This window comes from Pinus tabuliformis, chromosome 4_2 (assembly GCF_031772625.1).
Source record: "Pinus tabuliformis cultivar Carrire ecotype Pingquan chromosome 4_2, CPIR1, whole genome shotgun sequence".
NCBI classification, from domain to species: domain Eukaryota; kingdom Viridiplantae; phylum Streptophyta; class Pinopsida; order Pinales; family Pinaceae; genus Pinus; species Pinus tabuliformis.
In genome coordinates this window covers 765,922,070-765,994,158 of record NC_142304.1, presented here as the reverse complement: position 1 = coordinate 765,994,158, position 72,089 = coordinate 765,922,070, and the positions used below count along the sequence as shown (strand labels likewise).

The 72,089-nt window shown below is 38.3% G+C and overlaps 1 pseudogene; it reads right to left on the bottom strand.

Annotated features, from left to right (window-relative positions):
• Positions 1-35,622: 35,622 nt before the first annotated feature.
• Positions 35,623-46,977, bottom strand: LOC149171849 (alpha-xylosidase 1-like; annotated as a pseudogene).
• Between the last annotated feature and the right edge of the window lie 25,112 nt (positions 46,978-72,089).

Sequence of the window (72,089 nt, the reverse complement as noted above, 5' to 3'; positions counted from 1 at the left end):
GGTCTCACCCGAGGTAGTATGGGAGGGTGCTGGAACTAGGTTTCCACACCCTAGGGATGTCTTGATGAGGTCTTAGGAAGTTCTAGAACCCAACCTGCACGCTTGCGCTGCTCCGCGCAGCTATCTAACCCTTGTGACTAGTGCGACTGCTTCCGCGCAACTCTGTAAAGAGCACGAAGATGTGCTATCTAGATCTTTGATCTTCACTATGCTATTATTATAGATCTGGACTTAATTGTGTATACCCAATATTCTTATTAACCATTCAACATTCATACCAAGTGCGCGCAATCATAAAACCATAAAGCGATGAATAAACATAACAGAAACATAAACACATAGATCTATGAGAAAATGCACAATATTCCATAATCAACTTATCTTTTATTAATCCTTTGTTCAGATACAATCCCAACTCCGCCATGCGCACTCAGCTGCAGGGGTCTACGCACACAACTGCAGACTCTACCAGGCCTCTTCCCACACAACTGCAGAGCCTCTTCCTAGTACTACAACCCAAGACTCGGACTTGCAGACTCAGAGTTTAATCCCTTAATCAAAACCCATATTACTTTTCCAAGCTAAAAATTGCTTTCTACCCTTAGAGCCTTGCTCTATTTATACAACCCCATGGTCCACGAACCATGGGTAGGCCAACACATTCTATATTAAATTACATTATTTTAGGGTGGACAACCCTAGACTCTCGCGCTCCGTGCCCACATTTTGCGGAGTCTTTACATTACATTGACCAAAACATGGGCTTTAAGCCCCAAAAACCCGCTATGTGGGGATCCACTGCCCAACAGTCCCCCAACACAATCATCGTGAATCGTCCTCGAGTCACCTAGCTGGTGTGGCGAGCTTGGCGCGAAGTCCATCCAACTATGCTTGTGTTGCGCGAAGGTCTGCAACACACCATGCTGTCGTCATCTGGATCTGCTCCATCTCTGCTTCTAAATCATCTGTGTTGGACTTGATTCTCTACTTTGATGTCGGCTTCTAGTACCCGTGTTTATAGTCCCGCAACTCTGTTCGGCTTGTCAGGTCGCGAAGACTGCACTTTGATCGGTTAGTCAAACGGTCGTCCCACCCATGTAGAGCTTCAGGCGAGTGCCATTTACTCTTCTTGGGAAGGGTTCTCCATTAAGTTTGACCAGTTGGACTGCACCGTCATCTGTAACTTCTTTGACCACATATGGTACTAACCAATGCATTCTGAGTTTCCCCAGAAACGTTTCGAACTTGTTGTCATACAACAACACTAAATCGTTTACCTTGAATGTGCGCATCTTGATATGGCGATCGTGCCAGGCTTTCTCGCACTGTTTCTGTACCTGCTGATGGAATCCCGCCAAAAACCATTCTTCCTCGAGCTCTTCTAATTGCGCGAGTCTCTCTTCCAAGGCTTCATGGTCCAACATGCCTGTAATTGCTGCTATCTGTAAACTAGGTACGATGTATTCCATTGGCATGACTACTTCCATGCCGTAGACTAACCTGAAAGATGTCTAACTTGTCAATTTCTTGCACGTGGTTTTGTATGCCCATAACACGGTATGTATGCATAGGTCCTAGTCGTTTTGTTGCATGTTACATATTTTTGTTAGCACCATCTCCAGAATTTTGTTGAATGCTTCTACTGTCCCATTATCTTGCAGATGGTACGGTGTACTTTGCTGATGATACCCCTGGAATTCCTCGGTGAGTGCGCTGATAGTCTCATTCAGGAAGTGCGTCCCGCGGTCACTCATTAAAATTTTTGGGTAGCCAAACCGTGTCAACACATTATCGAACAAAAATTTCGCAGTTTTCGCAGTCGTGCAGTCCTTAACTAGCTATACTTCTACCCATCAAGTTAGGTATTCTGTTGCGGTGATGATGGAGCGCGCACCCGTCTTCCCCTGAGGTTTGATCGGTCCCACAAAGTTGATTACCCATATTTCGAATGGCTGCAACGTCATCTATGGAATGAGTGGCATCTCATCCCTTCGTGATGGTTTCCCAGTCCTTTGACATACGTCACAGGCCCGACAGTGTGCTTTTGAATGTTGATGTAGGATTGGCTACCATAGCCCAGAGCGAAGAATCTTCCATGCCATTGTGCATCTTGCATAATGTCCTCCTGCAGCCCCTCCATGTGCTTCCGTGAGGATCTATCCTCGTTCAAATTCAGGTACATATCTTTGCAATATCTCATTGTTTCCCATTTTGTAGAGGCACCCCGCGATGACAAAAAAGTTTGCCGCGCCCACCACCAATTCCTTCTTCTGCTAAACTTAATATTCCTTTGGCATAGTCCTTGTGGTTAAAAAATGAATTATATCTTCAAAGTGGCCGTCCGCGACGCGCATCATAAAGAGTTGTGCGTCAGGTTGTCCTCCTTCCAAATTTGTTGGCTCCTCACCTGTCTCAATTCGTGATAAATGATCTGGTCCTGCATTTAGGCGTCCCAGCTTGACGATGACCTCAAAGTCATATTCTTGAAACAGTAATAGCCATCTGCATATGCGCCCCCCCAACACAGGCTTGTTCACCAGGTATTTCAACGCAGAATGATCGGTATACATCTTGAAGTGCCCGCCAAGTAAATAGTGTCGGTATTTCTGGAGCGCGTATACCATTGCCAACCCCTCGCGCTTAGTAGTAGAGTAGTTCTTTTCGGCTTTGGACAGTCGTCGACTCGCGAACGTGATCGGGTGATCCATGCCTTTCGTGCCTTCTTGCGTAAGTACAGCTCCTAGTGTGATACACGATGCATCAATGTGTACATGAAATTCTATGTCCCATTTTGGAAAGACCAGGATGGGAGCGGATGCCATTTTCTCCTTGAGAACATCCAAACTTTTCTCACAATCATCATTCCAACAATATGTAGTGTCCTTTTTCAATAGCTTCTCCATTGGCGCTGTTATTTGTGCATAGCTCTTGATAAAATTCCTATAGTAATCAGTGTGCCCCAACGTAGCGCGAAATTGTTTGACACTTTGCGGTGCTTCTAGATTGAGAATAATAGCAATCTTCACAGGATCCACCATTAGACCTTTTTTTCAGACCACATGGCCAAACAAGTTTCCAAAGGGGGCGAGGAAGGTGCACTTTTTCATATTCAGAGCAATTTGGTGTCATCGGCAAGTATCTAGCATTAAAGGTAAGCTTTCTATATTGTGTTTAACTAACCTGAATACAGTCCAATCATCCAGATAGACCTCCAGGAACTTGTGGATGTATTCCTTGAACGCGGCCACTACTACACACAAAACTATCGCTGGCGCGTTCTTCAGTCCAAAGGGCATAACAGTGTATTCAAAACAGCCCCATTTGGTTGCAAAGGTTGTCTTGCTCCTATCTTCCGGCATGATCTTGATCTAATGGTACCCTGAGAAGCCATCCATGAATGAGTAAGCTTCCTAACCGCCAACATTCTCCAATACTTCATTTGTAAACGGTGTCAGGAATGGATCATGAACATAGGTGTCGTTGAGCTTCCTGAGGTCCACGCATATTCTAATTTCACCCTTCTGTTTTTTCTCTTGTACTACCATAGGACTCACCCAGTCGGATTCTTCCACTAGTTCAATAATTCTGGTTGCAAGAATTTTGTCTAGTTCTTCGCGGACCTTTTCTTTATACTTCAGATTCAAATGGTAAGGTTGTTGTTTAACAGGCTTCACGTCTAGTTTCAGAGTGATCTTCATCATCCCTAATTCGCTAATGATACCCTTTAAGTCCGTGATTTTGGTCAGAAACAAATCTTGATATTCGCGGAGTAACTCAATGACCTTATCTACCATAGCATCATCCCAATAGTCCCCAAGCGTCGCGTACTTCAGCTCCGCGTCCGTACCAATGTTGACCTGCTTTGTTTTTAGCAGCGCAGTGATGTCGGGATCCTCAATTGATGGTCCTATAACTTCGCGACGCCCTTCTGTTTCTGGAATACTAATATTCTGGAGGTTGTCATCATCCTCCTCTACTTGCACATTATAACATTCTAGGGCACTGCTTAGCTGGGTTGCCCATGCTGGTTGAATGACTTGCCGTGGTTCCTGTGGTATTCTGAAGATGGCGGCTTTTACGGCTTGCAGCGCGTCGTCAACAGTATCCGACCATCGATCTTCAAATGAGAATGTTAGCAAAAATCCCTCGCGCAAGACATCCCATTTGTCTGTACCATGTCGGAGTTTTGTCTCAGTATGCCAATTCATGGGTATGACATCCAGGGTATGGTAGAATAAGTGTACCCATTCAGGCTGAGGTTCTTCTCCATAGGCCTTGGTCCATTTCGTGAGGTACGTGTGCGGGTCATCTCATCCATCGTATTTATCTTCTATCTATAGTTGCGGTTTCCCAAATTGTAGGCGCATCATCCTTTTATATCCGCGCCAGTTTTCAAAATTTCCTTGATGTGTTCCCCACCAACGCGTAGGTGTCGCGCGCAGTGCCCACTTCAACGCATCGAACCATTGTTGTTTGAGTACTGCACTTTCAAACTTGTCAAGGAATTCGTCCACCACTGTCAATCCATCATATGTTGGCAGATCTCGGGCTTGGGTTGTTACGCAACGTAGTGATCTGTTATGAAACCAGCTCAAGAAAAGATAGAAAAGATAGATGAACGCCTTAGAATTCAGCCTCTTCGAGGGGGCAACCTCCTTTACATTACATAAATGAACAATTCTTGGATGATACAAATGACAAAACCTCCTTTTTATATATAGGAGTCTAAGGAGTCACAATATAATCCAGCCGACCTAACAATAATAATATAAAGCCACAAAAATAACAATAGAGGGATTCTATGGGGCACAGAAATAATAATATGGGGGTAATAGGGGCACAACAATATAAATAAGGGGTATAACTACAATAGTAATGGGGTAATCACTAGTATTATAGGGACCCAACATGCCCCTCTCCTTCAAAAAAGTGTTGTCCTCAACGCTTGAGTAGTTCTAGATACTTCTGCATAAAATTCTCATCCTCCCATGTGGAATCTTCAGCGGATAAGTTCTTCCACTTGATAAGATACTCTGAAATTGATCGATTTCGTAGCTGTCGAGTTCTTGTTTCTGTGACTGCTTCCAGTTCCAATATAATTTTTCCTTCCTCGTCAAGTTCTGGCAATATTGTTTGAACTGGGAGCTTGTCGCCTATAACCTTCTTTAAACATGAAACATGGAAAACTGGGTGCAATCGAGAAGCTGCAGGAAGCTCCAATTTGTATGCCATAGTACCAATCTTTTCCAACACCTTGTACGACCATAATACTTTGGTGATAATTTATTATCCTTCTTAGCTTGCTTTAGGGACATTTGCTTATATGGTTGTAGCCGTAGGAATACCCAATCACCTACATCAAAACTTCTTTCACTGCGATGTTGATCTGCCTGTTGTTTCATTCTATTTTGTGCCAACACGAGGTTATCCTTTAAGAGTTGGAGGACTTGTTGTTGATGTTCGATGTGATGTTCCACTGCTTGAACCTTAGAATTTTCTCTTAAATATGATGTGATGATGGTGGTTGGTACCCATAAAGTGCCATAAATGGGGTCATTTTTGTTGCTGTATGGAAGGAAGTGTTATACCACCATTCAGCCAGAGGCAACCATTTGACCCATTGTGTCTGTTTATCAGATACAAAGCAACGAAGATATCCTTCCAAACATTTGTTTACTATCTCAGTTTGCCCATCAGATTGAGGATGATAAGATGAGCTATGAGCTAACTGAGTACCCAGACAAGAAAATAATTCTGTCCAAAAATTTCCAGTGAAAATGGGATCTCTGTCACTTACAATAATCTTTGGGTTTCCATGTAGCTTTTGAACTGTTTCCATAAATGCAGTAGAAACTGTACTGGCTTTAAATGGATGTGATAATGCACAAAAGTGTGCATACTTGGTAAGTCTGTCAACTACCACCATGATGACACTCTTTCCCTCAGACTTGGGTAAACCTGTGATAAAATCCATTGAAACCTCCTCCCAACGTTGGCTTGGAATGGATAAAGGTTGTAATAGACCCGGTGTCTTAATTGTTTCAACTTTATTTTGTTGGCAAACCAAACATTCCGCCACAAACTTTTGAATATCTGATTTAAGGCCATCCCAAAAAAATTCCTTCTTAACCCTGTGGTAAGTTTTTAAAAATCCTGAGTGCCCTCCTAAGGGAGAAGTGTGCAATTCCATAAGAATCTTTTGTTTTAGCTGGGAATTCTTACAGAGGTATAAGCGATCTTTGTACCATAACGAATCATTTTGCCAGCTAAATGTATCAGAAGTACTGGAATCTTGTTGTAGCTTTCGAATAAGTGCCCACACTTCTTCGTCATTCTTCCATTCCTCCTTTGCTTCGTTTATCCAATCTGGTTGGATAATAGAAATGGCACACAACAATGCTTCCACATCCTCATCCTTTCTTGAGAGTGCATCTGCCACCACATTTTGCTTCCCTTTTTTGTAGATGATTTCAAAGTCATAACCCAACATCTTTGTGACCCACTTTTGTTGCTCTTCAGAGGATAATCTTTGTTCTAAAAAGTATTTAAGGCTATCATGATCCGTTTTTACCTTGAAGTGTCTTCCCATTAGGTAGGGTCGCCATTTCTTAAGTGCATGGAGTATTGCCAACATTTCCTTCTCATAAATAGCTTTGCTTAAAAACTTTCCCTTGATTGGACGACTTTCAAAAGCAATGGGTCTTTCATCTTGCATTAGAACAGCACCAATTCCATTTCCTGAAGCATCACATTCCACAATAAAGGTTTTTGTGAAGTCCGGTGTAGCTAAGACCGGTGCTTGGCACATTGCCTCTTTAAGATGTTTAAAGGCCTTTGTTGCTTCCGGAGTCCATGAAAATGAATCTTTCTTCAATAATGTTGTTAGAGGTGCTGCTATTCTCCCATAATTCTTAACGAACTTGCGATAATACCCTGTCAACCCAAGAAATCCTCGCAGATGCTTTATGGATGTGGGGATTTTCCATTCCTTAATGGCTTTAATTTTGCTAGGGTCTACCTTAACTCCTTCATGAGATACAATATGACCCAAATATTCCACCTCCTGGACTCCAAAGAAACATTTGGATCTTTTTGCATATAATTGTTTCTCCTCCAATAGTTGTAGCACCTTGTCAACATGTTCAACATGATCCTTCCAAGACTTGCTGTAGATTAGTATATCATCAAAAAATACTAACACAAATTTTCTAAGGAATGGTTTGAAAATTGAATTCATCAAACCTTGAAATGTTGAAGGTGCATTGGTAAGGCCAAAAGGCATGACCAAAAATTCATAATGACCCTCATGAGTTCTAAATGCCATTTTTGGAATGTCTTCAATCTTCATTCTGATTTGATGATATCCCGAACGAAGATCCAACTTGGTGAAGTAAATTGATCCATGCAATTCATCCAGTAATTCATCAATGACAGGAATGGGGAACTTATCTTTAATAGTGAGCTTGTTGAGCTCCCTATAATCTGGACACATGCGCCATGATCCATCCTTCTTGTGCACCAATACTACTGGAGCTGAGAAAGAACTTTGACTCGGTTGAATTATACCAGCCTCTAGCATTTCTGCAACCATACGTTCAATTTCACTTTTTTGGACATATGGATATCTGTACGGCCTGATGTTTGGAGGAACACTTCCTGGAATCAGATGAATAGCATGATCATGATCACGCATAGGTGGGAGACCTTTGGGAGTCTCAAATACCTTGGAATGATTGTCCAGGACTTTTTGGAGATCTGGAGAAATAGATGATTCCAATGTGGAAACATCTAGCGAACATAATTGTGCAATTACACCTCTTTGCTCCTTTTTTAGAAGCTTTGTCATGCCATTAGAGCTGATTATCTTTCCTGGTTTCCCTGCAATACCCCTTAATTCAACTTCCTTTCCTTCCACAGAAAATTTCATGAAAAGTTCTTGAAAATTAAAAGCTATTGTACCCAAGGATTGTAGCCATTGGACTCCTAGTACAACATCAGCACCTCCCATTGGAATGGAAAGCATTGGGCTAGTCAATACATATTCTCCCATGGATAGCTTGATATTATGGCACTTTCCAGAACAATTTATTGTTCCTCCATTTGCAATCATCACTTGACACTCTGGTGCTGGATATAGGAAGCAATTCAATTCTTTTGCTACCCTACAATGAATAAAATTGTGGGTGCTTCCTGAATCAATCAACACTATTACCTTTTTCTTCTTGATTTGTCCTTCTATCTTGATGGTTTGAGGAGTGGTAATTCCCACCAATGCATTACAAGATATGGTCGGATTTATTTGTTCTTCATCTAGGCTTTGTTCCTGGAATATATTCTCTTCTTTTGACCTTTCTTGCTCCTTTTCTTCTTCCTCTTCACAATCTATGTAGAATAATTTCTTCTCAGCACACTTATGACCTTTTGTGTATTTGCTATCACAATTGTAACAAAGCCCTTTTGCTCTTTTTTCTTCCAATTGTTGTGGTGTCAACCTTGTAGTTTGTGGAAGACTATGGGCAAAAACACTTCCGTTTTTATAGTTGTGAATGGTATGCTTCCTAGTTGTCATAATTTTGCTTTCCATTTTTCTTGCTAACCTGAATGCCTTTTCTAATGAATCAGGTTCCCAAAGGCGCACATCATGTTGGATATTATCCTTTAAAGACCCTATGAACACATCAATCCTATGCTCCTCTGGAATATCTTTTACCCTTATGTTCAATTTTTGGAACTCCTCAATGTGCTCCATTATTGAACCCTTTTGTTTGAGACTTATCAATTGGCTAAAAAAAGTGTTGCTTTTTGTATCCTCATAATGTGCTATCAATTCTTTCGTAAAAATTGCCCAAGTGATAAATTGTTTACGAGAACAAAGCCATTGATACCATACAAACTGATTTGGTTCCAAATATAAAGTTGCCATACGTACCTTTTGTGTGTTTTGCACATTATTGAGATCGAAGAATTGCTCCATCTGTAATATCCATGTGGCGGGATCCTTGCCATCAAACTTCCTCATATCGATTTTTGGAATGTGGTGATTCTTCGATCCAACATTAGCGTTTATGGAATCATGATTAACATTTCTTTTGTTCTCATCATGAGTTTCCTTTACTACCTTTTCACTATTAGTAAGTATTTCTTGTAGAAAATTAGTCAAATCTGTCTTCAAATATGCCATGCCTGTCTTCAAATTTGTGTTCAAATCTATCTTCAAATTGTCCATCTTAGCTTCCATGCCATTCATCTTAGCTTCCACACCATTTATCTTAGCATCTGTTAACTTTTGTGAGCGTGACATTTGTTGCACTTGTTCTTGTAATTTTGATATATCATGTAGCATTTCTTCCTCTTCTTCATGAGTCATGCTAGAGCTTTCAGGTTCCTTACTAGGTGTTTGCATTTTCTTTCCTCGGGGCATCAGTTACCGATAATAATGCTCTACTATGTCCCTTTGAATTCCTTCAAAATAAATTTTCAAACCAAGCTTAAGCAAAAATTTAAAAAAATCTACACACCTTTTTTCACTTTGTAGGAGCTCGATATTGCCTCTGATGTATCTCTGTACTTTCCAGTCATCTAGTTCTGAACTTGTGACCTGTAGTAGCTCTCTGTGTCCTCTTTCCAATGCCATAAGTCTGACCCAAATTGGATTCTCCAAGGAAGAGTTATGCGAAATCTCCCACAGTGACTTGATTATAGACTAGTTCAGTATAGCTAACTTGTACGACGTGCCGCGAGTCACTGTTTCGACCTTTGGATCTAAAAAAACACCCACAAGAAACTACAGTCCGTCCTCTTTCTGTACCTTTTTACAAAATTTTAATCCGATCCTCAGAGAGAAAGTTATGACGATTTTCCCCAGGTCACATGTTTTGAATGTAATTCAGGAGTCTGCAAAAAGACCAACTTCCTCAGATCATATCTCCGAAAATATCACGCGAAAAGCTCTGAAATTTGGACCCAAGGTTCAGCGCCAATTCTTCTCAAATGGGTTTTTTTTTACGACTTCTGAAATGTCACAGAAAAAAATTTATAGCAAAAATTCCACGATGACCTGTTTGGAGCAACGAAACCCTAGAATCCAAAGCTCTGATACCAAATGTTATGAAACCAGCTCAAGAAAAGATAGATCAACACCTTAGAATTCAGCCTCTTCAAGGGGGAAACCTCCTTTACATTACATAAATGAACAATTCTTGGATGATACAAATGACAAAACCTCCTTTCTATATATAGGAGTCTAAGGAGTCACAATATAATCCAGCCGACCTAACAATAATAATATAAAGCCATAAAAATAACAATAGAGGGATTCTATGGGGCACAGAAATAATAATATGGGGGTAATATGGGTACAAAAATATAAATAAGGGGTTTAACTACAATAGTAATGGGGTAATCACTAGTATTATAGGGACCCAACATGATCTAATCATCATGTTGCAATTTAGTGTTGTCACTTCGTTCAATCGATTGTGCCAGCGTTCGTCTTCCTCGTCTGAGTCCGTGGTGCAGGAACTCGCGCACTCCCACGAGATCCTTCCAACTACAGTCGGATTCACCCAATCCTCATCTCGCGCAGTTATCTTGTAGATACAATCCAGCTCATCGTCGCTTCCATCATCGCACATTGGTTCAGTGTAGCGCACTCCTTCGGCTGGGTCTAGCAGAACTACTACGCATAGGGACTTTTTCTCGAATATCATCTTCCACTTCTTCAGGTTAATGACTCCATTCATATCAGTGGCCTAGTCTATTCCTAGCAACGTGGGATAAGGATTTTTGTCATCAACAATCTCTATTACTTCAAAGTCTGTCTATGTGCTCGCTCCTTCAATATCAACGATTACCCCCTGCAACCTCCCCATGGGCAAAATCTTCTGTTGGTTCGCCATTCGTAATTGAATAGGGGACCATTATAACGTGGGCTTGCCCATACGTTCCCATGTCTAGTTTGGTAACACATTCGCGTCGGACCCTAGGTCCAAGATTACCTCATCCATTTCGTATTCACCAGTCTGCGCCGTCAACCTCATCTCCCTCCCGATGCGCAATGCATGCTTTCCCAGTTTCTGGACCACACGTGGTTCCCTTGACCCTGCACACCAAGTGATTAGCTCTTGTAGTCCTTTAACTGCCCTATTATCGCGCAACAGCTTCATGTATGTCTCTAAAAAGGTAGTAAGCATAGAAGGATCCATTCATGGCTCTAGTTGATCCTTACTACCTGAAGTAGAGGCCTTCGCAAAGCTCTTTTTAGCTTCCATAAACGTCTCCTTTGCGCGTTCCAAGTCAAACTTTGGTTCCTTTGTAGGAGCCTTGCGAACCCATGTATCTTCCTCGGGCTGCTTCCCCTTATCCTCCCCTGTGGTTGCACCATTTCTGAGCACCATATTTACATTTGGGTCTTCTTCGCGCGGTTCAAATCTCATCATTTGGATATTTTGAGTCGGAGTAGGCTGGAGTACCCCTTTCTCGCGCATCTGTGTGATCAACATAGGACAATTTATCATTTCATGATCAAACTGATCACAATATGAACAAGACATTCTCGTTGGATTAGTACAATCGCGAGCGTAGTGCCCTGGTCCTCCGCAATTGTAACAAATTAATTGTTCGCGGCACCTTCCTGGGCCCATCCCTCCTCGTCCTCAACCTCGGCCCTGAAATCCAGCGCGCATCATCCCCGCGGCTAGGTCGAGGCCTCGTGTTTCTATCTACATTCTATAGGCTGGGGTCCGCTCCATCATTAACTCATAGCTGTGACACGTACATTCGTCGTGGCCTACTGACTTGTAGAAATTACAAAACAGCTACTAGGGAGTCTGTGTATACTTCTATAACAAATGACAGTTGTCTGTCATGCACTTTCCTCCTATTTGACAAATCGTGCACCATAGCGCAGGTATCGTACTCAGCCCTGCCTATGCCTCTGGTCTCAACGGTATTGGCCCCCTCCTGCCAAGTAATTCGCGAATACTGGACAATGATCCTTGTCATGGCCCTGGCCTTTGCATTTTATGCACCACACTTCCTCGTGCACCTCTGGCCATGGTGCCCTATCCTGCTTCAAGCTCTGCATTTCCAGGCAGAGATTTTGTAGCTGCGCATGGATCTGTTGAACTCCTAGCCCCGGATCGTGTATCGGTGTTTCATGCAACCTCATCACCATTTCCAATGCTTCGGCCTAGGTTGAAAGCTTCAGTTGTGATAGTGCCGTCCTCAGGTGAGGCGTCAAAGACGCCACAAACCACTCTCGGTATTGTGCATCCATTAGCGTCATATTAGCCTCGTGGATCGTACTCTTCAGTCGCTGATCCAGATCCCATGGGGTCTCGCTGGAAGCATCGCGATCTCTTTAAACCTAATGATTGATTGCATCTCTGATTTCGGCTGGCTAAATTCTTTGTTCAGCGCATTCTGGATCTCCGCTATTCCTACATTTGGGTGATCATTCGAGTGCTTGATATACCATGTCAACGCGCGATCCTACAGCGCACTCACAAATGTAGCCTTCTTGATGTTGTCATTTGTAATCCCTTATGCTTCCCACACTGATCTTACCACAAACCAGAACTGATCCGGGTCCTCATTCCCTACTCCTCTGAATACGGGTAGCTTAATCGCGCTCGCCATACCGAACTGCTGGTTTGGTGGAGGTGGTGTGGGTGAAGATGGAGGTGAAGGAGGTGAAGCGAGTGGTGGCGTAAGTGGAGATGGTAACTGCGGAATGCACTGCCTTATCAAACTGACTGCACTCCTTGGAGAGACCCGAGCGAGCTCTTCCTCGCTCTCTCGCGAAGGTGAAATTAAGGGATTGTTTCCTAATTCCTCACTACCTTTGTAGACCTTTCCACTCCACGTTGTTCCAAGCATTAATGTATTTGCATCACCCATTTTTCACATAACAACATCTTAATCTAGGTATTCAAAGATTTGATGTACTTACCTCGCGGTCCCTTGAGAAAACATCTTTCTGCCTTGCTGTAGCTCACAATAGTGTCTATCACAAATTCAGTGATAAACCCTCCTATTACCTGGTCAAGCCAATGGTCCACAGCTCACGTGATCTTATCTTTTGATGCCTCTAGTTTGCACACTAACTCCAGAGTCCACACTATCGGTTGATCGAGCTTGTACCTTCCCTCATTGTCGGCTAACCTTGCGATCCACTCATACAGTTCCGAAGGGAAGGACACAAAAAATATCTCATGGATTTCCGTATATACGTAGTGATCCAGTGACCTCTTCTCGGATATATGTGGAGTTTTGTTTTCCTATGTCACGAACTCGTGAAGCTTTTTATCCAACCACTCTTCAATTTCTTCCTTCGTAGGGTTCCAATGGCACGACATCAGACATCCCTTAGGCAGATCTCAGTCCCAGCAAGGAAACCATTTGTTGGCTTGATGGGGCCTAACCCAGGTTTAGAAGTGATTTAGCCAAACAAATCCTGAAACTACCGGCCCTTTCAGCAACAGTGCGCGGTGCTTGAGGTCTCACCCGAGGTAGTATGGGAGGGTGTTGGAACCAGGTTTCTGCACCCTAAGGATGTCTTGATGGGGTCTTAGGAAATTCTCAAGCCCAACCTGCACGCTTGCGTTGCTCTGTGCAGTTGTCTAACCTTCGTGACTAGTGCGACTGCTTCCACGCAGCTCTGTAAAGAGCACGAAGATGTGTTATCTAGATCTTTGATATTCACTATGCTATTATTATATATTTGGACTTAATTGTGTATACCCAATATTCTTAATAACCATTCAACATTCATACCAAGTGCGCGCAATCATAAAACCATAAAGCGATGAATAAACATAATAGAAGCATAAACACACAGATCTATGAGCAAATGCACAATATTCCATAATCAACTTATCTTTTATTAATCCTTTTTTCAGATACAATCCCAACTCCGCCCTGTGCACTCAGCTACAGGGGTCCACGCACACAGCTGCAGAATCTACCGGGCCTTTGTGCACACATTTGCAGAGCCTCTTCCTACTACTACAACCCAAGACTTGGACTTATAGACTTAGAGTTTAATCCCTTAATCAAAACCCATATTACTTTTCCAAGCTAAAACTGCTTTCTACCCTTAGAGGCTCGCTCTATTTATACAATCCCATGGTCCGCGGACCATGGGTAGGTCGACACAGTCTATATTAAATTACATTATTTTAGGGAAGATAACCCTAGACTCTCATGCTCCGCACCCGCATTTTGCGGGGTCTTTACATTACATTGACCAAAACTCAGGCTTTAAGCCCCAAAAACCTGCTATGGGGGGATCCCCTGCCCAACACAGATCTAGAGGACTGGCAGGTATACATTAATGTCCAAAAATCATGGATACATAGGGTTGCATGCATATATCCAGCCTTCCCATGTGCAAATGTGATCAGTTGGATTGTTTCACATATTGATGTGAAGACTATGAATTTGGACAATGCCAGCAGGCATAAGCTTGCTACATTTCTTGCAGCATACAATCTTATGTACCATTTTCCCGAGCCAAAAACACTCATGGATTCATACTTCTATGCCACCAAAATCTATGTGGGCATGAAATAAGTTGTTAAATGTTAGGTCCCTAGACTACTAGCGTAACCCCTTATTATATTGTTGTGTCCATGTAGTCCCCGTATTGTTATTATTGTGCCCCATAGAAGCCCACTATTGTTATTATTGTGCCCTTACATTATTATTGTTATGTCAGCTCTGATTTATTATGACCCCTTAGACTCCTATATATAGAAATGAGGTCTTGTCATTTGTATCATCCAAGAATTGTTCATTTTTGTAGTGTAAAGGAGCTTGCCCCCTCAAAGAGGCTGAATTATAAGGCGTTGATCTATCTTTTCTATCTTTTTGTGAGCTGGTTTCATAACATTTGGTATTAGAGCATTGGATTCTAGGGTTTCGCTGCTCCAAATAGGTCATCGTGGCCTTTTCGCTATAACTTTTTCTCTGCGACATTTCAGAAGCTAACAACAAAACCCATTTGAGACCAAATATCGCTAAACCTTGGGTCCGAATTTCAGATCTTTTGTTGCTACATTTTCGGATATATGACCTAAAGTAGTTAGGGTTTTTGCAAGCTCCATAATTTCATCTAAAATAGGTCAGCGTGGAATTTTCGCTATAACGTTTTCGCTACGATGTTTAAGAACGTAAAAGAAAATTTGATAAGAAAGAAGTCTAAACTTCATGTTTGAATTTCAGATCTTGTGTCACTATATTTTCAGATATATGATGTGATGAAGTTAGGGTTTTTGCAGACTCCTGAATTACATTTTAAAGAGGTGACCTTGGGAAAATCATCATAACATTCACTCTAAGCATCAGATTGAAATTTTGTAAGAAGTTGCATAAAGAGGATGGACTGTAGTTTTCTGTGTATATTTTTCAGATCTGAAGGTGAAAACAGTGACATGTGGAACTTCATACAAGTTCGCTCTTCTGAAAAGGTATATAATCAAGTCATCTTGGGAGATTGTGCATAACTCTTTCTTGGATAATCCAATTTCGATCGGACTGGTGGCATTGGAAAGAGGACGCAGAGGGCTACTGCGGGCCGGGATTTAAGAACTTAAAGATCTAAAGTTACATAGTTACAGTCATTTCAAGATCGAGCTCCTAAAATCAAGAAAAAGCGAGATGAGGAAGTTTGATGGCAAGGATCCGGTAAATTGGATACTACAGATGGAGAAATATTTTGATCTACATGGTGTACGACTGTTACAAAAGGTATGTATTTCATCTTCATAATTAGAACCAGATCAATTTTTATGGTATAAAGGGCTTTGTTCTTGTAAACCACTTGTTACGTGGTCAATTTTCACGGAGGAAATGATAGCACATTATGAGGATACAAAGAGAAACACCTTCTTTAGACAATCGATAAATGTCAAACAAAAGGGTTCAATGGAAGAGCACATTGAGGACTTTCAAAAATTGAAAATAAGGGTAAATGATATTCTAGAGAAGCAAAAGATAAATATTTTTATCTATGCCATGAAAGCTGATATCGATGGTATGAAAGCATATTGGAAGAAAGGCATGGAAGATTTGAAGAAAGACATGGAAGGTTTGAAGGAAGGTGGGACAAGGATGCTACAATAAAAGCCTCCTAATGAGAAAAAGGATCGAGAAACATCAAAAGAAGAGGATATACACTGGGAACCTATTAACACTCAGGTTGTCCCTTGGCTCCTTAAGGGATACGGCCGAGGTAACCACAAACCAATCTTTGGACTGCAGGTTCTAGCCTACCTGCAATCAGAGAGGGCTCTCTCTTTAAAATTTAGCTTTGTTTTGATATGATTTTAGGCTAGTTATGGTGTTCTTTGGGTTTTGTTTAAGTTTTGGTGGGAAGGATGATGCTTTCAAGTAGAGTTGGGATGCATAGTGTGAGAAGTTCAAACCATTGGGCATGGAGTCATGGATTAGGGCTGCTGGTGCGTTTTCTTGGTCACAAGAGGAATACAGAGCAGGATAGCTACACATAGAACAATATCAAGCTGGAATAAAGATGGAATGAAGGTCAGAGATGAAAGGCAACTAAGAATCTTTCATCAGCTAACAGAGAAGGAAGGTGAATGAACGTTTATCTAGGAGCAGTCAAGAATTCCTAAATAATAGTCATATATGAAAGAAACAGTGTAAACATGATCATTTAAGTATGCATATTCATAACTATTTCTGAAGAAAAACATGTAGAAATAACAGAAATTGAGCATAGAGTGCTGCTAAGCAAAGTCTAAGCTATTCTTCCTTCCTGCTATTTAGATGGTGACACAATGGTGGCATAAACATATATAAACTGTAAATAGAGGTAAGAAACACTTATTGAGCCATGTAGAAGCACAAGAATTCCATAGTCACTCTTCAGCCATTAAATCACAACAGACAGTTCATCATCCAAGCATTCCAGCAATCTTTGATTATAGAGGTTCTCAAAGAATACATCACAAGTCTGGAGAGGAGTTATCAACCAACCAACCCTTAATACATAGATGAGGGTGGTATATATAGAGAAAATATCCAAAAAATATCTACAACAACAAATCTTAAACAGATCTGAGGGAATAAGTGCTTTCAATATAACTTATCCTGAAATAAATGCATAAAATATCTATCTAACTGCTGCGCTGAGGTAGCTGCCTCAAAAATGAGTTGATATGTGTCCTTATGGCTCTGTGCTGTTCATTTAGCCATAACTGTGCTTTGGGCTTTGATCCACTGCTCTCAGGTGGCTTTAAACATCATTAGCTGTGATCTAAGAGCCCTAAATGGCTTTTACTGCTTTCTTTGACTTTGATGGAGGCTTTTAATGTTTCCTTGTTGCGGGCTTTATGATTTCCACTGATACACTTTGTCGCTTCACTGATACACTTTAACTTGAATCTGGGCCTTATCTTTCCACTGATACACTTTGAACTGTCAAATTGCCCCTTTTCTGCCACTTTATGGCAAAAATAGCTGTGGTGGCACCTCTGTGGGCTTTTGGATGAGTATCGGCGTTGGCCGATTGAAATCTGATCAAAAAGGAAGAAATGACTGCAAAATAGAGGAGGATCTGCATGCTGATGACTGTGCTGAGGCCGAGGCTGGCTTCCTGGAGAAAAAACTGGGCTTTGGAGCGATCAAAATGGCTTAAGAATGCATGTTTTTCTTTGACTGGAGCGCGTACAGGCATACGCATGAAATAATGAAGAAATGGCCTCTTTTTCCTTTACAAAGAAAAAGACCAATTATACGCAAAATTCGTGAAAAAATGGAGCGGGAGCGACACTGTAGCTAAGATTAGATCTGGGTCGTTGGATCGCGCGGAGGCAGATCCAACGGCAGTGATGAAGTCGGGGATATCGCTATCGGCGGGTGGAGGGCTTTATATATATATGGGATCAGCGATGGAGCGATCGCCGATATCGCATCGGCGATCGGGAGAGGAATGGCTTTTAACACATAGCACTGGGCAAGCGAAATGGGGGGGTTGCGATTTAATATGGGCCGTCAGATCTGAGGCTTGATCCGACGGCTGCCAATAAATTGGCATATCGCATCGGCGGAGAACCATAGGGCGGGCCTTAATACATATGCGATAGCGATGCGATATGCGATGCGATGCGATATTGGCCATTGATCTGGGCGGGGGCGATTGGACGGCTAGGATTAAGTCGCAATATCGCAATCGGGGAAAACCCGGGGGCGGGGCTTTATATACATATGCGCTTGCGATGTGATATTGCGTGGTTTTGCGATAAAAAGGGGTTTTTACGTTAAAACCTAAGTTTTATGAAAAACTTAGGTTATAACGATAAAAGGGAAGAATCGATTAAAGCGGATGAATGCGGAATATATGAAATATATGGTACGGAGGGCTCCCGATAGCGATATCGCTTTGGATGCGATAGCGATATCGCATCGGGGCAAGGGGGAAGGAGTTATATATATAAAGGGCCATCACTGCTACCACCTCCGACAGCGATATCGCATCGGAGGGGGGAAATTCCAATCAAAGGAGGGTTTTTATAATACAAAGGGGCTTTTGTATGATCGGAAGGGTCTTTATGCATGAAAAGAGGGTTGTCAATGCTTTTGGAAGGGGTCCAAAAGTATGAAAAGAGGGATTTTATATTTTGGAAGGGATTTTATGCATAGGAATGAGTCCTAATGCATTGGAAGATGGTTTGAGAGGCAAGATGAGGGTTCTTACTAAGTTTCAAGTAAACTTAGTAATTCCCAAGGGATATTTATGGTTATTTTTCAACCAAAGGGAGGGGATATGTATATAAAGGGGATTTATAACATATTTTAGTAGGGGAAGGGGAAACAGATAGGGATTTACATAATAAGTTAGAAGTTAATATGAATTTTGATCAGAAAAGCACTAAGGATATAAATCTTAGGCTTCAAAGGGGAAATATGAATTATAGAAGAAATACAAGCACTCCTAAGTAAAGCAGATCTTTACTTAGGCAAATGTTATGAAACATGATGAATTTTTTAGAGATGTCAAGCGGATCTTAACATCTTTAGGGGAAGTTAGACATGCCTCGCTTGAGCTGCTCCAAATGGATTTTGCCTTATACTTGTGATCTAAATAGATTTAACACTTGAAAACTTGAAATGGATCACAAATCATCATTCTGCCACCTCAAAACTACCTACCCAACCTACTTACCTAGCATTTTCTCTTCTTTTTGGTTTGGGTGCACTTGAACTAGCAAACCCAGCTTTTCATCTTTTCTTTTGGCTATCCTCCTATCTAAGTCGATTCTTATGCCTTCCGGGGCTCAGATTAAACTGTTGAGCGCCCTTGCTTCTCTACCTATCTACAAATCTGCCAAGATTAATCAGTTTGGACAGACATTCATTCTCTATCTTCAAAAACAAGCAATTTAAACCTAGGGAAGCCAAGATTAAGCTGTTTGGCCTTCCCTTAACTGAAAAACTCTTCAAAAATGGAACAATTCATCAAAAATGGAATATAGTAGTGGCCTTTGAGCTTGCACACTTTCCTGGCCTCTTGTTTAGGGTTCATTTCATTTATTTATTTTTTGGCCATTTCATTCTTTTTTCCCTTTGATTATTCTTTTAGGGCATACCCTATTTACATTTTTTAAATTTTTCTGAGTTTTCTTGGAAATATGGAACATTTGTAGCATGAAAAAGATGACATATTTGGAATTTAAAACAGTCAATCATGAAATATGAAACCTATTGCAATAGGAGGCTAACAGAACCAATCCTAGAGAAAGAACAAATGAATTCAACCATATCTTGTATTGAAATGGAAGGAATTACGACTCCTTAAACTCTCAAGATAGAAGGACATATCAAGAAGAAAAAGGTTCAAGAAGTGAAAGATCACATCGAGAAATAAGAAATGAATCCGACCATATCTTGTAATTCATTGGCTAGAAGTACCACTCCTCAAACTACCAGGATAGAAGGACATATCAAGAAGAAAAATGTTCAAGAAGTGAAAGATTACATCGAGCATCAAGAAATGAATCCGACTATATCTTGTAATGCATTGGAAGAATTACCACTCCCCAAACTCTCAAGATAGAAGGACATATCAAGAAGAAAAATATTGAAGCAGTGAAAGATCACATCGAGCATCAACAACAAGTTCTCCAACTTTTAAAGGATAATGCCACTTTGGTGCAGAATCGAATGAAACAAGAAGCAGATCAACATCGCAGTGAAAGAAGTTTTGATGTAGGAAATTGGGTATTTTTACGGCTACATCTCAAGAAAGCTATTTATGAGAAGGAAACGTTGGCAATACGACATGCACTTAAGAAATGTCGACCCTACCTAATGGGAAGACACTTCAAGGTAAAAATGGATCATGATAGTCTTAAATACTTTTTAGAACAAAGATTACCTTTAGAAGAACAAAAAAGTTGGGTCACAAATATGTTGGGTTATGACTTTGAAATCATCTACAAGAAAGGGAAGACAAATGTTGTTGCAGATGCACTCTCAAGAAAGGATGAGGATGTGGAAGCATTGTTTTGTGCTATTTCTATTATCCAACTAGATTGGATAAATGAAGGAAGGGATGAATGGAAGAAGGATGAAGAAGTATGGCCACTCATTCAAAAGTTACAGAAGATCCCAGTTCAAACAATATTGTTAGAACTTGACGAGGAAGGAAAAATAATATTGGAACCTGGAGCAGTCCCATAAACAAGAACCCGACAATACGGAATCGATCAATTTTAGAGTATCTCTTCAAGTGGAAGGACTTACCCGCTGAAGATTCCACATGGGAGGACAAGAATTTTATACAGGAGCATCAAGAACTACTCAAGCATTGAGGACAACACTTTTTGAAGGAGAGGGGCATGTTAGGTCCCTAGACTACTAGTGTAACCCCTTATTGTTATTAGTACAACCCCCTTATTATATTGTTGTGCCCATGTAGTCCCCATATTGTTATTATTGTGCCCCATAGAAGCCCACTATTGTTATTATTATGCCCCTGCATTATTATTGTTATGCTGGCTCTGATTTATTATGACCCCTTAGACTCCTATACATAGAAAGGAGGTCTTGTCATTTGTATCGTCCAAGAATTGTTCATTTGTGTAATGTAAAGGAGGTTGCCCCCTCGAAGAGGCTAAATTCTAAGGCGTTGATCTATCTTTTTTATCTTTTTGTGAGTTGGTTTCATAACATTAAAAGTTGGGTGAAAGAGCCATCAAAGTTTCTACAGACACCCACCAACACATATAAGACAAAATCTCTCAGGAGGGCCTATCAATTATTGATTATCCTAACTTGTTGAATATACGGTCAATAGAGCATGGAGACCTTTCTTGAAGGGTGGGAAATCTTATTGAATTGGGCTATGAACGAGGGGAAGCCGTTCAACTAGTCAAACTTGTTGGCTTGATAGTTAATTATTCATGTAGTGAATTCCTAGAATCCTCCCAAGGGTGGCAAAGCGAGATTTTACATGTTTGCATTTCTACTAGATGCAATATGTGCACATAATGCATTCCTTGGCATGAACTGGACTTGGACACCTCGAGACCATGTCGTTCACATTCATTGCAAACTGCTCTCGGATTGCAGCCATCAAGGAGTAATGGAGAAGCTAACTGACCACTTCCTCATTCCGCTATACATCTTTGAGGAAGAACCACCTTGCATGTCATGTGGGGAAATGGAAGTATTATCGAAGATAGCATATTGGTTTGCCTCACCAGATGGCACCTTCATTAGAGTGTTTGGAAGTCAGAATTTGCCGCATATTTTTCCAAGGTATGCCATTGACTGGCTTGTCATGAAAGAAGTTGCATATCATCTCTCCACAAGGTTGTTAGTAGCTTTGCATAGGAAGAAGAAAGAACCTTGGGAAACTCTTCCTATGAAAATTGGATTGTATGAGATCAATAACCTGAAAGTTGTGGATACCAAAGGAAAAGTGATAGAGAAGTTTGGATTCGATACTCGGGACTTTAATCCGTACGATCGTCGTGGTATTTGCAAAGACAACTATGTTGATTTGGGGTAGCATTGGATGTGCTCTAGGACTCAAATTTTGTAGGGAGGCTTGGGCACATGCATTCTAAAAAACCCAAAATCTGTTTTAAGAAATTCCACCCAGAGACAATTATGTTAAAATAATTAATATTTTTAATGAGGTTCCTAAGTCTAAACTTAGTAAAATTAAAATATTAATGGGTATTAATCTAATTGTGGGTGAAACTTATAGAAAAAGATGGAGATCAGGTCAAAACGATCTGAGCCTTTGATTAGGAGTTAATCTAAGCCATTGGTTGTCCAATGGGAAGATATAAGAAGGGGCTTGAGGGTCATTTGGAAAATACACCAAGAGAGATCAAAAAATCAATTTTCAGAAGTGATAAGTTCTCAGGAGGAAAATTCGATTGAGGAGATTTCTTGCAGCAGAGGGGCAGGGATAGCTTCCGGAGAGAGTGATTTTCTCAACTAACAAATCATCAGTAGAGAGAAGAAGAGAGTAATCCAACAGTGACAACACTGAGCCAAAGGGGCTAACGTAGAGCCATGCAGAGGCAACACATTATCTAGTGAGAAGGTTGAAATTTGCAGAGGAATTTGAGTTTCAGAAGTTGGGAGTCAGGGTGTGAGACCGAGAGGCAGAAATTGAATCTCTTGGGTAGTAAATTGACCATCTAGAAGATTGATGCAGTTCCCATAGAGCTTGACGTTGGGATGACGCAGACACTACGCAGAGGAAGCCAGAAAAGTGGGGGCACTTAGTCTAAGGCTGGATTAGCCAGGATATCCAATGATAGTGTGAGATAAACTCACAATTCTTTCTGCCAATATTTCTCTCTGTAACTAAATAGCCCTGTGAGGTATTCAAAGATGTATTTAGAATTTTCTACTGCTTAATAATAATAAACCCTCAGAGTTGTTGCACTGGTTTTCCTGCATTGGGTTTTTCCAGGGACATTTGTCTAAAAATAATGGTGTCCTATGTGTTTTTATTTCCTTGCTCAATTTCTATGTTTCAAAATCATATTTAATTTGGTGTAGGTTGCTTCAGTAATTTACTTCAATATTTCAAGAAGAAATCTGAAATAAGTTTGTAATATAGTTTACGATCTAGGTGAAGTAGAGTCAGTTGGTTGCAGTAGGATTCAGAGATTGTTAGATCTAGGAATTTTCACATGGTATCAGAGTTGCTGATGTGAAATAGGAAGAGAAGATATAGCATTGAAGAAAGGGCCAACTTGCTGCAACAAGCAACAGTTCAAATCCCTTGAGGGATTGTGCAGTTCTATGCAAGAGGACTATATTTTCAAGGTTGTGTCTCTCTGAGTAAGTTGAAAGAGAGGTAAGATTTTCGGATTGCGAATTTTCCAAGTCAAAGGGAACCAAGAAAATCCTCGGCGCAGAGCTAGAGTGACGCATTTTTCTACAGGCTGAGTGTTGGGCAGAAAAGTCATCAAAAAACGGAAGCAGATAACATAGTAAGGGGATACTTCCTCATTGATTTCTTCCCAAGGAAATTAGTATTTCTCATTTGTTGAGCAGTAGAGGAGAAGCAGATTTACCAACTCCATCAAGGAGTGCGTAAGCTAGCCTAGAAGCTACGTAGTAGGGAGAAAGAGGGAGTTGTTCGACAGTTTTCGGAGGATATAAAAACTAGTGGCTTGAGGGATCAGGACATGTTGGACATAGCTTCCAACTACATCATCTAGAAGGCTAGAATGTATTTCCTTCTAGATGAGCATGCCCTTAGGACGTACGTCGATACTGTGGTAGTTGAACCTATGGATACAGATCTTCTGAAGAAGTACAAATCTGAGATGGCAAAGGCCAAGAGTATGATTCTAGATGGGGTCAAGGATCACGTGGTGTGTCACATTTCTAGCAGAGAAACTGCTAAGGAGATGTGGGATGCCTTGACCACGTTGTATCAGGGATCTTCCGAGTAGCAAAAGATGTAATTAGAGCAGAAGTTGAGATCTACTCTGATGTAGAAGGGAGAACGTTTGGATCCATTCCTCACAAAGCTGAAGGAGACCCGTGATGAGTTGTCAGTTGCGGGGCATACACCTTAGGATTCAAAGGTAGTGAGACTGGCCCTAAATTTTGTCTCGGATGAGTGGCAAGTCTTTGTCCAGAGTATCCTAGGAAGAGGAGCATTGCCTAATTTGGATGAGATGTGGCCAACTCTAAAACAAGAGGAGCTGAGGAGAGATCTGGTCAAGGTCAAACTTGACGATAGCGGCAGCAACAGTGGATTGAAGCCCAAGGAGGAGGAGGAGAATGCATCCCTTGCATCAAAGGGACGGAAGGGGCAATGGAGACAAAAGAAATACATCTCTAAGGGGAAGTGTTTCAGATGTTGCGATATGGGCCACTATGCATCCAGTGTCCTTTGAAGAAAAAGGAAAACGATGAGAAGCACAATCCTAAGGTTGTAGCCGCGAAGATCGAAAAAGAGGAGGAGTTCGCCATGACAGCTAAGATACCTCCAGGAGGGAGGTGGACTGATTTAGAACTGTAGTTCGATAGAGCTACAGAAGGGAAAGATCCTTGAGGAGTCCACCTCTTGGATCAATACCTTACTACGAAAGCCCAGATTAGTAGTAGCAGGATGGACTAGTTTTGGATGGTGTCGAGGATTGTTAGGGAGACAGTTACAGTGGCTAGGAGCGTCATACTCTAAGCAGCATAGAGTAGAGTTGGCAGTAGTGCTAGTGGCACAAAGTAGAGGTCATCAACAACACAATAGATTCAGAGGTTCAGTGCATAGACTAGCAGCAGTTAGTTCCAACATTTCATGTAGTATCATATTGAACACAGTTAGTTTAGTAATTTTGGATGTTTTTCAGTTGCTTCTCTCAACAACTGATTTGTAATACGGATGCACTGTTAGCAGTGGTAGTGTTAGCAGCATAGCAGATGAACATTTGAGAGGGAGTTGTAGTACATATGTAGCATTGGTAGTGGCAGTGTCAAAGGCAGCAGTACAATTGCAGTAGCAGCGTAGTAGTTCGTGGACAACATGTCATACATCAGCAATGCAGAGAATGTTGCTTCAGAGTCATAGCAGTATGAAGCAACAATATATTGATAGAGCACATTCCTCGCTAAGAGGGATTGTTGATTTGGGGTAGCGTGGGATGTGCTCTAGGTCTCAAATTTTGCAGGGAGGCTTGGGCACATGCATTCCAAAGAACCAAGAAACTGTTTTGGGAAATTCCACCCAGAGACAATTATATTAAAATAATCAATATTTTTAATGAGGTTCCTAAGTCTAAAATTAGGAAAATTAAAATTTTAATGGGTATTAATCTAATTGTGGGTGAAACTTCTAGAAAAAGATGGTGATCAAGTCAAAACAATTTGACCCTTTGATTAGGAGTTAATCTAGGCCATTGGTTGTCCAACAGGAAGATATAAGAAGGGTTTGAGGGTCATTTGGAAAATACACCAAGAGAGATCAAGAAATCAATTTTTTGAAGTGAGAAGTTAGGAGGAAAATTCAATTGAGGAGATTTCTTACAGCGAAGGGGCAGGGATAGCTTTCTAAGAGAGAGTGATTTTCTCAGCGGAGAATCATCAACAGAGACTAATCCAGTAGTGACAGCGCTGAGCTAGAGGGGTTGACGTAGAGCCACACAGAGGCAACGCAAATGCTAGTGAGGAGTCTAAAATTTGCAAACGAAATTGAGTTTTAGAATTCAAGAGCCGGAGTGTGAGATCGAGAGGCAAAAATCGAATCTCTTGGGTAGCAAATCGACCAACCAGAAGATTGACGCATTTCCTAGAAAGCTTGATGCAGACTCTCTGCAGAGGTAGCCAAAAATGCCCGGGGCACTCAGTCTGGGTCTGGATCAGCCAGGATATCTAGTGATAATGTGAGGTAAGCTCACAATTCTTTCTACCAATATTTCTATTTGTAACTGAATAACACTGTGAGGTATTTAGAGATGTATTTAGAATTTGCTACTACTTAATAATAATAAATCCTCAGAGTTGTTGCACTAGTTTTCCCACATTGGGTTTTTCTGGGGACATTTGTCTAAAAATAACAGAGTCCTATGTGTTTGTATTTCCTTGTTGAGTTTCTATGTTTTAGAATAATATATAATTTGGTGTAGGCTTCTTCAGCAATTTACTTCAATATTTCAAGAAGAAATCTGAAATAAGTTTGTAATGTAATTTACAATCTAGGTGAAGTAGATTCAATTGGTTGCAGTAGGATTCCAAAGATTGTTAGATCTAGGAATTTTCGTACACTATGCAAGAATTCACTTTCAGTGGCTCAACAAGACATTTCACTAGTAGGAGGAGGATCCTTGGAAGAATTGTCATTAGGGGAATTTTGAGGTCTAAAATGGGCCTCCTAAGAAAAATGTACAACCAAAATAAACTTTATGAGAACCAATAGGATTCAAGATGATGATGTCAACCATGGGGGATGATTCACCATTTTTGGAGTAAAAAGGTAAAAAGATTAAAAAATAATAAAATAATAAAACTACTTTTTCAACTCGCATTTTCAACTTATATCCCTATGGTTTTAATCAAATTTCGAGCAGGAGTACTCGTTGGATGCAAAATTTAATTCCTCATCCAAGGAGTACCCATGTTGCATAGTTTTGATAGACCCTCCTACATGAAAAATGAGAAAACATGATTTTCAATTTCTCATTTTTTGGGTAGTGGGGTCCATTGAAAGTATGCAACATGGGTACCCCTTGGATGAGGAATCAAATTATGCATCCAATGAGTGTTTCCGCTTAAAATTTGAGTAAACCCATAGGGAGGTAAGTTGAAAATACGAGTTGAAAAATTAGTTTTTCTTTTTTCCCTCTAGAATTTGATGATGTAATCTAATCTTATTTTATTATTTCCACTATTATTTTATAACTTCCTTAGGAGGTCCATTTTAGACCTCAAAATTCCCCTAATGTATAATGCCTCCAAGTCCTACGAGTCGGTCAGTTTTACAGGAACTTCACAGGTGACTCCGCAAAAGGAAGCTACTCTAGAAGCAATGCCAGCATAAGGTAGTAACCCCGTGTAGGATAAGGAAAAGAGAAAGGTTTCTTATATTCCAAGGGGAGAACAAAGCCACAAGATGAAATTGGATCCAACTATTATGAAATCATCTTTAGCAGTAGAGGAAAAAAGGAAACAGATGATGCAGATAGCAAAACGGAGGAAGAGGGAAGAGCAGAGGAGATTGGAGGAAGAAAAGCAGAAGAAAGACAAGAAGAGAAGTAGAGACAAGAAGAAGAAGAGAGACGAAGAGAAATATCAGAAGAAATAGCATGGAAACAAGTTGAAGATCTAGAACAAAACTCGAAACCATTAGAGGAGGAGAGCAGACATACGCAGGACTAGGATCTTGCTCAATAGGTTGAAGAGTTGATAGAGATCATAGACATGGAGGAGGAACCAGAGGCACAAAATCAATATGTCAAACTAATTCCAAGCACACAACAGGTCACTGTTCAGTCTCCATCACCTCTAGCATCAGATTCAGCTCCAAGCAAGGAAGGGGAAGTTGTTCCTCTTGATGATGATCTAATTATGGACACATATAATCTGGCGTACGATGAACTTTAGACCAAGATTGTACAAGCGTGTAAGAAGCATTTTTTGGATGACCTCGCATCTCCTGCTTTTATGAGAGAAAGGGTGATTGTGGCTAACACTGGGAAGAATCCCAATGTCATTGTCATAGCCAACTTGGCCTTCACAGGTGCAACAAATTTGAATACTTAGCTTTTAATGGTCGAGAATAAGGAATTGGCAAGAACTTGCAGGCTACCAAGAAAGAGGTTGAACAGGTATGTACAGTAGCTTAGAACACAGCTTCCACACAAGTCCATATGGAGAAAACGAAGGCAATGATACTTGGTGAAGTATTGAAACTTGGAGAGACCATGCAAAATCTCTATGAGGAGCTTGTTACCATGCATAAGGTAGTTTTCCACTTGCATGGCTTGTAGCAACAGTGTAAATATTTTGTCAAAACTCCTAGGAATTTGCAAGATGCAATCATTGTCATGCATGAATGGTCAATGTGATACAAAGGGTCACTGCTTGAATTAGGCAAGAAAATGAAGCAACAAGTAGAGCTAGAGAAAGCAAGATCTCGAATGTTGATCTAGAACAATAAACAACTTGCCTAATTCATTGGTGACATTTAGGCATTGTATGCACTCTTATATAATGGTTTGGATTTCTTGGTGAAGTCCCACATGATGCCATCAGTTGGCTCACTCATTGAATCCAAACCCAGGAACTAGGTCAGGCAAGAGATAGAATAATACTTGGAGAAACTTATACAGATTTCCACTAAGAAAGATTTGGAGGTGAAGAGACAAAATATGCAGAACTACATTGGTGGCCCTGTCCAAGTGAGAAAAATTTTGCTAATGTTCTAGAAGGAAGTTGAAACTAGTTCCAAATCACTGTACTTGGATGTCATGGAGGCTAGAGTCTACTTCCATCTAGACACCATCGCATAGTTTGGGGATGTCATCGCACAATACCAAAGCTTGGCATCAATATGTGACTGAAAGACATCGAGTTGTTGAGCTATAGTTTCCCCAAACTCAAGCATCATAGTGTTTTTTCTTGTTAGGCTATCTAGTTGACTCTACCCAATTTTGTCTTATATGGGTATGAGTGTAAATTGCAATATTATTTTGTAATTTGTAAGTACAATTCCAAGTGTCAATATTGGAATGTGAAGAGTCACAATGTAATGTAATGAGTTATTTTGTAAGGAAGATAAAGAGTCATGAGGGAAGTCCAAAATGCATAAAAGGGAGTTGAAGAGTCACCCCCTCTTGTTATATATATAACCTCATAACTCATGTAAAGGGCTTTTGGGGGAGCCTAGATTTTGGCTAGGCTTAGGCTTAGAATTAGAGGCTTGGGAGTTTGTGAAAGCCTTGGTTTCTACATAGCATAGAGGAAGTATATTTTTTGGAGGAGTAGGTGATGTTGACTTCACATTCCACTATTGGGGCTAGTGGTCCGTCAATGGTGTATGTATGATTGGAAATTTCACTTAATAAAAGCTCAGAGTGGGCACATTTTCATGCATATGTTGTGAATAGAATAGGAATATTCTTGTTATGTTTGCAATGTATATTATTTAACTTAAGCTTATGCTAATGAACTATTTCGTTTGCATTGGTACAAATATTGTTGAATGTGTTTTGTTGTTTAATTTGTCATTATTAACATGTGAACTATTTTGCACATTATCTTGTGATGTCATTTATTCTTGTGTATTCCTATCAAGTTGTGTACTGTTACAGGCTTTTAAGGGGCTCACTTATTTTCCCTTCCATGTGGTAAAACCTTCATGCATCGCACTTGACTCTCTGCAGGGTCACATGCTTGTTCTCACCAAAGTCATTATACATTACTCTATGAGTTATTTCAGCCAAGGCGCGTCATTAAAACCAATGTAGAATTTTGTAGAATTTTTCTACAAATCAGCTAGCTCTGATACCATGTAGAAATTTCACCTGTAGAACAAACCGATATATGCAATGTCCTAAAGCATAATACTTGTTCTACTTCTATAAAACATTAAGTGGAAGCATAATCGAATTCATGAGCAACATCAAGTAGAAACATGCATAACTGATCTAGAGAATTAATCACACATAACACAAGATATATCCAGGGGGAAGCACCAGCATAAAACCCCAACCATGTATTATCAATCAAGTTGAAATCCTCTTCACAACACAAAAATAATTAGCTCTCAAGCTATTCAGTTCTCAATGAACTATGAAGATATTAAGATATTAAGATCATAGACTACCTAGGCCTCAATATATAGGCCACAAGTCCTCCAATCTCCTATAATACATATTTCTCTTGGAAATAGATCCTTCTCCATGCAAGGAATACTTACTAGAAATATCCAAGCATCTGATAGTCCATTGTCCCTCATCTGATCTCAACTGGGTCTCTGTCTGAACTGACATGCATCAGTTATCCATGAGGGAATGCTCAGTTATCTGAAATAATAGTTGTCACATGCATGCAAGCATTAACAAACTATATTTCATTATTTTAACAACTTGTTAAAATAATCTAACTAGACTTGACTAAGTAAAACTAAGTCAATTGATTCTCTCATTATAGAACTGAACCTTATCTCCTTTAATCAAGGGATAAATTCCTAAATCAAGGGAGAAAATAATTGCATGATCTCACAAAGACTTCAAGTTTAATTTTCCATAATTAATTAACTCATAGAGATTAATTAATTAATATTTTAAACTGCTGTTAAGACCAAATTCGTTTTTACTTCCTATAGTTAGACCAGGGACTGCTAAAAATAGGAAGGGACCCAGAAATGCTATTTTTAGAACTTTCTATTTTTAGCAGTTTCACCTCTCACCCAATGTGGCCAATGACCTCACTGGCCAAACTACTATTTTTAGACATGCTATTTTTAGCAGGTCTATTTTTAGCACATTCTAAATTTAACATTTCTTGTTGCACATTTTTCAACACTCCCTCTCAACAAGAAAGGCTTTCTCTCGAACCTGATCCTGTAACTCTGGAATGTTCTGCATGTAACACATCTACCCGGTCCACTTGCTCCAACAACACTTGGAAAAAAAACACTCCCAACTGACCACTCTGTTGGGCTAGGAACATACTCTGATGCTGAAGCTCTACCTGCTACTGACAAGTTCTCCCTCTCTAACATCTGCGCTACTACAACATCTCCATGCATCTCACACCATTGCACACCTCTCTGTGCCACCTAACACTGTGCAAAACAGTTGTGCCTCTCGCATTGTTGCAGCTTGCTAGCTATGCGCTGTCTTGGGATTCCCTGCACTATCGCTCTCTCTGCTGCTCCATCCACATCTGTCTCTACCCAATCAGTCAGTTCTTGCTACTCCACATCGGGGCTCTCGTAGCAAGGTCTCATCCAAGAGGTTGGGTACCTCAAGGATCCTGTCCCTCCTCCTTGGGACAATCAATCCACATCACTCCACCTCCTACCTGGAGGTATGGCTGCATGCGATCCCTTAGCCCACCTGGCTCGAAGTTTCCCGCTACTGGAGGTCTCTGCATGAGTAGATGTCTCTATTTGATCTCCTCTCAGCTTCCCCTGTTGTGGCTCCTCCACAACATCCTGAAGCTGTTGCACCAATCGTGGCTCCTCCACAATCGTCTGAGACTTCTTCTGGCTTTGCATGTTGAGAGGTAATATACGCTCCCTCTCAACCACCAAGTCTCCATCAGTTGCCTCGCTGCTCAAGGCTTCGCATGCATCTTGAACCTCAAGAGCATACAGGTTCCTGACCCGTGAACCAATCTCATGACAATGAAAGCATCGCACTTTCGATTTGTCAACCTTCTTCCCACCACTGGAAGAACTGGATTCGGAAAGAGAACCCTTCTCCTTCCCCTTCTTCACCTTACTCGCTAAGGGCACAGTTCTCCTCATCTTGCATGGATGAAGAACTGTCTTTCGTGCTCCGTCTAAGCTCCTCCTGCACAAGATCCGACCAAAGTCTCTCTCATCCTGGCAGTTTCTCCCTTCCATTCACCGAGTCCTGGTAGCTATGCCAACTCTTAGGAAGGTCAAGGAGTGCTAGACTCACCATCCTCATCCAACAGTTACCCCCACACTTCCCAGCTCATCCTGGCATTGGGTGAACTTCGTGAGATACTGGGGCATACTGTCTCCATTCTCACACTGAATGTTTCTGAGTTTTATCTCTTGCTTTGGAATTAAATTCGAATTCCACTAGCTCAAAACTCAACCGCTTCTGATCTAGAATTCGTGAGAACAAAGTATTTCTTGTACAGAGATCGACTGTATGGGCATTCACCGGATATCTCACCTTCCAAAAGAAGGGTGAATCCAGAGGCTACCTAGCCCGATTACAAACTCTGCCTGAAGAAATAAAATGTAAACACTTCTTGAATAATAGATCCGATGATCAATCCTCGCTTGATATCCTGTAAAAATCTCTTCTACAAATCAAGCAGCTCCGATACCATGTAGAATTTTGTAGAATTTTTCTACAAATCAGCTAGTTCTGATACCATGTAGAAATTTCACCTGTAGAACAAACCGATATATGCAATGTCCTAAAGCATAATACTTGTTCTACTTCTATAAAACATTAAGCGGAAGCATAATCGAATTCATGAGCAACATCAAGTAGAAACATGCATAACTGATCTAGAGAATTAATCACACATAACACAAGATATATCCAGGGGGAAGCACCAGTATAAAACCCCAACCATGTATTATCAATCAAGTTGAAATCCTCTTCACAACACAAAAAGAATTAGCTCTCAAGCTATTCAGTTCTCAATGAACTATGAAGATATGAAGATATTAAGATCATAGACTACCTAGGCCTCAATATATAGGCCACAAGTCCTCCAATCTCCTATAATACATATTTCTCTTGGAAATAGATCCTTCTCCATGCAAGGAATACTTACTAGAAATATCCAAGCATCTGATAGTCCATTGTCCCTCATCTGATCTCAACTGGGTCTCTGTCTGAACTGACATGCATCAGTTATCCATGAGGGAATGCTCAGTTATCTGAAATAATAGTTGTCACATGCATGCAAGCATTAACAAACTATATTTCATTATTTTAACAACTTGTTAAAATAATCTAACTAGACTTGACTAAGTAAAACTAAGTCAACTGATTCTCTCATTATAGAACTGAACCTTATCTCCTTTAATCAAGGGATAAATTCCTAAATCAAGGGAGAAAATAATTGCATGATCTCACAAAGACTTCAAGTTTATTTTGCCATAATTAATTAACTCATAGAGATTAATTAATTAATATTTTAAACTGCTGTTAAGACCAAATTCGTTTTTACTTCCTATAGTTATACCAGGGACTGCTAAAAATAGGAAGGGCCCAGAAATGCTATTTTTAGAACTTTCTATTTTTAGCAGTTTCACCTCTCACCCAATGTGGCCAATGACCTCACTGGCCAAACTACTATTTTTAGACATGCTATTTTTAGCAGGTCTATTTTTAGCACATTCTAAATTTAACATTTCTTGTTTCACATTTTTCAACAACCAATGCATCAACAATTGGTCCGTATTCCAGATGGGACTCCTACACTAAATGGTGTGAGGTCTAATTGGGAGTTCATATCGGGGAGATACCGTGAATGTTGGTGGGTCCAACACTATCAACTTTTTTGGTGCTAGAAGGAGGGCTAGATGACAAGATGAGCCCATGAAGTCTGTTTGAACTCTCCACACTAATTAATGGCTTCTCCCCAAATCACAACCTCAGCATGTTTTTCTAGAACCACAAATCTGAAACATCATAACATAAACATATGATCTACATTTTAGAGCACCCTTAGCATATACACAATGTGCTACCCAAAATATGAAGGCCTTTTCATTTCACTTTTCCCTCACAATCTGCTAAAAACTTTTATCTCAATAACTTAACTCCAGTATTCCTTATGTGTCACGATAGATATACCGCTTCACTTTTGCGACCATGTCGTGCAAGGATAAGTTGGCCGTACGAGAATATTTCGTTGCCTCATGGATTCCTTCAATAACAAAGCTTGAGAGACCACAAAACTAATTTGAGCAAAGGAGTCTCTTTGATAAAAATTTAGATCTTTACCACGAGTATCATTGGCATGGAATGATACCATTTATACTTCTAAGAAACCTCCTCCAACACATAGTGATATATTAAATTCACAGGTGAAACACACATACCAATCAACCAACAAGAATGGTCATAAAATATGACCAAACGCATAAAATCCAAATTATCTATGATATTACATTACTCTTCATACAATTTTATGTTAAACATTATAAGCCTTATTTTTCCTCCTCGTTCTCCACAACTCTACACAAGGATCTTACACAATTGTCAACCATTATGTAGAACTCTACTCTTATCTTCTCATGACCGGCTTCAACTTCATAGTAAAAAAAAACATTCTTAAACCAAACTTGTAACTTAACAAAATAATATATAATGTGCACTAAGTTACAACCTCTGTAAATAATTTTGTTTTCCTTACTTCAATGCATTAGCAATTTTTGCACATATATTAAGTATTATTTTATCAAGAAATACCATCACTCCAATAGGTCTGACACAAGAGAAATGATGCAATCGTCATGTTTTTCTAGAGTTGGATAGTCCAATCAGAGTTGGGCGAGGATCATTGATCATGGTGGCCTTCAATGGATGGTAGTTTGTAGATCCATAGAGAACAAAGTCTTCCGAGATGATCAATAGTATCGAGTCTCCTAGCTGATCAGTTTTGGAATTTTATATATGAGGTCGAGTCTCCATGCTGATGGGAGTCAGCAAGCTATGTAAAAGACAAAATGATTGACTAATAGAAATTTAGAGTAGGGCACCAACCACATGGGTGTCTTTCTCTCGGAAGGGTTTCCACCAGAAATGTTGTGTCTCATGTGTGATTGATGTGATGTGCATGTTTATTGTTTTGTAGTTGCTTACGGTTTTCATTTATGCTAATGTGATGCACATGCTATGATGTTTGTTACTTGTTGGTTAACATATGTGTGATTCAGTAATTGAAGTTAATAATTGGTAAAAATTGTATATATATCACACTATTGATTCATCCCCCCCACCCCACTTAGTAGCGCTCAGACATTTCCAACACAATATGTAATGGTATTGGCCCATCATATTGTAACAAATCCTATTTACAATTAAAAATCCCTGTGATAAGAATCCCTATGGTTAAGAATCTTATTTTATCTATATATATATATATATATATATCCTTTTTATAATTAATAATAATTTAAAATAAAATAATTATTTAATTATTTTTATTTTTATTTTTAGCTCCTTCCAAATTTCAAAACTGAGTTGAGAAACAATAAAACAGTGCCTGACAGGCCCAAATATTTTCATGAGGGTAAGTTGATGGAGACCATCAAACTACTAGAGGCAAGACCCAAGGTCAAGGTATTAATGCAATCAGAACCACGTGTGCATTCAAGCCAGGTTGCAGTAAAGTCACCAAAAACAATTGGTAAAAATAATTATGGGCAAGTTTCTTTGTTAGTTTATCTTTTTCCATTGGGATTCACTAAGTTCCCTGAAAGGAGAAAGAGGAAAATAGATATAGAAAGAAGCCACAACAGAGAATAAAGGTCGTAGACACAAAAAGACAAATATGTAAACTCTGCAGAGTATTCTCCTGTCATAAATTTGTTGGAAATAACTTGCTTACCCTGTTTTATTATTTCCATGGCATGTTCTGTACAAAGTTTAAACCAACTGATATGCCCCTATTTCTGTGAACCTTTGAAGCTCTCTATTAGTAGATTAGGTTTCTTTGTTGTAATTGTCATTAGCATAAACTAAATATTCTTCTTATTTACTATGTTGATTTATCTGGAAAAATCTATGTATATAAATGGATCTGCCCTATTTTATGGGCATTTTAACAATTTCGTCCGCAATAATACTCTTAGTCTTGGCAGGTGCTAAGAGGACATCATTTTCGCAAAGCTGGTGATTAATATAACCTAAGAAAAAGAAGCTTGGTGCTGTCGAGTTTGAAATTTGGGACTTATAGGAGGCGATTTGAGCTTGACGAATATACCCAACCATAATGAAATGAAATTTGAAAGAATGAAAACTTTTGCATTTCCATCTCAGGGGAATTCATAGGATTTAGACTAAAATCCTTGAAGTCATCCATATAATCAATGTCTTTCCAACTCTCCATTGTTATTGAGTCTAATACATTGTACAAATTGTACCAAGTTCCCTTTAGAAAATAGGCATCCATAGTCCTTTATCCTTGCTTTAAAACAGGGGAGACAAAGACCCCTTTAGCCAATAGAAATTGGTTGTTGATTCCCAGTGTATTAGGATCCTCAAGAAATGTAAAGAACATAGGCCTTGCAATTACAGATCCTTTAGTGTGAGCTTCAAATGCCAATGTGTAAATATATGAACGAACTTTGAACCTCATACCTAATCCATTATAGATATTATGACTGGTTTCCATAAGTAAATCTCTTGGCGCTTTGTTCCATTCATTGAGTGATCTCTATAAAAATGATAAAAAGGAACCTAGTTAAATCCACCTATTGCAAAGCTCTTCGGTTGCATTTTGTGAAAATCTACAAATATTAGGGCCTACCATTGGGACTCCAAACAATCCAAAGCCTAGAATTGTAGGTATGGAGTACCGAAGATCATCCCATGTTGCAGCACCATCTCCTGCCCAATGCGCCGCATGGGCCATTCATCCAAAAAAAGTGGAACAAGTTAGTATGAATGACCTCTTCTTTAGTATTTTTTTTAATGTTGTGCTTGTCATAATATCCTCTGATAACCATATAGATTATGAGAATTGTACTCCAAGATATCATATAGTGAACTGCACTATCAACCGTGGTTTTGTTACCCAATGGTTTGTCTATTTCGGAAGCATTGATTTTGTAAGCAGGATCATCCCATCTAGTAGTGTTTGCATTGCTACAAACTAAGCAACAATTTTTTTGTGCATATTTTCATCGGCAATCCCCTTCCTTTAGCAAGGAACATCTGATCCCACTAAAAAAGTTGCTACCTCCATCATATCTTGGAGGAAGGTGTTTTTTCTTTTGTTTGTGAGTATGGCCTTTCCATCAATAGGTTTCCTCTCATTTCAAAAATGTTGTGGCCAATTTATTTGGTTTATGTGTTAATGCTTTGAATCATTTTGTACATGTTTTATATTGGTATGTGATTTCTTGTTTCCAAATAAGAATCTAGCTAGCGTTAGGAAGGACTTTTGTACTTGTGATATTGACTATGAACTATTCTTTGAGGTTCATTTTTGGCTGAGATAATTTCTGGTAGATTTATGTGGCATATGCTTAAGAGGTGTTCCTTCCTCTTTCTTTCTATAATGTTGTTTTTTATTTGACAGTCATCAAAGAGAGGCTTTGTGGACAACTTCTGTGTCCAGAAGCATTTGGAGTGTACATATGCTTAGGGACAATACTCAATGGCAAGCTTCACTGAGGGTTTTGGTTTTGGCCTCAAGTAACATCTATTTCTACTAGTTTGGATCCATAAAAATGAATTGAAAATATTATAATTCTGATATGAATCTTATTTGTCTAGTAATACTAATCATATATTTTTTTTCTTTTTAAATCTATCAGTTATTGAATTGAAATTCTTTTAACATCCCACGGAGACCAAATAATCCACCAAAGCTAAATTAATTCCTGTTTATAAGTGAAATTATATAATCTCGTATCTTTGCAATACCCTTTTTGTTACTTGGTAGTGTTTTCTTTTCTCAATTGCATCATTAATGTTTCTTGGTGTTTAGATTACAAGTTTCCCACTTAAGTGAATTATAATTGAGCAATGCTTCCATATTGATTAATTCAAAAATATGTTTATATGTTCAAGTATTTGAAAAAGTTATTGCAATTTAAAGATTGGTTGAACATGCAAGGGTTATATCAAAGTTGTAAGAATAAGATCATGATGCTCTACATGGAAATTTTGAGAGAAAAAATGGAATCTGACTATATTTCAAAAAATGGAAAAGCAAGGTCAAAACTATACTCATTTTGTTTAAAAAAGTAATGGCTCTTAGATGAAAATTGTCCATTGTAGATTCTTTGAATTGTGTGTCTACTTGAACTTATATTTGTGTGAATATAAGGCTTTTGATTCCTCAGTCCACATAAGGATTTTCATTACTCAGAGCCTTTTACACCAACGTTTGAGTGGCAGACAAAATTAAACATTTCTTAAAACTTGGAGGAGAATGGTTCTATATTTTCTGGGATGTGGTTAATAACTTACATTGTCTCTAAATCCAATCAAATGATTGGAAAAATACTAGTGATTTGGTTGCAAAATATAAACAACTAAATGATCTTGGAAGCTCAATCTTATTGATTCATGTATTTTTTTCCCAGATTTAATTATCTTCATGGCTTGCTTCTACTTTCTACTAAATGAAGGATTTTAACATTCGTAGGATTTATTTTGTTCACATATTTTTCAATAGGTAATATTTTTTAGTTGCTTCTGACATGACTTGGAGATTGAAGAGAAAATATTTAATATGGTCATATTAAACTAATCAACCTAAGTAACGTTTATGTGGAATTTGATAGACTAAAGTGATGCAACTATGAGAGATATATATGTTTCCTTGGAGTTATGTGCGAACTATGGTTTCCCATGAATACATAATGATAATAACTTTTGGAGTCTCTTTTGTGTCGATTTTCTCATGCTGCTAACTTTGAAATACGTTTGCTTGGTTGGCACTCATAATTACGGATAAACTTTTAAGATCTTCAGGTGTTGACTTGCAAACACGTTCAGCATTATCACAAAAAAATTGAAAATGTATTGGTTATAAAAAGTAATTGTGTTGTAATCGAAGCATTCACATATATTCAAGGTCATTACCTATCAAAACAATGGCAACTTATTTTCACCTCTATCAACATCCACTCATACTTAGGTTGGAATTAGCTTGTGATAGGAAGTATTATATCCTTTAATTGTTTTTCAATTCAACCTTGTATTCTAGGACCTCTGTTATTATTAATATTGTTGAAGATGCTTCCTTTAAAATGAAAGAACACTAAAATATATCAAGCACTACAAGCCACCTATCAAAAATTTTCACGGGCTAGAGTCCTCTAATGGTGAGAGTAATTAATCACAATTTCTTTTGTTCAACTAAGTTGTCGCAATAGGGTTTAATAGGTACTCAACCATAAAAATTACCCAATACTTATAACTGGCCCCAAATGTCTATTCATACCTATGGGCTTTTGAACCTTAGGGGATGAATTAATTCCTTTGATCCTATTTGTACATTTGTAATTATGATTAACAATCAGAGATGTCGATGTATACAAAATTGAATATTACATGTCTTAGAAAGGTTGAACATATTTTGCCATCAAAATAAAGGTTTTCATCTTGATTGGATCTATAATTGAGATCCCTTTCAAACATTTCCCATAAATATCATTTCCAAGCAAAATTTGTGAGATCATAACAGCGGATAAAATTGATGATGTTATTCACTGTCAGAAAATCCCATCAAAACATATTGTCTTTGAGATGATTTTCGTGTTCTTCGCAAAGTATAAAATCTGAAGGTGCCAATGCTTAATGTCTTGAAAAATCTTATTTTAGCTACCACAAGAATGTTGAAAATAGTCCACCGCTCAATGGAAGAATGGCACCTACCATTTTTTTCATCCTCCCTCTCATATACATCTTTTTAAAATATTTTTCTAAAATCACTAATCATTTGAGATCCAAAACCACGAATTAATTTGAGGATTTCATATTTATCAAACAACTTGTTATGGAACAGCATGGAATATTTGGTCTATTAGTGAATGCAACAATCACCAAACTTATAATTTCAACAATGGCATTCTCCTATAGGAGGTGGGCATAAGTAACTTTTTTGAGACAAGGAAATGATAAAAATATTTAAATACCACATTTTTTTAAGTAAATAATTATATTACACATAAGTAGGCATAAGTGCAAAATGAATGGCTTACCTACCCTGAAGTAGTTGAAGTTGCAGTAAAATCATAGACTCAGAGTAATTCCCCTCTAGCTATAATTTACTTGTGACAGAAAGATTGAACAAGGTACTCAATGCATTTGTCAATTAGATCATTCCCATTTAAATTATTATCATTACCAGAAAAAACATTTAACGACACAAGAAACAGAGAAAAATACATTGTTAGTGTTCATTGAGCTACAATTGCATTTATAAGCATTGGCATAAAACGCTGAGAATTTTTTTGCATCAAAATATTGCCACTACCATTGAGTCCATTATTTTGTCATTTTACATGTGCTTTTTGTTCTTGTGGATCATAATATTTCAGGGAAAGGGACCATACTTCAAGTTGCATGTAATTTGTCAAAGAAAGGCTAAAATTTTTGCCTATCATTCATGAAAATGTCATGTAAAATAATTCATAGCAATAAGGTTCAGGCTTCCCATCAACTTTCTTGGTATTCTTTTTTGGGTTCAAGGCAATGTTGTGTGTGGAAGCAAGAGGAGAGAATTGTGAATGACATGTACGTGGTCAATTGGAAACCAAGCCTATGGCTTTATAACAAAAAATACAGTGATTTCTATGTAAATTGTGCCCTTGATCCATAACAACCAGTAAGATTGTCATTCCATGGACCATCATTAACTACCATGTATGCTCAATGCACACTGGCCATTATGAATGTGGAACGATTTAGTATGAATGACCTCTTCTTTAGTACTGATTTTAGTGGTGTGCTTGTCATAATAGCTTCTGATAACCCATATCGATTATGGGAATTGTACTCCAAGATATCATTATAGTGAACTGCACTAGCAGCCATGGTTTCGTTACCCAGTGGTTTATTTGTTCCATAAGCATTGATTTTGTAAGGGGGATCATCCCATCTAGTGGTGTTTGCATTGCTACAAACTAAGAAACAATCCGTTTGTGCATATTTCCGCGAGAAATCCCCTTCCTTTGGTAAGGAACATGTGATCCCACTATAGAAGTTGGAAACTTCATTCATATCAACCCAAAGACCATCAAATGCAATTGTCTGTAGGAATTTACAGGGTAAGTTCCTCAGACAGAAAGCCAAAGGACACCACTCACAAACAAATCATAGATCAATACACTAGTATTGTTGACGTGGTTAAAACCCTCAAAGAGGGAAACAATCCACGGCCTGAGCCAATGCGGCCACTTCAGGTAATTTATTAATAAAAGAATGAAAATTTACATAAGCTTCTCTCATGAACAGTTACCATACAAATGACCCTCCATGCTCTTTAAATAGAGATCATGGACCAATCAGGTGTTAAGCCATGGATCAAGTGTCGGTAATACCGAGGAGAGAATGAACCGTCATATCACTACATATTGTGACCGTCAAATTGTAAGTTACAAAAGTACATAGTAAAGAAACACACCTTACCTAACTCTACACTAGACAAAGTTATACTTAACTATTTCCTATGTGTCGGAATGTCCTAACATCCCCCCTTAAGAACAACTTGGGATAGGATTGAAGGATGTACAAATATGACACAATAGGAGAAGGAAGGAGGAACTAGAGCCTATCCCCCCTTAGTGACAACTTCCTGAATTCCAACCATAAATCGAAGTTTAGTAAACTTCGCCTTTGTGAGAGCCTTTGTAAAGATGTCTGCAACTTGATCATTTGTTGAACAATATTGCACTTCAAGAACATGGTCATGAATGAGCTTTCTGATGAAGAGCATGGGCAGTTCAATGTGTTTGCTGCGTTGATGTTGGATTGGATCTTTGCATAGTTGAATGGAACTTTGATTATCACACCAAAGTGTAGTCGGATGTTGCTGCTGAAATCCAAACTCTGATAGGATTTGACGAAGCCACAGGGCCTCCTTACTAGCTTCTACGGCACCACGGTATTCTGCTTCTACTGAAGAAAGAGAAATGGCACTTTGTTTCTTGCAAGCCCATGTAATAGGTCCTGAACCAAGAGTGAACACATAACCTATAGTAGACTTCTGATCATCGAGGCCACCACCCAATTGGAATCAGTGAAACCAACCAATAGAGGAGATGCTTCTGCACTGTAATGAATCCGAAACTGAACTGTACCTCGAACATAACAAAGTATTCTTTTAGTTGCTTTCCAATGACTTTCATGTGGGTTTTGCATAAACCGAGCAATAAGGCCAACAACAACGGAAAGGTCATGACGAGTATGGGTCAGATACAAAAGTTTTCCTACAAGTTGATGGTATAAGGTAGCATCAACTTCAGGGGAAGTACAAGTGACTGAAAGTTTGGCTCCAGACTGAAAGGGAGAAGGGGTTGGCTTATAGTTTTCCATGTGAAAATGGCGTAGAATATCAGAAGCATACTTGGACTGGGAAAGGGAAATACCTTCCTTGGATTGCAAGACTTGAAGACCAAGAAAATAATGCAAGTATCCTAAGTCTGTCATTTCAAACTTCTTTTTAAGTCTGGACTTCACATGGTTTATAAGGTTTGGATCACTACCAGTAAGGGTAAGATCATCAACATAAATAACAAGAATGAAAAGAGAGTTGCCCACTTTCTTGGTGTAGACAGTATTGTCAGAATGACACCTAGAAAAGCCAGTTTCTAAAAGAAAGCTATCCATTTTGGCATACCAAGCTTGAGGGGCTTGCTTGAGACCATAAAGGGATTTCTTAAGCCGACATACAAGGCTGGAGTCTGTTTGTATAAAGCCAGTAGGTTGTTCCATATAGATTTCTTCATGCAAGTATCCATGCAAGAAGGTAGATTTAACATCCATCTGATGGACTTCCCATTTGAAAGAGGTAGTAAGGGAAAGAACAAGGTGGATAGAGTTCATTTTAGCAACAGGGGAGAAGGTTCAGTATAGTCAATGCCTTCAACTTGTGAAAAACCCTTAACAACAAGACGAGCTTTATGTTTATCAACTTTTCCATCTGGGCCATACTTGGTTCTGTAAACCCATTTACATCTAAAAAGTTTTTGTCCCTTTGGAAGAGGAACAAGATCCCATGTATCATTTGCCAACAATGAACGATATTCTTCATTCATAGCTGCATCCCAATCTGGATGGCTTGAAGCTTCTCCAAAGGTGTCAGGATCATAATTCGTTGAAGCTTGAGCCAGTAAAGAAGAGGCTCTATCTAACTGAGAACATGTGCGACACTAATCTGTAGGATCACCGGCAGGAGCACCTGTTGCATCCCGAGTAGCACAGACCCATTTTGGAAGTTGAGGAGTTGAAGGAGGATCCTAAGAAGGTGGGGGAGGATTGCCATCTTCGCTATCATCATCTGAAGAAGAACTATTTTCAGAAGTAGAAGGGATAGAGAGAGGTGGCACATCTACTGCACTAGGCTCATAGGCCGATAAATTTTTAGCAAACTTTACATCTCTTCTAATGATAACATTTTTGGACTTAAGTGCAATAAGTCTATATCCTTTGAAATCTTTAGAATATCCAACAAAAATACATTTTTCACTCTTAGGTTCTAAAGCTTTATGTTTCTCATCTGGAATATGGGCACATGCTTCACTTCCAAAAACACGAAAGTGACTTACATCTGGTTTAATTGAGCTCCAGGCTTCTTCTGGAGTGATGTTCTTTAAAACCTTAGTAGGAGTGCGATTTACTATGTAATTTGCACAATTAATTGCTTCTGCCCAAAAACTAAGACTAAGTCCTTTAGATTGAAGCATACAATTAGCCATTTCCTTTAAGGTGTGATTCTTCCTTTCAGCTACACCATTTTGTTGTGGAGTATGTGGAACAATATGTTGCATTTGAATTCCATTCTCAGTGCAAAAGTTGATGAATTTGTTGTTAACATATTCTCCGCCATTATCAGATCTTAGCTTAAGAATTTGATGTCCAAATTGTTTTTCAACAAAGGCCTTAAAGGCCAAGAACATGTTAAATACTTCACTCTTGAGTTTTAAGAAGTATACCCAAGTGCGTCTAGAGAAATCATTAATGAAATTTAAGAAATAATTGTAGCTAGAGAATGAAATAACTGGAAGTGGACCACATAAATCACTATGCACAAGCTGTAAATGGGCTGAGGCATGCCAAGAGGCACATTTTTCAAAACTATCACGATGATGTTTTCCGAGTACAAATCCGGAACAAACACCATCTCTACAAGATACCATCGGAAGACCTGTCACCATATTTTCTTTACATAGATTCTGAAGGGAGTGATAGTTTAAGTGACCAAATCGCTCATGCCAAAGTTTGCTCAATTCATCGTTATGAGCAACAAATGCTGAGGGAAGATTTGATGAACCAAATTTATTAAACTTATACAACCTTTTAGAATCATCAAAAATGCCAGTAGCTAAAATCTGTCTAGGATCTCTTGGGTCCTTAATTACAATATCGTAAGGTGAAAATTCAACGATTTTACCTTCACCTGAATGAGTTATCTGATATACAGAGAGAAGGTTGCAGGATAACGTTGGAACACATAATACATCATTAAATTGACCATTGTCTATATGAACAGTTCCAATCCCTACAACACTAAGAGATCTATCATCACCAACATATATATTTTTGGTGTTACAATCATTTAAAGAAGAAAACATGGCTTTGTTTTTGGCCATGTGATAAGAAGCTCCAGAATCAATGAGCCACTCATGAGAATGAGAAGAAGAATATACATTTAGTGCATAGCCAGACCGAGATGCTTGACAACCACATGCAGAAAGTGCTATTCATGAAGATGAAGTTGAAGTTGAAGAGTGCTCCAAATGGATGTTATGCTTCTTCATTGCTGCTTCCAAGGCTTCCGTCTTCTTAAAGCATTTGGATTCTAAGTGGCCATCTCGATTACAAAAGTGGCAATGTCTATCAGTATTCTTCCCTTTGTTTTTATTTGCCTTATCATTTTGTTGAAATGATTTTTCATTTCGAGACTAAAATTTCTTAAGACCCTTGTTTGGTTTAAGACCATTCTTTTTAGGATACGGCTTCTTAGGATTCTTTGAATTTGGTTGCTGTTGAGCGGCTAAGGCTTTCTTAGAAGAGTTTCCAAGATTAAGAAGACCAAGATGTAAGAGTTTTTCTTGTTCTCTTATTAAAGAATCACAAAAGGCATCAAAGGAAGGGGACTTGTAGTCTTGTCCTTGAGAAATGAAGGCTTCTCTTGTAGAATGGAAGGTGGAAACAAACACAGAGTAGGCTGGTCCCAACTTAGTAAGAATGGAATAGATAAGGTTATCATCTTCTTTCTTAACCTTAACACCTTCCAAGAGAAGTCTAAGGGTCTTGAACTTGGACAAAAAATCTTCAATGGAAGAAAAATTATTGGGGTCCAATGTAAGCAACTCATTTTCGAGTTGATGGGCTCTAAGTTCATTTTTAATTCCAAAAACTTTAGTGATTTGTTTCATTGTTTCATTAGGAGTATCAAGTTCTGTGATATGGAATCTAAGGTCTGGAGAAATAGACATCCCTATCAACCCACGTGCTTGATCTTTCCTATTTTCCCATTTGGTTGCCTTATCTTCATCTTTCGGTTTGGTTTCTTGACCTGAGGCTATTCTATAAAGACCTTTAATTCTAAGTAAATCCACAATGTAGGACCACCACTGGAAGTAGTTGGTGCTATCAAGAATAACTTGGCATGGAATTTCCATTTTAACAGAAGCTATAGATGCTAAAACTAAGTGTTCCAATGGAAAGATCTCAAAAAATTAGGCTGATTCAAAAAAACAGCTCTAAAAACGGCTTTTGGATGAAGAAATTATGGCTTTTTGAAGATGAGTTGTTGAAGATGCCGACGAAGTGCGAGAATGTGCGGAAATGAATGATAATGTTATATTTAAAAAAAAATCCGCCCCCTTTCCAAACTTAATCTAATTAGCTCAATAAAAAGAAAGACTTGAACTCAATACCTCTATTCTCATAAAGTAGCTTTGGACCAAGTGAGCTAGATTAAAAGGTTAGTAATTTTTGGAAAAGAGGAAGGGTTTTTTTTTTTTTTAAGTCACTGAAGCTTTGGGGTGCGTGCTTACTTGAGAAAGATCTTTTTTGTCTACAAAACAAAAAACACAAAACCCAACACAAACATACAAAAAAAACAAACCTTACGGCTTGAAGTTAGCTTTAGCCGAAAACTAAATATTTTCCTCAATGTTTCTGATTTTCTGAGATCACACTAAGGCGCGGCGGAAAAGAGCATACGCATGAGAAAAATCCTTTATTTCTGTTTTTTATTTTCCCAAATCGTATAGATTCACGGGGCAAAGAGCATACGTAGAAATGAAAGGTATAGATCCGGTAATAAAAAAAAACAAAGAGCTAAATAAACCGAAATAAACAGAGAGAAAATAACTACAAACTGCAAATAAACACTGTATACCTCCAGATCTTAAAAATGACGTAGCTAGGGCTACCAGAAACCTTTTCACGTCAAATGAAAGGGATTCCTCACTGGAACAGATGCTCCTAACACAATAGAGTAGCCCTTTCGGCCCAAAAGCAGTCAGTAACAGTGGATCTAGGAAACGACAGTCGAATGCAGTTCTACCAGCTTCATATTTAGATCACCAACGGATGCGGCCCTCAAATCGCTCTGATACCATGTAGGAATTTACAGGGTAAGTTCCTCAGACAGAAAACAAAAGGACACCGCTCACAAACAGATCACAGATCAATACACCAGTATTGTTGACATGGTTAAAACCCTCAAAGAGGGAAACAGTCCACGGCCTGAGCCAACTCGGCCACTGTAGAAAATTTATTAATAAGAGAATGAAAATTTACATAAGATTCTCTCATGAACAGTTACCTTACAAATGACCCTCCATGCTCTTTAAATAGAGATCATGGACCAATCGGGTGTTAAGTCAAGGATCAAGTGTTGGTAATACCGAGGAGAGAATGAACCATCAGATCACTACATATCGTGACCGTCGGATTGTATGTTACAAAATTACATAATAAAGAAAGACACTTTACCTAACTCTACACTAGACCAAGTTATACTTAACTATTTCCTATGTGTTGGAATATCCTAACATTGTCTTGTGAAACTCAGAGATTTATTTTTTCCAAAATGACTATTTATTGGGATTGAGAAAATCTAGAAAGGGCCTGGCCACACTTGTGCCAAATATGGCACACCTTCTCATTTAACAAAAATTTTATCTTGTATCCCTATCTGAAAAGTCTTGTATGTTTCACTTAAGCTTATTCCTGCACAATTAATCGAATGATTTGTATGTTTAGTTCTTGTTCCTTTCTCTATGTTATTTTTCTCCAATTATAGGGCAATAACAAATTGAATCCTACTTGGATCGATAATGAGAAAATATTTTTTCATGTTAGCATGGAATCATTCAGCAAACTTTTGCATTTCAAACATAAAAATGAGTCTAAATATAAACTACCCAAATAATAAAATAGAGCTAGAAAATCTACATTGACTTTATACTTCAGCCATTGAAAGAATTTGCAATTGGGAGGGTGGGTAGTAATCTTATGCATATGTTGACATACCCGAGCTGCTTAGTTTTTATTGGTCGCGTCGCAGGAGCAGACATGTGAGAAAATTTATTTATGCCTCTAACTTCAAAGTTGTCCATTTAAATTTAAATTTTAATGCCTTTTTCATCTTTACTCTTCTAGAGTCATTCCCATATTGAATATAATTTATGTTATTTTAGTTTTTTTTTGTGTCACAACCATCCTTAACTTTGGTCGATTTTGTCTCAAACTCAATTATTTAAGAAAATTGTAATTTTAAGTTATTTAATTTTTATAGTTTGAGTGTTTTCGTGGTGGTCAGTTAACATATTGTATATTGGACCTCACTTATGATTTCCAATAGAAAAAGTGTATTGGAGTCGACATTCCGTGCAGAGAAAAGATTCTTATTACTCAATTAAAAATTAACTCACATCAATTTCGGTGTGAAACGGGATGGTGGAAGAGACCTAAAGAAGCTTGGGAAGAATGGGTGTGTATTTTTTGCACTTCTGGGCAGTGGAATCAGAAAAGCATTTCATTTTGGAATGTGATGCTTTCAGAGACACCAAGGACAATTATGGTAATATGTTAGCCTCAATTCCTTGGCATTGTCTTTTCAGTGAGGGGATTGTTAGAAGGTTGGGTCAGCTCATCATCAATTTGAGTAAGAAAATGATTGAATTGCAAAAGGAAAAAAGTAGGGAGGTTGGTAGTCCCATAGACTATTTTTAGTCTTGTGGACGTTAAAATATCATTCATTCATTCATTCATAGCTAGTGTCACTCTCATGCCATGCATTCCCTGTACCTTTGCCTGCACTGCAGAAACTAACTGGAGCTTCTTTACCCTTGCCCACTATTGAGAATATCATTAATGCTTTAGTATTTATCGCCACTAGAGCCATCATGATCCCCTCCCTCTCCACACATAGAAAGCTCTCTAATGGCTCCCTGTGCCATTTTTTCATTGATCCGGGTGGCTCTAGACACACTCAGAGGTCAAAGGGGTTTATACTAGCTCAAAATTCAAAGTGGTCATATTGCTCTCGAACTAGGACCAGATCGAAATGCTCATCGCCCTAATTTCAATGGTGTGAATGGAACTCCAATCCGAGTTCGTATGAAGAAGATAGAGTTGGTCAAAGTTGTGGTCAAAGTGGGCATGTGGGCCAGATTTAATGGTCTTACAAATTGACCGAGTCTGGGGCATCGAATTTGGCTCCCGAAAGTGGGTAAATTTATCGAATACTTAATTTGTCTAAGAACCCCTATTTTTGAAGAAAAAACAAACTAGTTTGTTTTAAACAAAACAAAATTTATTAAAAATAAGGGGGTGAGTTGGGCCCGCACACCCCGTCGATTGCAACATATTTATGAATTTCAAAGGACGAGGTGGCAGGCCGCAACCCTCGCCACCCCCAACGGGACCACACATTACATATACCGCAATCAACAAAGAGGTCGGGACCACGTGCACCGAAGACCCTGCCCACACTGGGTCACATTGTTATTGTCGTAGGGATCGGTGGGGATCAACCCACTCGTCCATGTGGCCAGCGTGCATCACGGGCGGTCCCATCCCAAATGGTGCCGCAATATGATATAATTGTTGACAAATATGTAACGATTCTATAACCATTGGACCAAAATGCAATTAATGCCAAAAATTCAAATGCGGCGGAAAGTTAAAACACATCCCAAACAATGCCGCAATATGATATAATTGTTGACAAATATGTAACGAGTCCATAACCGTTGAACCAAAATGAAATTAACACAAAAAATTCAAACGCGTAAGAAATTTAAAATGCACCACTAAGTATGGGAGGTTGATGGGGTTTTAGTCCTCAACCTACCCACCTCCAATGCTCCGCCTTAACCAACAAGCCAAGGGTTGCAGTTTTATAAGGTTCGTCACCCATCTACTACTTAAACCCGACATTTCTCAGATGCATGGGGGAGAACCAACCAACCAGTGAAGTCGAGGTGGAACGTGGAACAAAAGATGGGTGGTGTGGAATAGCGAAGTGCAGAACCGTGATAGAGCAGAACCCTGACCAAGTAGAGAGGGTGGAACCCTAAACTTGAGAATCTCTAGATGTTGAAAGATTTCTTGGGAAGTAAAATTTTATACTGACAGAATGTTATCAAGTTTATAGTCATTTTTCTCATAATTTCATAGGGAGTGTGATGGTGAAGTCATATTTTTCATCTGAGCAGCAGAATCGCAGGTGCCCCGCAGTAAGGAATCTCTGAAGAATCTTGAGGAATCTTTAGATTCCCTTGGAGGCTGAATTTTTCCAATGTCGGAATGTAGCCGACTTTATATTCATTCTTCTCAAAATTTTGCAAGGATCGTGATGGAGAGATTAGAATTGTAATCTAAGTAGAATATCTCCAGTCAGCGAGTGGAGAGGAATCTTCAAGATTCCTGAGCATCCAAAATTTGATGGTGTCAGAATTGGACAAGTTTACAGTCGATTTTACACCACTCATCGCCAAGAATTCATTAGTGCATTCCATTTTAGCAGTTGAGCTTTTCATTTTTCATCCATATTCGAACGTGGAGGCATATGATGCAGTTATGCCATATCTTTCTTCTTGATTTGCTGAGATGATGTCTTTATTGTTGAGATCCCTTATTACCACTATGTTGAGGGATACATTTTGCCACATCATGTGAGATTTGTTTAGCTTGTTATGTTGAAGGAGGACCCATTTGAGTGATATTTCTTGTAGGGAGAATGTCTCGTGGAGAGACACACCACTTTGGTTGAGGACATTCATCCTTGTAATGAGAAAGAACATACCATTTACATCATTATCATTTGCAGCATTAAATGAAGTGGCCTTCACTCTTGACACCAGGGCCCGAAGACATAACTCATGCTGGGTGAACTCCATTATCAATGTGTTGTGTTCTTGATTTGTTGATCGTCATTATGTTTCCTCTTGTTTAAGCAAGCATATGTGATTTTTTTATGCTCTTTCACATGCAATTCTAATAACATCACAGAAGTAAAAGATCTTGGATAATTCAGGTAGCTGAAGAGATCTAGATCATTCATCAATATCCTTCCCATCTCATTAATGGTTAGCATTACCCCATTTACACATGCAAGGGTAGGGGCTCAATAGCCTAAGTGGGTAAGTGGCAACCCACCCCTTTCTTCCAAGGATTGTCACTCCATCCTGGATTCATTGAATCATTTTTGACATTACAACTATGGAAAAAAATTGTATATAATGCTCTAAAGATTTTTTCAACGCATTGAACCATTTTTTACTTTTAAAACTATGGAACAAAACTATATATATTACCTGTGATGTAAGTTGTCCTACCTTCACTTGTCTTTACTTGACTAAAGAAATGTTAAATCTTTTAAATATTAATTACTAAGTCTAAGCAGTTGTACATACTCTATCCACTCTATATTTTAATATGCACATACTCTACCCACTCTAGATTTTGAACCTATGCTTGGAAGGGAAAAAAAACATGTTCTTAACCATTAAGCAGAATGGAGCTATACTATCTTAAATTAATAGATTTTGTTTGGTAAAAGGAAAATTACATTTAAATTTTATTTTTATATTTTAATATTGTGGAAATGAAATTTTCATTCATTATAGTTTTAATAAGTAAAAAATTAATGTCATAATTACATCATGTCTATTTCATAATAGGCCTTTTAGAATTTAAATTTAATTATCAATAATTATTAGGTGGATGGTAGAGATTTAACCTACATGGAATATGTTGAAACATTCATAGTAGTATTCACAAATCAAGGGTTAAAATTTATCTTCAAGTTAGTTATGCTCTTTTAATTAATTAAGAAAATTTCATATCAATACATGTCATGTTGGGCATGTGGTATTGATAAGTCATGGTATTGTAACAAATTAAACTATTTACAAGTTAAGAAATTACATGGTAACGGGGTCAATCTCCATGGTTAATAATGTTGCTACATGTTTTATAAAATGTATATATGTTTAACTCGTATATTATTTCAAATTATGATTGGTAATAATAATAATTTAAAATAAAGTTATAATTTAATTTATTAATTTTAATCGCAATGTGAGATGTATCACAAAGTAAGTGTTTTGATGTTTATCATGGATTGATTCCTATAACATTTATCAATCATTTAATTTATATGGTTGTGCTAGTGTTATCTCTTGTACTATTGAGGCTATGGTGTGTTAAAAATAAATGATGTTTAGCTTCATAAATTTTACAAATTTGTTCATACCAATGTGATTTTAGGTAAGTCTAGTTGTAACACCCTTCTCCCACATATACCCAAGTAATTGGCCAACTAGGGTAAACATGTGACGAAGAGTTATTATGATATGATTCAACTCCCTATGTAGCAGTTAAGGAAGTGGAACTAATGGAACCCAGATAACATGACCTTCTAAACATGCAACAGAACCCCTAGGAGTCATTCAACCCATCTAGGTGACCAACCCCTGAGACAAAATAACTTTTTTTTGCATTAAATCCCTAGCCATTGCCTTGACATGGGCATGAATATGACTATTACCCTCCAGTTTCTCCCACAGCAAGGCATGCGTGCAACTAGGGACTTTTCCAAGTAGTTATGTGCCAACAACTCTAGATTTTGTGTCACTTTTTCAATGTCAGGACTCAGGCCACTACCTAGAACTCCATGAAGCTTCCATAAATGAAAAATAACATTGAAACAATGATACAGATGTAAATACTTGAACAAAGACTTGACTGGACCCCTATTAGCCATGACAAGAATTTCATCAAACATGTCACAAATATGCATCTTACATATTTAAACAACATATCTAAGCATGGGGGTCTCAAGCTTATTTTAGAATCACTAATAAACATTCTTGCCTCATCACAATAACTGCATTACCATATATTAAGCCACATATTCATTATACATTTAGTGATTAACCAAAACATGATGAGAACCATACATTTTCATTATCATAAAACTCATTCATAACCAATATATAACTAACAAAGATATCAAGGATATAACAACCATATAAGCCACATATAAATAATTATATTTACTCATAAAATATCAAGGAGAAATAGAGCTCTTATTGATGATTTCATAAGCCGACCTGGTATGGGACTTCCACGAACCACCCGACCATAGACTAGGTTGAACCAAATCTTTTTTTCAGCCAGTCACCCCCGTGCCATATTCCAAGAATGAATGTGGGATCTCATAAAACAAATCAATCAAAACCATCCAAGGCTTATATAGGCCAAACCACCTCAACCCTCAACCAATGATTCCACCTCATGGTCGGACATCACTAACCATCACCGAATTGGTCTCTACCCAAGCTGTCCAGGGCTCCATAGAGTTTGTTCCAACCAGGGCTTCCAATATTAGTAACTCAACTCATAGCTGTCATCGAGCTTCCAAAGCTTCTTTTCCCTTGCCCACTATTGCAAATATTGCTAATGTCTTAAGATTTATCACCACGAGAGCCATCATGATCCCCTCCCTCTCCACACACACCAAGCTCTCTAATGGATCCCTACGCTGTTTTTCATCAATATCATTCCCATCTTATTAATTTTTGGCATTACCCCATTTACACGTGCAAGGGCAGGGGCTCAATAGCCAAGTGGGTCAGTGGCAACCCACGCCTTTCTTCCATTGGTTTTCACTCCATCTTCGGTTCATTGAATCATTTTTTACATTAAAACTATGGAACAAAATTGTATATATTATTCTAAAGAGTTTTTGAGCGCATTGAACAATTTTTTACTTTAAAACTATGGAATAAAATTGTAAATATTACTCGTGATGTAAGTTGTCCTATCTTCATGTGTTTTCATTTGACTGAAGAAATGTTAAAACTTTTTTAATATTAATGACTAAGTCTAAGAAGGTGTACATACTCTATCTACTCTAGATTTTAATGTGCACATACTCTACCCACTCTAGATTTTGAATCTATGCATGGTAGGAGGAAAAACACGTTCTTAACCATTTGGCCTAGTAGAGGTATACTATCTGAAATTAATAAATTTTGTTTGGTAAAAAGAAAATTACATTTAACTTTTATTTTTATATTCTAATATGGTGGAATTGAAATTTTCACTAATTATAGTTTTAATAAGTAAAAAATTCATTCCATAATTACATCATGTCTATTTCAGAATTTTAATTTAACTATCAATAATTATTAGGTGGATGGTAGAGATTTAACCTCCATGGAATATGCTGAAATATTTGTAGTAGTATTCACAAATCAAGGGTTAAAATTTATCTTCAAGTTAGTTATGCTCTTTTAATTAATTAAGAAAATGTCACATCAACACCTATCATATTGGGCATGTGGTATTGATAAGTCATGGTATTGTGTCATGGTATTGTAACAAATTAAACTATTTACAAGTTAAGAATTTACATGGTAATGGGGTGAATCTCCATGGTTAATAATGTTGCATCATGTTTTATAAAATGTATATATGTTTAACTCATATATTATTTCTTTTTATAATTAATAATAATAATTTAAAATAAAGTTATAATTTCATTTATTTATTTTAATCTCAATGTGAGATGTATCAAGGGGTAAGTGTTTTGATGTTTATCATGGATTGATTCATATACCATTTGCCAACCATATAATTTATATGGTTGTGCTAGTGTTATCTCTTGTACTATTAAGGCTATGGTGCGTTAAAAATAAATGATGTTTAGCTTCACAAATTTTACAAATTTGTTCATACCAATGTGCTTTTAGGTAAGTCTAGCTATCTATTACACTCTTCAAATTTGTATTTCTAATGAAATGATGAGATCATTATCCTTGGGGCACATCAAACTGTAGTTACTTTGCAACCTAAGGGTCCCTCTTATCCAACTTAGAGTTTAGCCTGATCGGCTTGCATTGAACTAGATTGCCATATTCCTTGAGAGCACCATATTTGCAATATCTACTCCTTAGAGCTTAACACTAAGGACGAGTTTATATTTCGATGCTCCTATTATGAGATTAGAGGATGACAATTTTGTCTCTTTAAATTTTCACTTGGTTCCCAAACACATGGCATATGGGGACCATAAATGCTCACTTATTATTTTTTCATGACTACTTTTAAGCAAAAACATCACTTTGATAGCCTTAGCCCTCATTATTATCATCATGCAACCGCAATATTGTTAAGCCAAGTCAAACCCCATATTTGAGTGAAAGTTGCATCATGTTATTCAACCTATTTTCTATGCATTGTAGGCCTACAAAAAAAAATCAATATTTTTATGGGTCACTAATGCTAGTGCTCTTCCCAAAAATTGTGTAGTACAAAAGTGTGATCCTTATGAAACTATTATTTCTAATTATAAATTAAGATATATTTTTCATTAGTTATCCTTACCCCACTAATTCGTTGATGCAAAGAGATAATTCACATCAAATATATCTCTAAAGAAGTTCCATTATTTTTGTTTATAACTAAATTCATGAATATCACTCATTATATCAACAATATAATGTATGGTTGTACCATAGAAATTCAATAGTCATAGTTTGCACCTTAGCCATATTTTCTCTGGCATTTGATATTTCACTTCTACCACCAAGTTTGGAGTTGAACCCTCCCACAAAATAACTTTGGAGCCAATTTTGCTACAAAAACTAATATTGAGGTGTTCTTTGTATTCCTCATTTCAATTACCATAAAAAGTAGTCTTCATTATCTATTTTGTCTTATGATCTAATTGACGTGTTCATTTTATTCCTCATTTCAATTACCATAAAAAATAGTCTTCATTATTTATTTTGTCTTATGCCTTAGATCATAGATTCATAACATTTTACTTATATTTTCTTTTCTTGTGGAATAAGCTAGCTAGTATGTTGTCTTTTTCTTTATTTTTCTTTTGTTTGTTGTTTAGGTTGCGTAAATCCCATGTATGGTTGTTTGATACACTATGATAACAAAACACCCAGCATAGACTGGTGACTCTATTGGGGAATCTGAATCATCACCTTCTTTGACTTTGTATGTGTTTCATTGGCCTTTGCTAGTTTAGTTTTCTGTGACTTTCTTCTTTGTTTTTACCTATTTTAGCAATAGCTTTTAAGTGTCTAGGACAAGAAACCATAGTTTTTTTGCTTTTGGTGTAGCCATTTTTAGTGTCATAAATTTCTTTCCGTAGCATATTTTTCGTCAAGAAAATTGCACACATAGTTAACCTAGTTCTTCCAATGTTCATGTGTATCCAATACCCAATACTTGTTTATATGATAGAATTTAATCCATATTTTACAAATGTATTTATTCAATGATATAAATATATAATATATGTATTTGGCCTCCTTTATATCTAAATCTCATTAACAACTCATAAGTTGGTAGTGACAACATCTCATTAGTAGATAACGATAACAACTCACAATAAGGTGATTTCAAACTTTGTGATTGTCTAAGGAGTCATGGTCTAACATTTCTCTCCTCAATCACAAATCTAAATAATTATACTAGTAAAGCAATATGAACTAGTGCATAAAATAGTATCATTTTCAATCTTCAACGTAAAACTTCTAAACTAAACTTTGATGAAAAATCAAGTTTTTGTTCTTTTTTCCTCCATATATTTATAATGCAATGACTAAATAAACATATAAATTTATGCATAAAAACTAAACGCAAAATTTATGTATAAAAACTAAACACAAAGTAAAGTATCACATATCCAAAAACATACATAATGGCTTACAAGTAAAATGTGTAACTTGAAATTCTTTCAAAATAAATGAATACCACAATCACCACCCTTATTATTAAGAAAATACAACAGCAACTTGTGTTACAATTAATGCAACTGACTCCTAACATATAAGAGAGATTCTCCTTTTCCCGGATGCGGGTGTCTAATGCGAGTGGAGGACAGATGGGGTGTCACATGGGCAAGTGTCAGCCCATTTGTGACATGCAGTACCCCGCAGCTGATATAGTAGGCTCGCATGCAGTAGAACTTATGCCGGCATTAATGCTGGTCATGTCATTCATTCTGCACTGCCTGGTGAACTGCGCTATGGAGGTTAATAAACACGGAACCCCTCTGGCATTTGAGCATACCATTGCTTTCGTCTGGCATATTGTCGCTCTTCTGGTGCATCATTCGGCGGACTGGGGAAGGGAACAAGAGCATCGATGCTCTGCAACCTTCTCAGAGACTGTTATACGCCTCAGAAATCTGCGTCGTGAGCTCGATTTGGCTACCCTCGACCCGATTAAGGTCTCCTCACTAGGTCCCGGTACGCGAGTTCATTATCGGAATTCAGACATGAGGGGTGAAAGACAAAGAATGTGCAGTCGGCGTGGTAGCTCTCGCAGAAGGGCCTCCATCCAGTGGTCTGGCCCCAATTCTCCTTCCTCCTCTGTCGAAGTCACTTCTGAGCCGCAACACTTTCATGGCATTAGAGCTGGGCGCGGCAGAGGCATGGAAAGCGATCGTAGTATGGACTGTGGGCATCACGAGCATCCTATGGTAAGGTACCGGGTTCCCTGTGCTCTCGCTAATTCCACCTTCATTATCTCTGTAACGGTTGAGCATTGTGATATTCTAAGAGATTCGGCAGAAGCCACGCTGGATTTTCCTCCTCCTGTTCATGGGACATGGCCTATTATCGACCTGCAACGCCCTGTCAGGGAAAGCTCCGCCTTAGCCGGTCCTTCAGCTCTTGCAGGTCCCAGCGAAACTGACAGGGAAAGCTCCCCCATAGCTTGTCCACCAGCTCTCGCAGGCCCAAGCGCGCCTGTTCAGGGACGACCTTCCAGCATGATGATCCCTCTCTCTGATTCTGATGACTCTCTTCATTTTGGGTGCCCAATTGAGGAAGCACCCTACACCACTGATGATGAATGAGCAAGATAAGAAGGGTGCTCTCGGCAACTCAGGCCACAAGAGCCACATTTTGTCTCTGTTTTCCGTGTCTATGTATCATTTCGACAGCATGGGTTTGTCTGTCTATGTGTCGGCCGTTTGGGTTTATTTGTCTGTATGTCTTCGGGTCCCTATTATGTATCGTTTAGAGTCATGGTTTCGAGTCATAGAGGCCATAGATACAGCAGAAGACAGTAATTCAATTTTGACGGTGTTCAATCTTGGTAGATACAAGCTGGGTAAATGAACATTTTCTGGGCAAGATTTCTGAGCCATGCCCTTTTGTAACTGCTATGTAATTTTTGACCTTTTTGTATTATAATAGAATTAGCCTTATTCAGAAAAAAAAAAAAAGAGAGATTCTCCTTTATTTAATTAATGAAAAGTAACCCTCAACTCATATAAAATTCCAAATTCATAATTAAAGCTTTGATGCTCATATCTTTCGAGAAATTTGGTGCTTTGAAAAGTTTATTAACTAAATCTATATGAAGTTCCATTGTCTTCATCTTCAATGGATACAACTACCAATTCTGTCTATATCAATTGAAAAAGTAAATACCTCTCTTATACAAAAGGCCACATGTTGGTAATGAATCTATTTGTATTTTTAAAAAGTTGGTGCTTCCCCTTTCCTGTGTCCAACAAACAAATATTATTTTCCAACCATACAAATCGTACGCTATTTATCACAATTTTTTTGGCGCACAAATTTTAGTATAAGAGGAGATTTATCAAAGGATTTTTGCATGTGGCATGAAATCATTAAAATACCTCATTTTGCCTTAACGTGTGTGTATGGACTATTGGTATGGTGGGTGGCATCACTCTCAAAAATCCATTCCTTTTAACGTGTGTGTATGGACTATTGGTATGGTGGGTGGCATCACTTTCACAAATCCATTTATTTTAACGTGTGTATATGGACTATTGGTATGGTGGGTGGAAATTCTTTTGGTAACCAATGCCACTACTTTACAACCTCATAATCTACATACGTGAGATCCTCCAAGTGAAGAAAAAATGCATGAGTGTATTGTAGAATGGAGCCAAAACACCTAGAAAATAAGAATGGTATCCCCATTCAAACGAAGTATCCCTTGATTTGAAACTTGTAAGTATCCCCATTCAAACGAATTGATTTGATCGATGTTATACTAATGTTCATCAACAATCCACTTGAACCCAACTATGACTTCTTAAAGCAACTAAAATTACTCTAGTTTCCTTAATTATGGTAAATGGAGCGTGTTCATCGTCTGATTTATCTTTTTCTAAGTATATTTACATGTTGGCTATTCCACATTTATTTATTCGGCTAGTTCTACTACCAATTTCACCCCATATTGGGAAGCTACACTCATGTTATTCAAACCATCCTCGATTAAAAGAGTGATTATATTATCTTCATCCCCCTTAACCCGTTGGATTTCTCTATTGAATTCTGTTTGGTTCAAAGTCTTGGAACTTATCTCTTTCCACCACAAAACTTCCTTGTATGCAATTGATAACTGCAGTGTTTCTTCTTTGAATTCAAGCACCTTTTTTGCTAAGCCCTGGTATTGCACCAAGAATGTTGCAACTCCCTAGGGCTCCTCAACTCAAATTATCAACCCTGGGTTCGTACAAACTTTGAGGTGACAGTGTTATATGCACAACAAGGATTCCACTCATTCCACCCTCAGTTATGACATTATATCAAAAGTGCTCAGAGACCATTCTTCCTACTGAATTAGAAAGAAAGCTTGATGATAAGGGTACAATTAGAAATTACTTCTAGCTATGAAAGTGTATTGACTCAACTTGTAAATGCTAACTAATCAACTCATGAAAGGAAAAAGGTTAATCTACTTGTAGAAAGAAAGTTATTTTATCTTGCAAAATCCATCAAACTACCAAATCTACTTGCAAAAAGTAAACTGTTTTTTCTTGAATAATTCATCAAACTATCAATCAGGATTGCATGTACCATCTACCTAGTTAACACTTGCTTGTAAACCATTAACCTACTTGCATCATACTTGTGATAAAAAAAACTAACTCTACTTTGTTTTTGTAGTGAATAAAATGAATGGTTGGAGTGACCTAGGAGCTTCCCCCACAGTTGGGGGTCATCATTCATCTAGACTAAGTCAAATTTGTAGTGGGGATCAAACTTGATGAAGGAAAGTGATATTACAGCTTTTCTACAAGCAATTGCTACAGGAGACTTGTAATGCTACAGGAAGACTTGTAATGCTATAGGAGGGCATCTTAGTGGTTTTTGAAGGCGAAAATGTTGTCTTGAGGGTATGGAGAGGTGGATGGAAGTTGAAACAAATGGAGGCAGGTTGGTTTGAGCCCCTAGCCAAGCTCAGGACCTCTTAGGATAAGTGCTCTCAGTATACTAGGAAAAATGACTTATAAAACAGAGTTTTGGGACAAATTTGGAAGTGGAAAGAGAATTTGAAGGAGCTCGAGATTGGAGTGGTAAAGGTTCCCTTCCTTGCAGATCCACAAGCCCTGCAATCAATCACATGCATGCATTCATTTATCATTAACAAAATGAAATAACTTATGATGGAAAAGATGAGTTGAATTTAGCTAACATCTAATTTATGCAATAACACTGACCTAATCGATAAATTGACTTCCAAGCTACATAAAACAAATGTAAAACATGACAACTAACACTAATCTATTTCCAAAAAATCATAAACACAATCTTTTTGCACTGTGGTTATGAATCCTTCCACTCATTCTCCCACAATAGAAGTGATATGAAGGCTGCAACCACGGGATTTTATAGATTAATCTCTACTGAAATGAAAGAAACTATGAACTACTTGGAATCAAGAAGAAACATAAATACAAGAAGAGGGACCAAAGCCTCTGGGTTGGGGCCAAAGCCAAGGGTCTCAGCCCTCAGAAATTAACTCAGATGTAACTTAAAATCTAACTTCTCATTATCAAAAATAGTAGGTCTGATACATCACATAAAAGTTTAAAGTAACAATGTCAAGCTTGAAGCTCAATAGCTACACCTAGATGGAGAAAAACTTTGATTCCTAATGAGGTATTCTTCTAGTTTATTTATACAAAAGGGAAATTTAAGTGACTCCCTTGAAAGTAGGAGTGGTTCCCTCCTTGATCTCGAAAATGGTGGATCGTGTCCCTCTTGATATTCACTTGGACTAGGAGTCACTCAGTTGCCAATGAACTCGAACTGGTGAGAGAGGATATTGTGATCCCAAGCCATGTTTAGGGAGTTAAGGAGGTGGAAAAACCCCCTAGATTCTCTCCTAGTTGTCTCCATCAAGACCCTACATAGTAATAGCCTAAAAAATGCTTCATTTTCTTGCAATTAAACCACATTAGACCACATACTATGACAAACACCTTTTACTCCTCTTACTAATCATAATATAACAAAAAATGTGAATTAATGTAAGAGAAGGATAGTTTTAAGGTTGGAGGATGGCATAATAATCTTCAAAATGTACTTATTGATGGGACTTATCATCACCCCCCTGCTGAAGGTGTTTCTCATCCCCTAAGCAACTCATACATCAATGTGTAGCTCTTCAATCGCCATGGTGGCCTCCCTGACATCCCAAGGTGCCTCAGATGGTGTGCCCTCTTGGGGGTAAAAACATGTATTCATCTATATCTTTGTCCACTCCTTCTGCTCTTCTGCTTCATCTCTTCCTTCTTGTAAGCCTAACAACAAGGGTGGACAGAGTTTGAGTCCTATCCACCCGATTTTCATCCTCTGCATGATCCTCTTGTAAAATGGTGTTCTCTCTAGGGAATTCCTTAGCCTTTCAGGAGAGTGATATTCTCTTATTTGTAGGTTGTGGGGTAAGGCATGCCATCTCCTCTGGAAAGCTTGCATACTTTCTGTTCCCAACATCCTAAATGTGTCTTCAAAGTGTAGAATGGCTTGCTCTTGGGTAGCAATGTATTTGGGTGCTAAAGCAACATCATTGGAGATGAGGCTATGATTGCTAATGACAACCTTTGGGCTCACTAGCTCTACCCTGATATACAATGGTTCCTTCTCCTCCTTTTCCATTACCTTTTTCACCTCCTCAACTCTTGTCTCCTCATGAGTCATCCAGGATGCTAAAGCCATCAGCTGCATATCTCCCAATATTGAATTGGGATCCCAAAAATTCATATTTTTCAAAGTGAGGTTGTGCATATAAAATTTAGCCAAATTTTCCCTGTGTTCCATGTTATTTTGGTTGCAAAATTCAATGAATTGCATGTAGTCATGAAAAGGCAAAGATCCATATTGTGTCAAAGTTTTGATTTGGAACTGTAGCCATTGTTCTTTAAGAAAGAGGGCATAAAACTTTGATGGTTGTTTGCATTACAGTGCTTCCATGGAGAGACTTCCTATGATGGAAAATTGTGTTTCTTTCTCCTGCAACCTCTCTCTCAACCTCATGTTTTCTGCCTATAGTTTCTCCTTCATCATAGACTCTCTCATTCTCAAATCACTTAACTCTTTGCCCATTTCAATGACATTTTCTTCCATGAGGCCTACATCCTCTACATTCTTATATTTAGCAATTTTCATCCACCTATGGGTTCTACCTCTCTCTATCTCCAGCTCATAAAGGAGTGGGATTGCAAAATTTTCAGGGATAATCCTTCCTCCTTCAATGAATTTGTAGTAGGATCTCAAGCTAGGTTGTGGGCTAGGTTCTTAGAGCTCTTGTAGGTATTTTCCAACAGTCTTTGAGGTGGTGGCTTCCTCTTGTAACTATTTCTTGTGCTCCTGTAGCTTCCCCTGTCCTGCTTGTAGCAGACTCTACCCCTCTTGTAGCAAACCCTGTCTCTCCTATAGAAAACCCTGATCCTCCTGTAGCTTCTCTTTTTCTTCTTCCTCAAAGGCAGATTGTGTCCTTGGCTTCTTGAAGGTGACAGACCTAGTGGTATGCCTACTCATAAGTGCTATAGGTGACTTGGTTTTGGTTTTAGGAGGAGTGACCTCCTCAATTTTTCCTTCATTGGGTCCTATTTCTTCCTTTTTTCTTGGTGACTCATCAATAATTATAGGAACATTTGTAGGAGTTTTTGGCTTCCCTTGTCTAATTCTAGTGCTCTTCCTAGTTCTAAAATACATTTGACTTGGTCTTGATTGCTTCCTCTTGGGCTTGATAGGAGTGCCCAATGTAGCTAAGGTTGCAACTACTTCATGTTTAGTGTCTTCTGCTCCTTGGGGTGGAGAAGTCTCCTCAGGGCTTATTCTTTCTTCTCCTTTCTTCTCCTCCTCTTCTCCTTTCATCTCTGCTTCTCCTTCCTTTGTCTCTATTGCCTCTTTTTCCTCTATTTTTCTTTATTCTTTTTTGTTCTTGCTGCCTTTTCCTCCTTTGTCTTTTCTCCTTCTTCTTCCTTTGTTTTTCCTTCTCTTCCTCCAATACTAGAGGCTGGAGTCTCTCCTAGTGTGAGGGCTTGTGTTTCTATGAAAGTATCCCTATCCATGTCCACAAATTTGTTCCATATGACAGGGATTCTCAAGTGGTTCATATCATCCACCACTATCAACTTTATGAGGCCATGGTGAGCTAAATGCTAGTGTTTTCCCTCCCTTACCTTCTGACTTATCTCCATGATCAACTGCAGGAGGAAATGAGGGACACTAAGTCTTTGAGAAAGGGGTAATTTTGCCTTGAATATCAGCTGCTAGAGTAGCCTAAAGTTGTATGCATAAACCAAACTTAATATCCCTTCACAAGCTATATATTTAAGGATATAGTAAACTACCTCATCCGAAGGGTGAGGCAGAATTTTCTCTTCTCAATCCATTCTTGTCTTCTTCAGGTTTCTCTTTTGAAAGGAAGACTTTTTTCCAAGTTGTGACACTTACTTAGTTGTCTTCTTTGCTCCACCTAATTCCTAGAGGCAAGGTGGTCACTCTGCTAATGGTTTCAGGATTGAGATATGTGGCCAACCCTCTCACAACAATTGTAGCATTGTCTTCCTCTTGAGAGTGTAATTCCATGAAAAATTCATGGGCAAGATCATCATCATACCCCTTTAGCAACTCAAAGAAACCCAACCACTAGTGTCTTCTGAATATGTCAACTACAAGACGGTGTTGATGAATTATCCTGGTATCTAATGGTTCCTTATGTTAAATCCTCCCCCAATTTATTCTTTATTACTCCTCAATGCTATGTAGGTGTGAAATTCAAAAAAATTCAAACAATCTGTTAGAGTCCTATAGTGATGGGATTCATAATTTTGAATTGGCTAAGGTTAAGCCTTGTAATGTTGTACATACCTTTGCTTTCTGCAAATGTTTTCCATATAAAAAATTAAAAAATGTAAAGAGGGTGTGTCCCAAAAGAAATATCAAAGGACAAAAAGAATAAGAAAAGATCAAAAAATGAAAATATATGAACCCCAAAAACAAAAACAGATCATGAAAGTGTGCAAGTCTAAATGCCACTACTATTTTACTGCTTTACTGTCTTAAATAATGGTTGTGTGCAGCTTGTCATACATGCCACAACTCATGGTAGTCAAACTGCTTAATCTTGACTATTTCATGCTTTGAATTTTATGTTTATAGTTAGAGAATAAAATCTAACCAAATGGTGTAATCTTGACAGATCATTAGATAGGTAGAGAAAATAAAATGTGCTCATAAGTTTAATCTGAGCCATAGGAAGATATAAGTTAGAATTAGATAGTTTAATTTTCAAAAGAAAAAAGAATGATAAGGGTCTGCTAGCCTAAATGCACCCAAATAAGTGAATAAAAAAAGTTAGGGTAAGTAATGGGGAAGTAGAAGAAAGGTTGATGAAGTATAAAGTTGATTGGACAAAAGCACATTTATCATGCTTAATCATATGTTTCAATGTGCATGAGCAATTAAGAAAGCAAGAACAGAGGTTTACAAGGTGATTTAATTAACTTCCCCTCATTCATTTCATCCCTATACTTACTAATTTCCTCATCCAAAAGTATGTTCTAGTACTAAAAATCCTTCAAGTCATAAAGGCTCAGACCATTTCTCTGACTTTTGGTCAGACCGAACCCTCGGCTTAATGACTTATGGACATCAAGTGTTAGAATTCCATTCATAAAAGTCATTTCCCTTCATTACCCTAATAAAACCCCTTTTCCTAAGGTTAAACACCATTTTCCTATCAAAAGTAAAAATCCCAGTTTCATTTCACTCAAAACACCCACAAAGAGTTTTTATCCTAAGTATAAGTGTATGTGAAGAAAATGCGCAAATATTACATTATGCTTAGTAGTATTTTCACTCCTCTCATTTCAGTTCATATTAATTTCTAACTTAATAATATAGCTCCCAATATACCTTTTCCCATATATAAATAAATCCCATATATAATACCCCAACCCTTAGTTTAACTATAAACTATATTTTTATCCCATGCCCCCAACAAAACCCACTTAACTCACCAATTCTCGGTAAAGTTAAGTTAATCCCCTCATTAACCCCGTCTGATCATTTAATCCCATGTTTAACTTGTAAATAATTGCAAACCACCATGGATTAAAGCCTCGGCCCCCCCAAAACCTTTGCCCATTTCATCCATGCTAATCTGTCACCCGACTGTCATCCGATCGTCAGCACCCAAATCCAACAGTTCACAGCCATATCGGGTTCACCTGATATCTAACCTTTACCCGCCTGATAAAGTGGTATTTCCCGAGCCCCCATCTACTACATGTCAAGCATTAAGGTAGATCGGGTGACCTCGCCAAAATACCACCTCCTCCAATAAAGCGGTGTGATGGCTTGGGAAACCACCTCCCCGCCCAACTCGAAAAACCGCCCACTATTCATTCATAATTTACCCACCAAAAAGTAACCGTTGTTCAATAAAAAGGCCGAGAAGCCCTATTCGGCCTTTTTCGATCAATTTCTTTGTAAAACCTCTGCAAACCATTGTGACACCTTCAAACGCTGAAATCACCAATTGACCTCAATTTCACTCTTGAAGAAGTTGCAGAGACCCCAATCAAGCTCTCAGTCCGTACCAGAGCCCTTTCAACCTTCTGCAGTTGCTGAGAACACCAATTTGAAGTTAATTCACCAAAATTCCAAGTATTTGAAGAGAAATTACCAGACACCCTTTCAATTTGAAAACATTCAGTCTTTAAAGTGTTTTAATTAAGTAAAATTAATTGAAATTACTTTAAAATTAAAGTGTGTGCCTGACTAAAATACCCAAACCCTTCTGAAAGCTTCCAAATTACCTTCAAACCTTTGATATAAACCTGTATAAGTCAAATTCAAATCCATAAGAACTGAATTATGGCTTCCCTCGTCTCCATTGATGTCAGACCAGTCACAACCCCCCATTTGGACCTTGACCACCTTCCCCTAGTGGACAGGGATTTTCAAATCAAAGACGCAAGTGCCTATACACTCCTACTCAAAATTCATGTTTGAGTAAGGACAAATATTTAAACCATATTGATGACATTGGCCTTTGGGAGTCCAATTTGCCTAAATACCAGTTTCCACAAGTACATGTCTTTCCTGAGATTGTCCATATGTTCCATGCTTGTTACATTCCCATCCAAAGAGCTATAATGTCCCCAAACCAAAAAGTCTTGTTCACTATTACAGCTAAGTCAATCAATGAAATGTTGCAAGTCCAACCAGGTCCAAACCTGACCCCACTCTCCATTGGGGATTTGTTAGACCAATACACCAAATTGAGTCCATCTAGACTGGCTCAAATATTCCAAACTTTCATTGTAGAGAAGCATCACATTCCTATAGATGCCCCTCCATATGTTTTTTCCATTTTCTCTGAAAGGGGCAAGAAAATTGTAACCATGATATCATGTATTCTGGGCTATACCACAGATGAATACATTGATGAGATCATCCTAGCCTTCATGTCCATTTTCACCCCAGGAAATCCTCCTGCTACTTTGTATAATTATGCCCTGTTCATCATTGAAAAGAGGCATGAACGATTTACCAAAATGCACAATGAGAGAGTATTCAAGTACTCATCTGTACTTTACTACATGTATTTGTATTATCATTCAGACAGATTTCCCTTCACCATCCAGAATATGGATACCAAAGGCCATCCCAGGTCTGTTATATTTTGGACACCACTATTCCACATGTATTCATCACCATACACCTACACATTCTTCATTGACTCTTTTGTCCATCTAGTCATGACCATGTTGATAGGAATCCCTCCACCCAAAATAATCCAAGAAATCAGAAGAGTGCTCCAGTTTTCCATACAAAGCAAGGTGGGAGATTGGTACCTTTACCAAAATCATACTGAAATAAGAATCTATGGTTGCCATCTTGCCCCGTACAAATTGCCCAAATACCTCCTCATGAGGTTATTTTCTCTGGAAAATTATTGGCAGATAATGAACTCTAATGATATCAACTTTGTCTCAGCTAAGAAAATGACTCAGTTCAAGATCAAGAACTAGTTAGGCCCTTTCATTTGCAATTCTAGAGAGTCAAGAGAGGAAGCAAATCAAATTCTGCAACAAATGAAGTTTAAGAACAGTTTCATGTGGAGGTATGACCCTCAAGGGTTTATAACCAAACTTAGACAAAAGGTCAAATTGGAACCTTACATTCATCACCCTATACCAGAAATAGAGAGATATGCCAACCAATCTGAGTGGTTGGAAAACACTCTCATAGACAGGGATATTACAAAGGTAGATGTTGAAAATCCATTGCTTGATTTAGAGAAACATCTTGATGAAAGCTCATTCCTACAGGTACCAGAGCAAGAAGGAACCATGAGTACCCTTCCTGTTTTGCAGACTCCTCAGAATGACGAAAAAAATCCCAAAAGGAACAGAGAGGAAGGCTGCAGCTTAGGTATGGACACTTCCAATGTACAATATGAAGCTAGCAAGAGCAAAAGGCCTAGGCTCAATCCTGTTTCAGAACAGTGAGACGCAGAAGACTCAATAGAAATAACTAATATTGAGTTAGACATGAGAAAACGCACAGCTCCATCTGGAGAAACACAGGAGCCATCTACATCAAAAACTCAAATTTTAGAAAGGCAGCTCAGTGTAGAAGTCTCCTCATTCAATAAGCTTACTAATAGAGAGAGGGACATTAAGGACAAGTTCAAGGAGATTAAAATGAGAAATGAGAAACTGAAGGTGGAATCCTATGCACAGTATTTTAAGCTTACACCGCCTAATCAAAGTAGGTTGATGTCATATTTTGACATCAAGGAAGGAAAGATGCAAATGTTCTTCATAAAGCCAACTGTACAACAACCAAGAACATCAGCAGATTTCAAGAAGATAGACTTTTAAGTATTGGAAAGGGATATTCATCCCATTGACCAAATTGAATTTCACAAGAAGGCTGGAGAAATATTTACTCCACCCCTAAAGGAAAGGCCATGGATGCACATCAGTTGCAGAATTCACTGAATAACATTTCGGCCCAATGTCAGTTGGAAAAGGCCTCCTCACAAGCCCAAGATACCAGGATCAAGTCTTTGGAAGACTTGGTAATTTAATTGGGACATGATCCCAAGGACATCAAGGCTACTGAAAAATTAATCAAAAGGAAGAATGATGACATTGCTTCCCTCAAGAAACAGTTGAAGATACCTCAATTACAGCACCCCCAGAGACAAGAAGTCTTGGAAATCTAAACTAAGCAGGAAGAGTTGATGGATTTAGTCCTTAAACTCAATGATCAGTTGAGGGAGATAGAAAAGGAATTGGACAACTTGATCAAATTAAAGCAAACTGATCTTGGCACTACCTCAGTAAATGTCATCCCAGCAGTTACCATGGTTGTTCCTTCCACATTGGCAGCCTCATTGGCTTCCACGGCTCAAATGGCCACAGCACAACCAGTTTCTACAGCATCTACATCAAGAACAGGTACATCATGTGATGAAGCAGAAAAATTGGTTAAATCTATGGAAGAAATGTCCATACAAACCACAGAGATGAATAAGCTCAAAGAGAAAGTGGAAAGCTTGGAAACTGATTACAAGCTTGCCAAAATCATGCACAAAGAAGAAGTGCAAAAGGCTACCAGGATGAGTGAAAGATTGAAATCCCTGGAAAATGACTTAACACTAAAAGAACCCCTTGGGCAGGCTAAGGAACAACTATGGGCCAATATCATTAAGCCTGTCAATGATATTTGGCCATCTATTCAAGTGATTTTCAAGCAAATAGGTTTGATAAAACTGGTTACAGAGGCCATCCAGAAAGTAAAAGTAGAATTGGGACAAATGCCAAAAGAGATTGCCAGAATTATCCAATTCCTTAACACCAAGAATAAGTATGAGCTGCAGGAATTGGAAATAGAGGATAGAACAGAGACAATTTTGGAGGTCAAAAGGGTCCTCTCCAAGAGGAACTTGATGCAAAACTTGGAGGATAAGTGTCAGAATATGTAGCTAGCCGTTGACAGATTTATGGCTAAGTTCCAGATTTTGATAGAAAAGGGATTACCCAATCCCTTAGTAATAAATGATAAGCTGATGACACAGGAGGATTACAACAAGAAAATCAGAGAGGTAGCAAGAGATCAGGTAAATACATCATCAATGAAGGCATTGCCAATAGGTAGAGTACTCTACCAAACATTTGAAAACTTGTTTTACCTCCAACATGAGGTAAAACATTTGTTTTCGAATAAGCCTACTTTTGCCAAATACACAGAACCGGATGAAACATATAGAAAGATGTTGAAAATCCAACTACCTGATGCTGAAACATGGGAGAAATTAAATGATTTACTATAGAAATATGCAGTAAAAAGGTTAATGTACAGTAAAAATAAATCAGCATGGTAAAAGGATGTTGACAGATCAGCAAAGTCAAAGTGTATCAGATGAAAGGATAAAGTAAATGAAGCATCCAGTGCGAAAGATCAAACAACAAAGCAGATTAAAGGGCAAAAGATCAAAGCCAGCAGAACCAAAATAAAAGGGACAGCATGAAACAGTTCAATAGCTGTCTCTATCTTCTTGCATGAAGATATTTTTTTTTCCTAAATTAGTTCTGAATACAGTTTCAGATATTTTGTAACTCCATTTGTATAAATACTTCAAAATTCGAAGTATGTAGGGTGGATTCTATTAGACATTTCTATAGAATTTTTTATCAGAAGACCCAGAGGGTTATTGTATCATTTGTTGAGCCAGCAAGCTGGATTGATAAATAAAGATCAGACATTTCCAAGGATTCATGTGTTGAGCGAATTTCAGACAAGTATTTTCATGTGTTATTGTTATTTTTCTCAAAGTTATTCATAATCTTTAATGTATTTCTCAATCTAAATGTTATAACTGGAATAATACTTCAGAACTTGTTTCATTACACTCTGTCTTAATAGTTATGCATTTAAATGTTTTATGTTGATGTCTAAATTAAAGAATTCTTAATTGCTTTTTGATTTAGATTGATCTCTTGAAAATCCAAGTTAAAGGATTCTTAATTTCCCTTTGATCTTGATTATCCCTTCATTCCTCATTCATTATTTGGGTCTGAGAACCCTTAACTACTCTCTCACCCTGAGTGAAACCCTTTCACCCCTCTGTCTCAAAGATCTGAAAAACACTCTGCTATCTTGCCCTTGGAACATTCCCTTTAGTGAGTTAATCCAGTTTTTCTCCCTTATTGTTTGACTCCATAGCCCAATGGTCTAAAGACATCATTTTATCCATCTTTCTAAGCAGATCCCACCACCAATCTCAAAAACAAATCAAAAACCCCTTTGAACAATCATAACTAGCCTCAAAATTTATTAACTAAAACAAAGTTAAATTTTAAAGAGAAAGCCCTCTCTGAGCATCAGGAAGGCTAGGTCTTGATCTCCAAAAGTGGTTTGTGGTTACCTTTGGTTTTTCTTTCTTTTTACTTCAAAAGAATTATCAGAGTGATAACACAATCCCGGTGGTGAAATAGTGGTAAAGTGCTTGGTAGTAGTCAGGAAGAAGGGTGCTCCAATTGATATCAACCAAACTATTTTCTCTTCTCTTAACGATGGAAAACTTCAAAAAGGCCTCCTATTGACCAATGGATTGTTATAGGCTCTTAATTTCAAGCATACTTCTCATGCAATTTGGTGTAGAAACAAAGGAGGGTGTCACTTACTTCTTGACAGAGTAATTCTGGGTATGCATGAAGGTTTTAAGACAATATGGAGCCATAATGACTCCTTTTTCTTCTCCCAACTCTTCTTGTAGCTCCTCTCGGCCCTCCTGTAACACTTGCAAATAGGGTTTGAATCTCCTCGGTGCCACTCTATGTTGCTCGATGCACTAGTTCGTCCTTCCTCTACCTATTTTTGGAATGAGTGATGGTGAAAATGAATGAAGTCGAACCAACACATAATATCCTCTTTTGGTTAAAATATTGGAGTGCTCTAGTGACTTGGAATTAACACGAGTTTCCTCTTTTGGACCATTGTCCCCACTAACTGTAATCATTTCTCCCTCCTCATGATTATCACCCCACTCTTCGAGGACACCACTTTTGTTTTGAGTTGACATATCCACATTGCATGTGTGACTTAACTCACACTTGAGTTTACTAGTCAAGGGTGGCCAAGTTCATTGGCCACCTCTAGCTTATTAAAACACCTTTCCTCTCTCAAAACACATTTTTGTCATTTTCATGCAGAGGGAGGAGGTTAGGGTTCCCATACCTTAGATTAGTTGTGGATCGAACTACTTTATAGGTTTGCATGGTAGAATTGGACCATATATCATTATGATCAAGGGAGTTGACTTCTTTGACTTATTTCCTGTGAATGTCTTCATTCTTGATGATACTTTGACTGTTGCTTTTGTTGTGTGTTTGTAGGTCACATGGAGCAAGATATACAACACATTCATGCAGAAACAATTTCTTGAGGACTTGGAAGACCTGCTAGTGTACATCAATATCAAGAGGTTTGGGATGCATAGGATCAAATGTAGATTCTTGGTCATCCCTTGTGCAGAAGTAATCGAGTGGATCATTACACACATGGATGACTCTTATCTTGTGCTTCACAGTGAGAGTGGCGGTCAGCTCGCCACCTATTATGGAGAAGATATGAAGACATATTACAAGATGCTCAAGCCCACAGAATAAGAAAACATTGACTTCTACCACAGATGGGCCAATCTCAACATGAGTGACATTATTAGATCCTGGTGTTGAGAGCCTACCAAGTTTTAGCATCACCCGTATGTAGTCTATTCTACAAATATTCTCAGAGATGTATGTCAGTATTTGATCGCCATGCGTTTTCATTTATATGGATGCAAGAATGCTGAGGTGTTTGAAGAAAATTGGATATATATGCTCCATATTGTGGTAACTCGTGGTAAATCTTTCAATTGGGAAGATATATTGTCATTTGAGTTGCAGTGTCATGTGGGGTAGGAAAAATCATCTTTGAGGGAAAATCAAGCCTTAGAATTTTACATGTTTCCATTTCTTTTAGATGGAATTTGCGCACAATATGTGTTCACGGGACTGTACTGGAATTGGACCCCTGAGGAAAAGTTCCTAGTTTACTTTCACTGCAGAGTGTTATCAAAATCAATATTTAAAGGCGCATATGACAGATTGTCCGAACAATTCTTCACAGTTATTTTTCATATGATATTTGGGATCGATCCTCCATGCATGACTAATCAGGTGAATGAGTTACTATGGAATATCGCAAATTGTTTGCAATTCCTGAGTGGACATACATCATATGTTTTAGTTGTCATATATCCCCTCATATTATGCCACAATATGTGACCAGTAAGGTGGTCATGTAGGAAGTGGAAAATTAGTTGGACAAGGGATTATTAGGAATTTTTCACAGGAGGAAAAAACCCCCTTGGCCCACCTTCTTGTTGAGGATCGTATTATATGATTTTAAGAGCCACAAGGCAGAAGCAGCTAAATACATGAGCTGGATCACCTGCACTTCGCCACTAAGGATTTTCATGGGTATGATCCCAGGAGAATATGCAAGAAACATTGTGAAAGGATCGGTTACAATACAAGGTATTCTTCGATACCTACAATAGAAGATGAGAATATAAATAACCAGTAAAATGAAAACATTAAGGCACATCCGAGGATAG